This window comes from Cervus elaphus, chromosome 15 (genome assembly GCF_910594005.1).
Source record: "Cervus elaphus chromosome 15, mCerEla1.1, whole genome shotgun sequence".
Taxonomy (NCBI): Eukaryota; Metazoa; Chordata; class Mammalia; order Artiodactyla; family Cervidae; genus Cervus; species Cervus elaphus.
The window spans coordinates 1,603,247-1,675,335 of NC_057829.1; the positions used below are offsets into that span (position 1 = coordinate 1,603,247).

The 72,089-nt window shown below is 38.5% G+C and overlaps 1 protein-coding gene and 1 long non-coding RNA gene across 10 annotated transcripts; one reads left to right on the forward strand and one right to left on the reverse strand.

The window, feature by feature from the left end:
* The first annotated feature begins 4,724 nt into the window (after positions 1 to 4,724).
* On the forward strand, positions 4,725 to 30,949 carry LOC122709164. 5 transcript variants are annotated; one of them, XR_006345428.1, is made up of 5 exons: positions 4,725 to 7,629; positions 7,959 to 8,121; positions 9,972 to 10,098; positions 10,358 to 10,453; positions 29,011 to 29,068. It is a non-coding gene; the product is annotated as an uncharacterized LOC122709164 (long non-coding RNA). The 5 variants fall into 5 exon arrangements; XR_006345427.1 differs by having other exon boundaries at positions 4,743 to 4,804; positions 5,831 to 8,121; XR_006345425.1 differs by lacking the exon at positions 29,011 to 29,068 and adding an exon at positions 30,374 to 30,949 and having other exon boundaries at positions 4,725 to 8,121.
* Positions 30,950 to 33,348: 2,399 nt separating this feature from the next.
* Positions 33,349 to 56,830, reverse strand: ZNF25 (zinc finger protein 25). 5 transcript variants are annotated; one of them, XM_043926305.1, is made up of 8 exons: positions 56,669 to 56,828; positions 56,164 to 56,200; positions 54,775 to 54,846; positions 54,555 to 54,667; positions 39,234 to 39,360; positions 38,845 to 38,940; positions 37,237 to 37,300; positions 33,349 to 36,735 (listed from the first exon to the last, which is right to left on the reverse strand). In XM_043926305.1, the coding sequence occupies exons 4-8, from the start codon at positions 54,567 to 54,569 to the stop codon at positions 35,682 to 35,684; spliced, it is 1,356 nt and encodes a 451-aa protein (XP_043782240.1). In that variant the 5' UTR covers positions 54,570 to 54,667; positions 54,775 to 54,846; positions 56,164 to 56,200; positions 56,669 to 56,828; the 3' UTR covers positions 33,349 to 35,681. The 5 variants fall into 5 exon arrangements, with proteins under 5 accessions (XP_043782240.1, XP_043782237.1, XP_043782239.1 ...); XM_043926302.1 differs by having other exon boundaries at positions 56,164 to 56,830; XM_043926304.1 differs by lacking the exon at positions 56,164 to 56,200.
* Between the last annotated feature and the right edge of the window lie 15,259 nt (positions 56,831 to 72,089).

Genomic DNA, 72,089 nt, shown 5'->3' on the forward strand with positions numbered 1-72,089 from the left:
ACCAAACACAGAAATACAGAATATCCCTCTGTCCCTTAAGGGCTCATTCTAAAAAGGGCTAATCAGAGTCAGACAACTTTCCTGTCAGACTACCCAAGCATGCTGTTGTTCACCTCCTCCATTCACTTGCCCAATTAGTTCCTGTAATCCTTCTTATTCTTTCCTAGGAAAAAAAATCCTTTTTCTATTTAATTGAGATGCTTTCTGATATTTAAATCAGGGCATTATTTCTACTGCAATAGCCTTTTAAAAAAATGTTTCTCTTTACCTGAAGCTTGGATTTATTTTTACTTGATAGCTGAAGTGCCAACTTAACTTATGTTTTTCACTGCTGAAAGAAAGGCTTTTATTTATTGCTTACTTTAAAACAGTACCATCTTATTGATAGTATTTCCTAGTAGTTAATTCATTTATTTCTTGGGAATTAAAGTAACCTTCCTATTTTTATTCATAATTGACATTGATATGCAGCTTTGCTGCTTTGGTCAACTTGCTGTTTTAAAAGGCACACTGGCTGTGAGACTTTTTCTGAGGTACTAAAAAAAACAAAAAACCCCTGGGGGCTGCAAATAGTAGAAGTGATAACCCTAGCCCACAAACTCTGAATTCCTAAAGATGGTGTAGGATTTCTGAAATTCTCTCAAGGTCCTCAGGGAGCGGGCTTCTGGGAGATAGAGTCTGGAAGTTTGAGAGCTCGCCGCTCGCGGTCACGGGACTTGCTCGTCTGCAGCTCCTTCTGCGCATGTGCAATACCCTTTAGCCTCTGCCTCTAAAGAGTCTCAGGGGTTATTGTGGGAGACTGTTCCGAAGCGTCTGGGTCTGCGCGCCCCGCTTTGAGCAGGTGCGGCCCGAGTGGGAATGGCAGACGAGGCAGAATGGTTGGGCGACAGCTGAGAGGTACCCTACGCGGCTCCAGAGAGGGGCACAGGACCCGCGGCGTCAGAACCTGAGAAGGCGGGCAGGTAGGGGCTGCCTAGGCGGAGTCTCTGTCAGGGGAAGTAGCCAGCGTCGGGCGAGGGGACACGGGACCTCGGTGAGGCTGCGGTTCCGCGTGTGTCCGGCCCCTCCGCGAGGTGGAGTGCGTAGATGCGAGCCAGGCAAGTGCATAGGCGTGGTGGGTGAGCCCTGCCTGAAAGAGGGGGCGGGTTTGAGGGACGCTTGGGTTCAGGGCAGAACTTGGTATATAGGAATATCCAGCAAAGTTACCTACGTGACACTTCATTTCCTCATGTGTAAAACTCGAGGAATTAATAACATGTGCCTCGTGGGGTTGTTCAGAAGATTAAATAATGTAACATAGTGCCTGGCGGTAAATATTGGCTGCTGATATTCAATAGAAATAATCATTCTTCTCACTCATTAGTTTGTGGCTCACACCTAGGATAGTGTAACTCTCCGCACTGTGACAAATTAGGACACTGAGACTGAGAGGACAGTTATATATTAAAAGTCATGAAACTATCGGGTAACTAGAAGACAAACATTTTCTCCAAATGTCATGATCTTGTGCATTTACTGTCTTGATTATGAAAGCCAGCTTTGCATCATCCGCAGCACTAAGCAGAAATAATTTGACATGTTAAGACATAATTTGAATGTTTGAATATTTCCATGTCGTAGCTCTGTATCTGAGATTTCTGAATGCTTTTGGAGTCCTTGGGACTGGCAGCATAATTGTTTCTGAGTTCTGTAACAGTCTAGCTTTCTCTGTGTTCTGAGCAGTGTGCGTTTGAATTTATTCAAGGTCTTACCTGATATTCTGTGGAATAATGTGTACAAAGAGTTGAACTTGGTGAAGATTCCAGTTAAATGAATTTGTCCTTTAGGTGCATTTCTCATCTTTCTTAGAATAAAATGCCTCTTGTGAAGTAAGAAGGAGGAGCGTCTAGGCACAGAAAAGAACGTGGGAGTGAACTGCTCCACCATTTGAGTGAGTTTCTTAGCAGAGCAGGTCCCAGGTTTGACCCACCTGTTCGGAATAAGTGAGATTTGGATGATGTTGCCACATTCAGAAGCCATCATAGGCTGCCCAGTGGAACAAAGTCCGGACCAGGTTTTAGAAGAGAGGGGAACTGGGCTGAGAGGAATGAGGGAGGGTTAAGCTACTCAGGAAACTTAACTTCCTTGGAAAGGTTTTGAGGATACGGTATGGGGAAAGGAGCTTTAAGCTAGATTGGAATAAATTCTGTTTTACCAATCCTGGTTTAACCCCACTCTATTTTTCACTCACTGGTCCCAGATTCTGAGCTCTTATCATAGTGAATCTGGCATCTAAAAATATGCTGATGATTTTCTTACACACATCAGTATAAGAAGAGTTTTCTATTTGTCTTGTTAAGAAGTTGGGAAAAATTAGTCCTGCGGGTGCAAGTGAATTTCCCTGGTTTTGTGTTAGTGGCAGAGCCCAGAAGATATGTTGAGTCTCCTGATACCCAGGCCAGTGGCTGCTGCATCATCACTGGTAAAACATTTCTTAAAAGGCAACTTTTTGCGGATTTATACACAGTTTTCTTTTTTTTACTTTTATCCATATTTTTAAATGTTTTTTTAATTAGTTGATTTTTAAAAATTGAAATATCATTGACTTACAGTGCTTCAGGTGTACAGCAGCAGTAATATTACTGATGCTCATGTGGACAGCTTTCTGTTGTCTACAGGATGTGTTTTTTTCCACTCCTGGATAAAACTATTGTTAGAACATCTACAGAATAAGTTGACTGCATGTCCTTACAATAAACTTAAAAATTCTCTGTCTTGCTCAGTATGTAGAGTGTTCAGTTAATAGAAGACATTTCTGTGCATAATCAAATTTCAATCTCCTTCATGCAGAATGAATTCTTCCTCATCATTTGCTAGAATTTGGTCAGTTAAAGTCACCAATAATATATATTGTTTAAACACACATAAACAATTAGCCATTTTAATTTTAGTTTTTAGTTTTTCTTGGCTGTGCATGCAGGATCTTAGTTCCCTAACCAGGGATCAAACCCATTCCTCCCTGCAGTGGAACCACGGGACCTCCAAGTCCCCTACTTAGCCATTTTAAGGTGTAAGTTCAGTGGCATTTAATATATTCACAGTGTTGTGCAAGCATCATCACTATCTAGTTTCAGAACATTTCCATCATCCCTGAATAAAACCTAATACCCTTGAAAGTCATTCTCTATTCCCTTTACTCCTGTCACTGGCAACCACTAATTTATGCCCTGATTTTAAAGACTTGCCTTTTCTAGCTATTTTATATAAATGTAACCATACAATATGTGTTATTTTGTGTCTTTCTCTTAATGTAATGTTTTCAAGTTTCATCCATATTGTTGTATGTATCAGACTATTCCTTCCCCCCAGCTTTATTAAGGTATAATTGACAAAATTGTAAGATATTTCAATTGTATATCATGACAGTTTGATATGAAAGGATTCCTCCCATCTAGTAAACACATCTACCACCTCACATATTTATCTTTTTTTGTGTATGAGATATTTAATTTCTCTCTTAGCAAATTTCAGTTATATAGTACAGTGTTATCAACTTAGTCACCATGTTATACATTAGATCCTCAGACCTTTTTCATTTTATAGCTGAACATTAGTACCCTTTTACCACGATTTCACTTCTTTTCGTGACTCAATAATATTCCACTGTATTGATGTACCTCATTGTGTTTATACAGTTATCAATTAATAGACACCGTAGAGCTATTGTGAACAGTGCTGCTGTCAACATTTGTTTACATTTTTGTTTGAAAACCTGTTTTCTGCCTGTATCACTGCATCTTTTCCTGTCTTGAATATTCTCATTAAAGTAATTGTATTTCATTTTTTTTTTTTTTTAAAGAAAGAAAACCTGTTTTCAACTATGGGTATTGGCTTAGTAGTGCAAGTGCTGGGTCCTGTGTTAATTATTTTTAACTACATGAGGAGCCATCAAACTTTTTCACAGTGGCTGCACAATTTTACATTTTTACTAGCAATGTATGAGAGTTCCTGTTTTTCCTCATCCTCAACAGCACATGTTGTCTACATTTTTTTATTATAGTCTTCCTAGTGTATGTGAAGTCATATCTTACTTTTCCCTAATAACCAGTGACCACCTTTTTATGTGCTTGTTGGATAGTTCTATATCTACTTTGTAGACATGTCTATTCATGTCTTTGGTCCATCTTTAAATTGGGTTGTTTATTATCAAAGCATTTTGAGTTCTAGGCTTTTATCAGATATGATTTTCAAGTATTTCTTCCCATTCTTTGACTTGTTTTTTCATTCTCTTGAGTGTATATACTTTGAATCAAAAAAGGTTTTAATTTTGATGAAGTTTAGTTTATCTATTTATCTTTTGTTGTATGTACTGTTGATGTCATATCTAAGAACTTGTTGCCAAATCAGGATCATGAAGATTTACTATGTTTTCTTCTAAAAGTGTTACAGTTTTAGCTCATATATTTAGGTCTTTGATCTATTTTGAGTTAATTTTGCATATATAACAGGAAGGGATCCAATCTTGTTATTTGTATGTGGATATCCCATTGTCCCCACACCATTTGTTGACGAGACTGTTTTTCCTTCTATTGAATGGCCTTGGTACTCTTGTTGAGAATTAGTTGACCAGAGATGTATAGGTTTGTGCTAAATTGTTTCAGTCGTGTTTGACTTTTTGCAACCCTAGGGACTGTAGCCGGTCAGGCTCCTCTGTCCATGAGATTCTCCAGGCAAGAATACTGAAGTGGGCTACCATACCATCCTCCAAGGGAATCTTTCCAACCCAGGGATTGAACCACGTCTCTTATGTCTTCTGCATTGGCAGGTGGGTTCTTTACTACTAGCACCACCTTTTTTTTATTTCCAGACTGTCAGTTTTGTTCACTGGATTTATATGTTTCGTTATGCCAGTTCTATACTGTTTTGATTCTCTAGCTTTGTGGCAAGTTTTGAAGTTAAAATGTGTTAATCCTACGATTTGTTTATTTTTGTCAAGGTTGTTTTGGTTATTTGAGGTTCCTTTCATTTCCATGTGAATTTAAAGATCATGTCCATTTCTGCAAAAAAAAGACCAGTGGATTTTTCATCAAATATGTGAAACCCTTTTGTCTCTTTTCTTGACGTATTTTGATCTTGACCATATTAAGTATTTTATCCAATGAACAGGGAATGTCCTTCCATTTATTTAGGTCTTTAATTTCTTTCAACAAAGTTTTGTAATTTTCAGTGAATACAAGTCTTGTACCTCATTCATTAACTCTGTTCTGAAGTATTTTATTCTTTTTGATGCTATCATAAGTAGAGTTGTTTTCTTAATATACTTTTGGATTGTTCATTGTCCGTGTATAGTAAAACAACAGAGTTTTTTTGTGTTAATCTTATGTTCTACAATTTTATTGAATTTATTAGCTCTAATAGTTTTTTGATGGATTCTTTGGGATTTTCTATGTATAAGATTATGTTCTACAGATAGAGATACTTTTACTTTACTCTTTCTAATTTGGATGCCTTTATTTCTTTTTATTGCCTGGTTTTCTTTAGCTGAAACTTCTTTTACAGTGTTGAATAGAAGTGCCCAAAGTGAATATTCTCATCTTATTCCTCACTTTAGTGGGAAAGCTTTCAGTCTTTTACCCTTAAATATTTTTAGCTGTGAGTTTTTCATACATGCCTTTTTATCATGTTGAGAAGTTCACTTCTGTTCCTAGTTTACTGAGTGATTTTATCCTGAAAAGGTTTTTGATGTAGTCAAATGCTTTTTCTGCTTGACTTGACCAATTTGTGGGGATTTTTCATCTTTATTTAGTATATTAAATTGATTTTCTCATGTTGAACTGCTCTTGCCTTCCAGGTGTAAATTCTACTTCATCGTGATTCATGATTGATTGATTGCTGCAGCATATGGCTTGTGGAATCTTGGTTCCCTTACCAGGGATTGAATCTGTGCCTCCTGCAGTGGAAGTACAGAGTCCTAACTACTGGACTGCCAGCGAATTCCCCATGACCCTTTTAATATGTTTTTTGGGCTCAATCTTACAGTATTCTGTTGAGTATATTACATATATATTCATAAGGCATATTGACCTGTAATTTCATTTCTTTGTGATTCCTTTATTTGGCTTAAATATTAGGGTAATTAACACTGGCCTCATTGAATTAAGAAATACAGTTTACTCTTGAACTACATAGGTTTAAACTCGTAGGTGCACTTGTAGATTTTTTTTTAAGTACTAAATATTACAGTACTGCACAATCCATGGTTGGTTGAGTCCACAGGTGCAGAAGCAGATAAGGAGGGCCAGCTCTAAAGTTATACTCAGATTTTCAACTGCACTGAGTTCATCACCCCTAACCCCTGTGTTTTTTTGGGGTCAACTATATTTCTTCCACTTATTTTTGGAAGAGTTTGGGAAGAATTAGTGTTACTCTTCTTTAAATGTTTGCTAAAATTCACCAGTGAAGTTATCTGGTTCTGGACTTTCCTTTGTTTGAGAGATATTTGATTACTGATTTGATCTCTTTGCTTGCTATTCACTTTTTGTATTTCTTCCTGAGTCAATTGGTTATTTCTGTGTTTCTAGGAATTTATTCATTTAATCTAAGTTTCTAATTTTTTGACATGTAATTGTTTGTAGCAGTATTGTCTTATAACCCTTTTTATTTCTGTTAGGTTAGTAAAAGTATCTTCATTTCTGATTTTAATATTTTGAGTCTTTTCTCTTTTTTGTCAGTCTGGCTAAAGGTTTGTTAATTTTGTTGATTTATTTTTAGAGAAGCAACTTTTGGCTTTGTTCATTCTATTTTTATACTCCACTTTTTTGTCTCTCTAATTTTTATTATGTCCTTCTTCTTGCCAGAGACAAGAATATATAATCCTAACTATATCACAGTATCACTAGGATAGAGACAAATGGGGAGAACACTGTCTGATGACAGAAGCAGAGATTGGAGTATTGCACCTTCAATCCAAAGACTCTTACATATTGCTGGCTACCATCAGAAGTGAGGGGAAGGCATGGATAATATCTGTCTAGAGTCACAGAGGGACTTTTAAAAAATTTTAATATTTAAGATTGGTCCAAATTGCTTAATACTTTATTTATTATTGCCATATAATGTTTTATTATGAGACCATACCACATTTTAGTTTTCCATTTCTTTACTGAAAGACACTTGTCATTTCCATTTTTTCATTGTCATGTATAATATAGGCATACCTTGTTTTATTGTGCTTTGCTTTATTGCACCTAACAGATGTTGCATTATTATTATTTTTTTAAATAAATTGACGGTTTATGGTAACCCTGCATTGAGTCTTTGGCACATTGTTCCAAAAGCATACACACTTCATATCAGGGTGTCATATTTTGGTAATTTTCACAATATTTTGACTTTTTCATTATTATTATATTTGTCATGGTGATCTGTGATCAGTGATCTTTGATGTTAGTATTGTAATTGTTTTGGACCCCCACAAACCATATTCATATAAGATTAACTTACATATTGTATGTGTTCTGGCTGTTCTACCAACCAACTGTTTCCCAGTTTCTTTACCTTTCCTCAGGCCTTCATATTCTCTGAGACAAAAAAGTATTGACATCAGTCCAGTTAATAACTCTACAGTGGCCTCTCAGTGTTCAAGTGAAAGTAAGAGTCATAAATCTCTCACTTTAAATCAAAAGCTGGAAATGATTAAACTTAGTGAGGAAAGTATGTTGAAAACCTAGACAGACCAAAATCTAGGCCTCTTGCACCAAACTGTTAATCAAGTTGTGAATGCAAAAGAAAAGTACTTAAAGGAAATTAAAAGTGCTACTCCAGTAAACACACACATGATAAGAAAGTGAAACAGTCTTATTATGATATGGAGAAAGTTTTAGTGGTTTGGATAGAAAATGAAACAAGCCACTATATTCCCTTAAGTGAAAGCCTAATCCAGAGGAAGACCTAATTTTCTTTTCTTCAATTCCATGAAGGCTGAAAGAGGTGAGGAAAACTTCAGAAAAAATGTTTGAAGTTAGCAGAGACTGGTTCATGAGGTTTAAGGAAAGAAGCTGTCTCCATACCATCAAAGTGCAAGGTGAAGCAGCATGTCCTGATGTAGAAACTGCAGTAAGTTATCCAGGAGATCTAGCTAAGGTAATTAGTGAAGGTGGGTATACTAAACAACAGATTTTCAATGTAGACAAAACAGTCTTAAACCAGAAAAAGGCAGTGGCTAAGACTCCATGCTCCCAATACAGGGGGCTCAGGTTTGATCCCTGGTCAGGGAACTAGATTCTGCATGCCGCAACTAAGAGTTCACATGTTGCAACTAAAGCTCTTACATAATGCAACTAAAAGATCCCACATGCCACAGTGACGATTCCATGTGCTGCACCTAAGATCCAGCACAGAAAAATAAATAAATCTTTTAAAAAAAATCATTAAAATGTCAATTATTTTTTAAAAAATTTGAAGAAGATGCCATTCAGGACTTTCATAGCTAGAGAGAAGTCAATGCCTGGCTTCAAAGGACAGGCTGATTCTCTTGTTAGGGGCTGTTGCAACTGTTGACTTTAAGTTGAAGCCAGTGCTCATTTGCCATATGAAAAGTCCTAGGTCCCTTAAGAATCTTCTCTGCTTTTGCTCTGTAAATGGAAGAACAGAGCCTGGATGACAGCACATCAGTTTACAACATGGTTTGGTAAATATCTTAAGCCCACTATTGAGACTTACTGTGCAGAAAAAAAAAAGTCCTTTCAAAATATTACTGTTCATTGACAGTGCACCTAGTCATCCAAGAGCTCTGATTGAGATGTACAATGAGATTAATGTTGTTTTCGATGCCTACTAATACAACATCTTCAGCCTATGGATCTAGGAGTGGTTTTGCTGTTCACATCTTATTATTTAAGAAATACATTTTGTAAGGCTTTAGCTGCCATAGGTAGTGATTCTTCCAATGGATCTGGTAAAGTAAGTTTAAAACCTTCTGGAAAGGAGTCACCATTCTGGAAGCCATTAAGAATGTTTCTGATTCATAGGAAGAGGTTTGTGTATCAACATTAACAGTCATTTGGAAGAAGTTGATTTCAGCCCTCATGGATGACTTTGAGGAATTGAAGACTTCAGTGGAGGAAGTAGTTGCAGATATGGTAGAAATAGCAAGAGAACTAGAATCAGAAGTGGAGCAAGAAGATGTTACTGAATTACTCCAGTCTCTTGGTAAAACTTTACTGATGAGGAGTTGCTTCTTATAAATGAGCAAAGAAAGTGGTTTCTTGGGATGGAATCCACTCTTGGTGAAAATTGTGAAACAGTCTGTTCAGTTATGGGAAGAAAATACTCAGGTGCCTACCTACATTTTTGTCTAAATCGTAAATTTGTAACCAGATATTTTGGACACCCCTATTCCATAGGTGTTAAGTCCAAAATTATTCAATAACTCATTCCTTGAATACATCTATAGCTTTTTATCTTATCATAGTCCTGAATGGCACTATCTTATATGCTAATTGTTATTCTTTTAATTATGTATTTTAGATGTATACATGGTTATGCTGTGGCCCCATGTTCATGAATGTTACTCTAATATTTTTTTAACCTCCTCAGTGAAACCTACCCTAATAGCAGGAATAGATCTTTTGTCCCCTTTGTAACCTCAATCAACTTTGCCCATCTTTTCACTATAATAACCTCTTATTGTCGTTATATGATGTATGTTTGTTTTCAGATTATATGCACCTTGATAAAAGTAACATTGCTTTGTCTTCAGATTCCCCCAAAGTGGGAGAGTTCTTTATGGCTTGCAGGCACCAATAACTTATAACAGTAGTAGGGAATATCTATTATGATTTCTCCCTCTCCAACCAAGTAGAATGCAAAAGTAGACATCACAAACATTTTTTAATTAATTCTGAATAGTAAACAGTATAACCACTTCATACAGATTTTCCATGTCTTCCAGTTTTGATTACTTGAATTTGAACACAAATGTGCTGTTTCAGGAATCCTTATCATTTGAGGATGTAACTGTGGGCTTCACTCAGGAGGAATGGCAGAAGCTGGACCCTGCTCAGAGGACTCTGTACAGGGATGTGATCCTGGAGAACTATAGTCACCTCATCTCAGTGGGTAGGAATTGTTTTCCATGTAGATTCCTAGCTGCACATCCTTTCTTGCTTGCTAAATCCCATGGAAGCTTTTTTGGGTTTGATCATATTTAGGCTTCAGATTTAGGGTGGTTAGAAGGATTGTTGAAACATTATAAAGAATGTTTTTCTTTTTCTAGTAAAAGTTTGAAATGGGTGTCTGAAGCTTCATTTTCTGTTTTCTTCAGAAGCCCTAAAGCCTATGAGCCTAGCCCAATTCCCATGTCATTTCCTGTTCACAGGGTTTTGCATGCCTAAACCAGAACTGATCTTCAAGTTGGAATGAGGAGAGCAGCTATGGGTATTAGAGACAGAGTTTCCAAGCCAGATCTACCCAGGTGAGTTAGGGTGTGTTAAATAGGTCACCTGGTGACAGGTATGAATTCTTTTTATTCTTAATTGTTGCTCATATGTTCATTTTTTCATTCAACAAATACTGAGTACCCACGAGCATCACTCAGGTTTTAGGTGTTGGAAATACATCAGTGAACTAAATTTTGTCCCTGACCTCATGGAGCTTACATTCTGATAGGGAGAGAAGGACAGTCAACAAACAATAACACATGTATATACATAAAATATGCCAGCAAATACCAAGGAAATTGATAAGGGTAAGAATGATGGAGTGTTATACTTTAGAAAGGATATCAAGAAGGGCTTTCTGATGATATCAACTTGAATAAAATGAGAATGAGAATCATGGAGAGTCTCAATGGCAGAGGTAACATCAAATGTCAGTCCAATAAGGCAGGGATGTACTTGATGTGTTTGAGGACACATAAATATCACTCTGGATTGGGGGAAATGGAGGAGCAATGAGTAGTAAGAGTTGGCATTGTAGAGGCACTGGGTGCTCAAATTAGGTAGGACCATGATAAGGACTTTGATTTTATTCTGAGTGAGATGAGAAGCCATTGGCATGATTTAACCCAGTAAGCAACATACATTGATATGTCTTTTAAAGTGATCCCTCTAACTGCTGAGCAAAGAAAATATTGGGAGGAGAGGGCTGAAAGCAAGAACGTCAATCAAAATAGTATTTCTGTCTGTGTAAATGTGACAGTAGCTTATCCTTGGTTGAAAGTGGTGAGGAAGAATAAAAGTGATTGGCTTCTGGATATATTTTGAAGGTGGGAACCTATAAGATTTGCTGTTGAATTGGACAAGGAATGTGAGAAAAAGAGAAGAGTCAAGAAAGACTCCGAGGATTTCATTCAGAAAAACTGGATCAATAGGCACCAATTGCCAAGACTGGGAAAAAATGGGGAGAAACAGTTTGGGAGGAGTTAATAGGAGTTTAAATTGCACACATCAAGTTTCAGGTGACTATAAAATCTTCAGGTTTTGGGTATATAAGCAGAAGTAGATTAGGGAAGAGTCCAGGTGGTAGATATTTATTTGGAAAGTGTCAGCTATGGCAGTATTTAAAGCTTCAAAACATAGTATTTAAAGCAAAAGGATTAGATAACATCTCTCCTTAGGAGGAGGAATGCACATATTTGAAAGGTCTGAAGGCTTATATCCTAGGACACCACCTTTCAGAAGATGTGAAAATGAGATGACTCAGCAGAAAAAAGAGAAGGAGCATTTGCAGGTTGGGTGGAAACAGAGAATGTGGTGTCTTATAGCTAAGTGAAGACAGTATTTAAAGGACAGAGTGAACTTCTTTGAAGAAGGATGTGTGAAGTATTTTCTCCATCCTTGCCTTCAGGTCACCCAGAATCATTAATGTAAATGAGCAATACAAACTCAGTTTATGACACTAGAGAATATCTAAAATCCCAAATCAGCACAAGCATAAAAGTGGCAAAATCACTGAAAAAAATCAAGCAGGAATATATTTATGGCAGATGGATGGAAAACAAAAGCATATGTCTTAGTAAGAGGAATTGGCAAAATACTTTTCAGGGACAAAGTAAAGGAAATACTCTGAGGTGTGAAACCTAAATCTTTAGATTAACCACAGTGTTGACCCCAGGGAGGTGGAACTTCTTTGGATACAGTTTGGTTCTGCAAAGCAGACTCATTAGGGCTAAGTGTGGAAACGGACACTTAAACCATATTTTTCAGTAATACTGTTATTTCTCTGACAATGTAAGAAAAGAGACTTTCTGTTTGTGGGGGGCGGGGGAGGGGGGAGCCCTCTCAGACACCTAAATGTGGGTTAATAAACTTACATGCTATCTTAATGGGTAATCCTAGAACACAGAATTTAAAGCAAAAACTTACTTGTTAGCAGTTAGCTAGGATGTACAGTCATGTCCAACTCTTTGTGACCCCATGGACTGCAGCATGCCAGGCTTCCCTGTCCATCACCAACTCTTGGAGCTTACTCAAACTCATGTACAGACCTCCTTAAAAAATGAGAAAATGAGGAGTAAGGCTGGTGAAGAGGAATGGTAGGTACAAAGGGGCCATTACCTAGTTAGCTATGGCTCTGTGATAAGCACCTCTGGTTTCACAGTCAGCAAGACTTCGTAGTCTTCATGTGAATCACTGTGTCCTCAAACAGTTTGCTAGAGAGTGGAAGGGAAGTTTCTGTCTTCTTGTTCCTCTCTCTCATTAGATAAGACTGGTCTATAGAGTTTTTAACTCCCTCTCACTTATGGATTACATCAGACAACCTCTCTAGGTAACTGCTGGGGAAGCCAGAGCCTTCATGGCTCCAGTTCAGCTCCTTGGGCAATGTAGTCTCTGTGAAGTCAGCACATTTGGTGTTCCTCAGTCGGTAGCGGCAGTGGTGCCAACCCCAGTTACCTGACTCCATGATTAGCAACAGAACAAGCCATTTGCTACTCTGTTGAGAAAGGAATGCAGATCTGAGTTGATCTATATACCAAGTCTGGTACATGTGTAAAGCACTTGTTCATAAGGAATTGTCCTGTTGGCCTAAGACATGACTCTATTCCCTCTCCCAAGTAAAGCTCGTCTAGTTAGCTATTTCTTAAAAAGCTCATGTTCTTTGAACCTGAATAATCAAAAAGGAACCAGCACAAAGTCATTCAAGACAATTACAAGAAAAAAGGGGTGGAAAAGGTAACAAAAGTAGTAGATTAGATAGAGTTGTCTTATGATCAGAGTAGTTATAAAGTACATAAGAAATGTTACAAAATATTAAACCATGAATTTTAAATAGAATGAATCGATTACTTTTGTGATAGAAGAATTCAAGAAATATGCTAGTAAGGTAGAAAACAATTATAGGATGTCAAATTCAGAAAACAGTTGAAACAAAATCAGTGAAGTAAACAAATTGGAGTAACCAAGGAAGAATAGGTACTGCTGAAATTATATTCAGAAAGATGAGAAAAATAAGCAAGAAGAAACTGACATAAAATTTGAACTAAATAGCAAGGAATAAAAGATATTCAATATTAATTCCATAAAAGCAGTTCCTTCTCCAAAATAGAAAATCTTAATAACAGCCAGAGGGAAAATCACATTGCGTCCTAAGGAATGAGACACTGCTAGAGACATCTAAATTGAAGCAAAAACCAAAAATTGTCAATTTAGAATAATGAACTCAGAAAACTAATTTTTAAAGGATGAAATTTGTCGAAGAGAAATAAAGCCAGATACTAGTTAAAGGCGATATAGATTTTATTCATTAGCTATTGCAGTAGGGGGATAAAGTTTTTTTTTAATAAAACTGAGCTCAACTCTAAATACAGCAAAGACAGCTGAGGATTTGTAGCCAGCAGAGTGAAGGGGTAAGTGAATAGAAAATTACTAAGAGTTAACATCAAGGAGATTCTTGCTAAACTGGCCTTATAGAATTCTTGCTGAATTCAGACCAAGGGTTTATATATCAAGGTTGAAACATGAGGAACTTATGTGTGAGGAGATTCTCCCTAGACTGACAAGGATTCATGCTAAAACTGCTCAGTAGAGACAGACACGAAAGGCCAAGGTTGAGACCTAGTCAAGAATAGGTCTCAGAGGAGCTTAACTAAAATTTAGTCAAAGAGAGAATCTTTGTCAGGATATATTGTTAAATTTGGATTGGTCCTGAAATAAATTATAGAAGCAATACCTTTTACTGTATGATTTTGCTAGTAAAATTCTAACAGAGATACTACAGGAAGTGAAAAAAAATGAAACCTAATGAATACTTGAGAGGAGTGGTAAGTGACAAGAAATTAGGAAACTTATGGGTAAGTCTAAACAATATATGGGTAAAAATAATTATGATACCTAATTTGTACTAAAAGACAGTTTCATAATTGAGTTGGGAGTTGATCAAATTGTATTTGATTCTTCTGTTAGAAAAAGAGGTTCAGATTATAGAATCACTTTAGATTTTAAGTTAAATATTAATGACAAAATTTAAGGCACAGCCACCTAAAGTGGCGAAACAGGTGTGTATAACCTTCAAAGTTGTATAGAGCAGAAAATGGAAAAGATAACAAAAATCAAATCAGTCTAAAACAAAGGAAGAAAGGTACAGTAGAAGTAGTGGTAAAGCTGACAGATATAAAGCAGAAAGTAAAATGTAGGAGACAATGTGATATAATAATGACTGTAATTGTATAAGGACTAAATTTACCAGTCAGAAGTAAAATTGTCAAATTGGATATTCAAAAATAAAATAAAATTAATCTATAAGACATCAGGTTTTAGTGACTTGATATTTGTCTTTAGCATCTTTTGCTTTTTCAATATTCAGCATTTTACCTATCTCCAGAGTACCTCTAATAGGATATTCCAGTTCCTCCAGTATGGCAAGAAGTGCTATTAAAATAATCATTCACAAAGCACAATCTTCCATACTTATTTTCATTTATTAGACTCTACGAACCTTCTACTCTTATAACTGACATACCATCATTTTATTTTTCTCTCATCCTGTCTTACAGATATTATTGTTATACTTTTGTAAAAGTGTTAAAAATATTTTTATTTTCTCATTTTCCACTGATACCACCCAAAACACTAACCATATTCTTTTAGTTTGTTCTAAATGAAATTATATTCCCCCCAAAACCATTGAGTTTATCATGTTATTAACTTGAGTTACATTTTTCCCAAAATGTAATATATGACATTTAAGTTTTTCTCTTTCAATCATGCTTTAAATACTGCTATATCTCATCTCTATGAAACAAAACTGAGGCTGCCAAACACCCATTTAATCCTTCCTGAATATGATCCTTATATATGCTTTCCTTTCCTACAGCTGTGTCTTGGATTCTGTGTACTTAATGATTCTCATGAATTAATATGTGAAAGTACATGGAGCAGAGCCTGGCTTGTGGTGATAGTTTGTTAATTTCCCTGTTATTGTCATTATTAACATTTTTAAGCTTTTGTTTTTTTGCTCTCCTTTTTAGATTGTTTCTGGATTTTGATTTTGTTTCCCCAGCTTTTATGAAATGTTTCTTGTTTGTTTTAATTTGCATTATCAGCTATAGATTCTGATTCTTGATAGTGTATGGATATTGAATGAGGCTATTTTCTTATCTATGTTATGCTTTCTCCAAAGAGAGCCTATCTTATTTTGTTATATAACTTATAATGGATATTGGATCATATCTTAATTGTAACTCTTGATGAATGAGAGGCCCTTTATATTGATTCATTCAGAAAACATTGCAAGAAATTAACTTTTCAATTCAGATATTGAGTTATAAACCTCTAGATTCCTGTTCAGAAATTAAAGGTTTGAATAAAAAATGAGATTTGTGTTTCAAAAACCACACGACTTGTGAAGGACCACTAATTCCAGTACTCAAAGGAAATCAGAGATAAACACTTGTAAGATCATAGGTTACAGATAGAAAAAGGAGGAGAAAAAAAGACAGCTGAATATTTTAAATTTTAGCAGTTAATAGAGGGCGTTTATGCTACAAAGGAGTATCGTTCAGTGTTGTGACAGAATGAGAGGTACGGAATGTAATTAATTTTAAATTTCAATGTAAATATAACTTGAAATTGCAGAGATGTTATAAAGATTTATTTGGAAACAGATATGACACAGTGTAATTTCCCTGATGTTTAGTTGTTTAGGTTCTGAGCAAAGGCAAAATGGGAATGTAAGTCTGCTTACTGAAAGTCTTGGTTGAACTTGAACAATTTCTGGCAAATTAATAGTCTGTCATTTCTAGAAAGAATACATTTATTATGGCTTTGTGGAGTGATAGTATAGATACCCAATATGAATATAGTTGGTAAAAAGTGTTTTTCCCCCTAGAATTGTACCTGTAGTCTATTTTGTCTAATGGTGCTTGGAGACGAAGAACTCTGGACAGGTTTTTGAGTAAGGCCATCATTACTATATTGTATATTCCTATTCATAGGAAGATAGCAAGGTGAAGTCTAGCTGAGAATTCTTAGGGTAAATAAATATAAGTATCAGTAATTATTTTAGGTTAGGTCCTCCATGGTTTTAAATATAAATAAAACCCAGAAATGTAGAGTTCTGTTTAGAAGTTAAAAAAAGTGTATTAATGTATTAAATTCATCACAGCAAATTTAAGATGAGGAAAAGTTAGCATTTGTTGGTAGGGTAACATAACTTTTACGGAAACTTAGAGAATAAGATGAATATACCAAAACTAAAAACAAATAGTTCTGGCCCTCTTTCAATCTTTCTTGTCTCTTTCATTTTACATTCCTGGTAGACATTTGTATTCTTTGTAAGTCACATGAGTAGAGGGAGAATAAGAAAGTAGGTTGCTACAGGTCTTCTTAAGCAGGAACAAATTGGTGCTTTTCCATAAATTTAATTGGTATTAACAGTATAATAAATTAATATATAAAAAAATAAGTTCAGTTCAGTTGCTCAGGTGTGTCCGACTCTTTGCGACCCCATGAATTGCAGCACACCAGGCCTCCCTGTCCATCACCAACTCCCAGAGTCTACCCAAACCCATGTCCATCAAGTCGGTGATACCATCAGCCATCTCATCCTCTGTCATCCCCTTCTCCTTCTGCCCCCAGTCCTTCCCAGCATTAGGGTCTTTTCCAATGAGTCAACTCTTCGCATGAGGTGGCCAAAGTTTTGGAGTTTCAGCTTCAACATCAGTCCCTCCAATGAACACCCAGGACTGATCTCCTTTAGGATGGACTGGTTGGATCTTCTTGCAGTCCAAGGGACTCTCAAGAGTCTTCTCCAACACCACAGTTCAAAAGCATCAATTCTTCGGCATCCAGCCTTCTTTATGGTCCAACTCTCACATCCATACATGAGTACTGGAAAAACCATAGCTTTGACTAGACAGACCTTTGTCAGAAAAGTGATCTCTCTGCTTTTTAACATACTAAGTTCTTCATAGCTTTTCTTCCAAGGAACAAGCGTCTTTTAATTTCATGGCTGCAGTCACCATCTGAGTGATTTTGGAGCCCCCCAAAATAAAGTCTCTCACTGTTTCCTTTTTTTCCCATTTATTTGCCATGAGTGATGGGACTGGATGCCATGATCTTAGCTTTCTGAATGTTGAGCTTTAAGCCAACTTTTTCACTCCACTTTCACCTTCATCAAGAGGTTCTTTAGTTCCTCTTCACTTTCTGCCATTAGGGTGGTGTCATCTGCATATCTGAGGTTATTGATATTTCTCCCAGCAATCTTGATTCCAGCTTGTTCCAGCTGGATTCCTTCATCCAGGCCAGCATTTTGCATGATGTACTCTGCATATAAGTTAAATAAGCAGGGTGACAATATATGCTTGGACATACTGCTTTCCCAATTAAGTGATATCGCATGGTATTTCTCTTTCTCACTTACTTTACTTAGTATGATAATCTCTATTTGCATCCATATTGCTGAAACTGGAATTATTATATTCTTTTTTATGGCTGAGTCATATCCCATTGTCTATATATACCACAGCTTATTTAACTTCTATGTAGAGTACATCATACGAAATGCTGGGCTGGATGAAGCACAAACTTCTATGCATTGTCTGTATGTACCATTGCTTATTTAACTTCTATGCAGAGTACATCATGTGAAATGCTGGCCTGGATGAAGCAGAAGCTGGAATCAAGATTGCCAGGAGAAATATCAATAACCTCAGATACGTAGATGACACCACCCTTATGGCAGAAAGCAAAGAAGAACTAATGAGCCTCTTGATGAAAGTGAAAGAGGAGAGTGAAGAAGTTGACTTAAAATTCAACATTCAGAAAACTAAGATCATGGCATCCAGTCCCATCACTTCTTGGCAAATAGTTGGGGAAACAATGGAAACACTGACAGATTTTATTTTCTTGGGCTCCAAAATCACTGCAGGTGGTGACTGCAGGCATGATATTAAAAGACACATGCTCCTTGGAAGAAAAGTTATGACCAACCTAGACAGATCAAAAAGCAAAGACATTATTTTGCCAAGAAACATCCATCTAATCAATGCTATGGTTTTTCCAGTAGTCATGTATGGATATGAGGGTTGGACTATAAAGAAAGCTGAGCATCAAAGAATTGATGCTTTTGAACTGTGGTATTGGAGAAAACCCTTGAGAGTCTCTTGGACTGCAAGGAGATGAAACCAGTGTATCCTAAAGTAAATCAGTCCTGAATATTCATTGGAAGGACTGATGCTGAAGCTGAAACTCCAGAGTTTGGCCACCTGATGTGAAGAACTGACTCATTGGAAAAGACCCTGATGCTGGGAAAGATTGAAGGCAGGAGGAGAAGGGGACGACAGAAGATGAGATAGTTTGGTGGCATCACTGATGCAATGGACATGAGCTTGAGCAAGCTCTGGGAATAGGTGATGGACAGGGAGGCCTGGCATGCTGCAGTCCATGGGGTCGCAAAGTGTTGGACATGACTGAGTGACTGAACTGAAGTAAACTTAACTGATATGTACCACATTTTCTTTATCCATTCATTTGTCGATGGATGTTTAGGTCATTTCCATGTCTTGGCTATTGTGAATAGCGTTGCTATTAACATAGGGTGAACATAGGGGTGCATGTATCTGTTTGAATTTTGTCTGGATATATGCCCAGGAGTGGGATTGCTGTATCATATGGTTATTCTATTTTTACTTTTCTGAGGAACCTCCATGCCATTCTCCCCAGTGGCTACACCACCTTACATCCCCACCAACAGTTTAGTAAGGTTCTCTTTTCTCTACACCCTCTCCAGTATTTGTTATTTGTAGATTTCTTAATGATGATCATTCTGACTGCTGGTACCTCATTCTAGTCTTTACTTGCATATCTCTAATAATTAATGATGTTGAGCATCTTCTTATATGTCTATTGGCCATCTGTATGTCTTCTTTGGAGAAATGTCTCTTTGGATTTTCTGCCCATTTTTCAGTTGGGTTTGTTTTTGTTGTTGTTATTAAGTTGTATGAGCTGTTTGTATTAATATATTTTAAAAATTAAGCCCTTGTTGGTCACATCATTTGCAAATATTTTTTATTCTTTAGGTTGTCTTTTCATTTTGCTCATGGTTTCTTTTCCTGTTAAATCTGAGTATTTTAAAATTCCACTTTATCTATTGGCTGTTTAGGTGTATCTCTTTTCAGTTCATTTCAGTTCAGTTCAGTCGCTCAATCATGTCCGACTCTTTGTGACCCCATGAACCGCAGCACGCCAGGCCTCCCTGTCCATCACCAACTCCCGGACTCCACCCAAACCCATGTCCATTGAGTTGGCGATGCCATCCAACCATCTTATCCTCTGTATACCCCTTCTTCTCCTGCCCTCAATCTTTCCCAGCATCAGGGTCTTTTCAAATGAGTCACCTCATTTGACTCAAATGAGTCACATCAGGTGGCCAAAGTATTGGAGTTTCAGCTTCAGCATCAGTCCTTCCAATGAACACCCAGGACTGGTCTCCTTTAGGATGGACTAGTTGGATCTCCTTGCAGTCCAAGGGACTCTCAAGAGTCTTCTCCAACACCACAGTTCCAAAGCATCAATTCTTCAGTGCTCAGCTTTCTTTATAGTCCAGCTCTCACATCCTTACCTAACCACTAGAAAAACCATAGCCTGGACTAGATTGACCTTTGTTGACAAAGTAATGTCTCTGCTTTTTAACATGCTGTCTAGGTTGGTCAACTTTCCTTCCAAGGAGTAAGCGTCTTTTAATTTCATGGCTGCAATCACCATCTTCAGTGATTTTGGAGCCCAGAAAAATAAAGTCAGCCACTGTTTCCACTGTTTCCCCATCTATTTGCCATGAAGTGATGGGACCAGATGCCATGATCTTAGTTTTCTGAATGTTGAGCTTTAAGCCAACTTTTTCACTCTCCTCTTTCACTTTCATCAAGAGGTTCTTTAGTTCTTCTTCACTTTCTGCCATAAGGGTGGTGTCATCTGCATATCTGAGGTTATTGATATTTCTCCCAGCAATCTTGATTCCAACTTGTGCTTCCTCCAGCCCAGCGTTTCTCATGATGTACTCTGCATATAAGTTAAATAAGCAGGGTGACAATATACAGCCTTGATGTACTCCTTTTTGGAACCAGTCTGTTGTTCCATGTATCTCTTTTCCATTGTGTATATAGTAGTTTCTCTATCAGTTACAATATACATCAACTTTTACACTTGATCTTAGCCAAAAGGCTGAGAAGTGATTATACATCAGCTTTTTATACATCAGCTTTTTATAGTTAATAATATAACATTTCTCATAAAATGTAGAAAGTCTGCAAATATAAAAGTCCATTTCCAGCTCCCTGGCACTATTCTTTTTGTTATTGTTGTCATACTTATAAACTCAAAATGAGAGGTGAGTTTCTTTTATTTCTGGTTGTTATAGACTGAATGTTTGTCCCCACTCCCAAATTCATTTGTTGAAACCCTACCCCAAGTGCGATGGTGTTATCAAGTGGGACCTTTGGGAATTAATCAGCATTAGATGAGTTCATGAGGATGGAGCCTCCTATTGTACCTCCTAGGTACAATGGGATTAGTACCTTTTAAGAGTCACCAGAGAGCTTGCTTTCTCTTCTCTGCTCTCTGCTACATGAGGATATAATGACAAGTGTGTAGTTTTTATCCCAGAAGCAGGCTCTCTTCAGAACTCTACCCTGCTGGCACCCTAATCTCAACCTTCCAGTCTCTGGAGCTGTGAGAAATAAGTTTCTGCTGTTTATAAGCTATCCAGGATATGATACAACTCACTACATTATTCCTAGCATATGATACCCCGTATATGGTACATTTCACATGTTCACAACTGGAGAAGGAAATGGCAACCCACTCCAGCCTAGAGAATCCTGTGGACGGAGGAGCGTTAGTGAGCTGCTGTCCAAAGGGTCGCACAGAATTGGACACGACTGAAGCGACTTAGCATGCATGCATGCATTGGATAAGGAAATGTCAACCCACTCCAGTAGTCTTGCCTGCAGAATTCCAGGGACAGAGGACCCTGGTGGGCTGCTGTCTATGGGGTCGCACAGAGTCGGACACGACTGAAGCGACTCAGCAGCAACAACAGCATGTTCACAACAAGAAAAAAAACTGAACAAGCATTGAAAAATCAACAGTTTTTTTTAGGTCAGTCAGAATATTGAAGCCACAGGACAGAAGCCCAGGAGGAGAAGCCCACAACTGGAGGCAGCACTTTACAGCAGCATTCCTGTAGTTAATGAATTGTAGGCTAAGTTCAGAGTTAAAAATTCCAAGGGGAGGCAGTCTTTGATCAGTTTGTCCTCCAAGAACATGACCAAATTCTCACTGTGAAAATCGTGGAAAAATCCCTTTGTGCTTCTGGCAGGGAGAAGGGAAAAGGAACCATTTAAAATATGCCTTTAATTAGGGCAAACCATTTTCTCTTTAACAGGGCCTCACCTCAAGATAAACTGTTAAACCAGAGCCTAACCTGAGAGAAGAGACTCATCCCAGACTCCTCTAAACTTGCCATCTCACCTAAGTGTGGCAGGGGAGAACAAAACTGAGCAACACTTATTAAGATGACGCCATAGGCACACATGCTCACTAAAAAGACTGAGACCTAATCATAGAACTATAAACTCTTCCTCTCATGTCTTATCACCATATCAATTAACTTCCTATAGAATACCAAGAAACTGAAAGAACTAAAAGCTAAAAGAAGCTAAAATACCAACAGCTGAAAGAACTGCCAGCCTAAGATCTTATTTAAGGAGGAGTCTTTAAAGAAACAGAAGGACAATGGAAGAGAGAGACAAAAAGACACTAGAGGGAATTTTAGCCTCTGATGCACAGCTATAATGAACAGTAAACAGAGCCTACCTCGTAGCCACATAAAATCAAACCTCACATTAAAAGCTTATTACATCAGTTCCTTTAATTGAATACATAATTTATTGCTTTTAAGCAAAAAATTACAAAGCATGCTAAAAGGAAAGAAAAAAGGTTCAAAAGGCAAAGCATGTTTCAGAACATGGTTCAGATATGGAAAAGATTTTGGACAGAAATTTAAAATAATTATGATTAATATATTAAGAGCTCTGCTGGAAAAAGTGGACAGCATGTAATAACAGAAGGTTAATGTAAGCAAAGGAATGGAAACGATAATAAAGAATAAATGAGAAATGCTAGAAATCAAAATCACTCAGTAAGAATGAAGGCAGTGAGCATAACAGGGAAAGAATCTGTGATCTCAGTGATGTCAATAGAAACTTGCCACACTGAAGATTAGAAAAAGGATAATAAAAAGAATAAAGGAACACAATTTTCAAGAACTGTGGAACACTTACAAAATATTTAACACATTTTAATGGGAATATCAGAAGGAGAAGAAAGAGAAAGGAGCAGAATAAATATAAAACCACAGATCCAGGAAGCTCAGGGAACACCAAGTAGGATAAATATGGGGGGAAAAGTCTACACATAGGTATCTCATATTCAAACTACAGAAAAATAAAAGGTAAAGAAGAAATCTTGAACAAAGCTAGAGAAAAATATATCATAGCTACAGTGGAGTAGGGATAAAGATTACATTGTTCTTCTCTTCAAAAACTATGCATGTGAGAGTGGAGCAAAATATTTAAAGATTTAAATATTTAAAAATCTAGATTTCTATATCCAGTGAAACTGTTCTTCAAAAGTAAATAAGAAATAAAAACTTTCTCAAGTAAACAAAATTGAAAGAATTATTCACCAGTAAACCTTGTAAAACAGTTAATAGGATTCTTAAGAGAGAAGGAAAATGATATTAGAAAGTTCTACCTGTGTAAGGAAAGGAAGATATGAGCAGGAATTATTAAAAGCCAAATAATGTCTTCCATGTTTCTTATTCTTAATTAATCTAACAAATAACAATTTGTTCAACTTAATACTAGTATCAGTAGTCTCAGTAATTATAGATTTGTGTAAATGAAATGAATGGCGGCAATATTATAAAGGATTGGAGAGAGGTATTGGGAATACTCTGTTATAAGGTAGCTGCACCACCTGTGAAGTGATACAATGTTGTCTGAAAGTGGACTTGAATTAGTTGTACGTGTATATTTCAAATTCCAGGACAACGAGTAGAAAAATTTTCAAGAAGTATCTCAAGAGATAGAGAACACAAGTCACAGAATGGGAGAACATATTTGCAAAAGGCATATCTGATAAAGGACTGTTATCCAAAATATACAAAGAACTGTTAAAACTCAAGAATAAGAAATCAAGAAACCCTATTTAAAATGGGCAAAAGACCTGACTAGATACCTCACTGAAGGAGACATAAAGATGGCAAATAGCCATGTGAAAAGACGCTCAACAAATATATCATAAGGGAATTGTAAATTCAAACTATTCTCAAACTACACTGGACATCTATTAGAATGGCCATAATTCAAAACATTGACAACAAATTCTGGCAAGCATGTCAAGCAACAAGAACTCTTCTTTATTACTGAAAGCTTTAGCTTATCTTGGGATCCTGGAAGAGCCCCCAAGATGATAGATAAAAGTTTACAGTGTTCCAACATATTCATTGCCTCTGAAGGAGAAGATTTAACTCTGGGACCAAAGACAGTCTCAGTCACCAGAGCTTTGTGTAGTATAAATTTTGTTAAAGTGATAATGGCAGAAAAAAAACTTCTTACATAGATATCAGAAGGGGGTAGAAAGATTATCTGCCTTGCTAGTTTTAAGCAGGAAATTTTATACTTTTCTGCCAGCTGCTGAGAATAGAAAAAAATATCTCAAGGCTGTGAAAACTTTGCCCAGACCATTTCCCGTAACATACATCCTGGGATGACATCAGCAGAAGGAAGGGTTAACCCAGAGCTCAAGGCTGTGGGCCCAGACCTTCTCCCATAACACACATTCTGACCTCAGAAAAGGTATGTCCTTGAACACGACTTACTGCTGCCTGCAAGGCCTGTGTGTCTAAGGCAAAAGAATGTGAGAAGGAAAGATGTTCACCTCCTCCTAAAAGGGGCCTTAGGCTTGGATACCTTACCGACGTGCCTAAGTTAACCCTCTCATTACTAGTGGGACTCTAATGTGGTACAACTTTGGAAGATACTTTGGTAGTTTATTACAAAGCTAAATATACTTCTTTTACTATAAAATCCAGCCATTGTGATCCTTAGTATTTCCCCAATGGTGCTTAAAAATATATGCTTACTCAAAAACCAGCACACAGATGTTTATAATAGCTTTATTCAGTTTCCAAACCTTGGAAGCAACCAAAGTGTCCTTCAATAAGAAAAACTTAATAAATATCCAAACTCTGGTATATCCAGCCAGTGGATTTCGTTCACTGCTTAAAAAAGGAGGGGAGGGTGCCAAGTCATGAAAAGACATGGAGGGACCTTAAAAGGATATTACTAAGTGAAAGAACCCGGTAGACTAAATATTGTGTGATTCAACTGTATAAGATTCTGGAAAATGCAAAAATGTGGAAACCATAGAAGAATCAGTGGTTGCCACTGATTGAAGCAGAAGGCTGAATACATGGAGTACAGAGGATGTTTAGGGAAGTTAAACTATTCTATATAATGTAATGGTGGATATATTTTATTATACATTTGTCAAAACCCTAGAAGGTACAACACCAGTAGTGAACCCTAATATAAACTGGACTTTGGTTAATAATGATGTCTGTAAGAATCGTAGCAATTATGCCACTCTGTGCAGATGGAAGCTGGGAATGTTGATGGTGAGGGAGGCTGTATATATGTAGAGGCAGGTCATATATTGGAAGTCTTCATATTCAATTGTGCTTTTTACCTAAATGTGCTCTTAAAAAGCCTATAAATTATAAAAAGGTTATGAGATCAATAAAAATATAGGTGTAACTGATATGCAAAGAGAGGAGAGAAAATGGAATAATATAAAATACTCAAAACCAGAAAAGGCATAAAAAAGAGTGGAAGACAAGAGAAACAATAGGGTAAAAAAATGGAAAACAGTTAAAAATGCGGTGAATATTACTTCAACTTCAATTTATCAACAATACATTTAAATGTGAGTGGCCTAAATACACCAATGAAAAAGGACTATCAGAGTGGATAATGAAAGCAAGATCCAACTAAATGTTTTCTACAGAAAGCCCACTTTTAAGCAGTGGAGAAAGATATAGCATGCTAACACTAATCATAAGAAAGCTGAAGTAGCTATATTAATTGTTGTAGACATCAACATCCCTCTATTAGTAATTAACAGTTCCAATAGTCAGAAAATCAGTAAGGCTATAGTTAATACACCTATCTAATTGACATTTGTAGAATACTTCATCTAACAGCAGCAAAATACACATTCTTCTCAAGCTCATATTAGAACATTCACCAAGATAGATTACTCTCTGGGCCATTAAAATATACCTTAACAAATTTAAAGGAATAGATATCAAAATATGCTCCCAGAATATGGGCTAAAACTAGATATCAATAACACAAAGATAGCTATAAAATTCTAAAATGGTTTGTGATTAAATAACACACTTCTGAGTAATACATGGATTAAATCTCATAAGAAATTTTTAAATATTTTTAACTAAATGAAAATATGACCTGTCAAAATTTATAGGATAAACCCAGTACAATGTCATGTTTTTTGCTTTAAACACTTATTTGTATCTTCAAGAAATTAAGAGGAAAAAAAAAAAGAAATTAAGAGGAAAAACTTCTTTAATACTTATCCAATTATTTACATTTCTGGTGCTCTTCATTTGTTTTTAAAAAATCTGATTTTTTTTTCTGGTGTCATTTTCTTTCATCTGTAAGAACTTCATTTAGCATTTCTTATACTTTAAGCCTGGTATATAGGAGTTCTCTTTGTTTTCCATTATCTGAAAATGTCTGCTTTTAGCTTTCATTGTTTAAGGATACTTCTGCTGGATTGACTTTTTTTTTTTTCTTAAAATATGTTGCTTCCCTGTTTTCTGCCTGTGGTTTCTGGTGAGAGTTCTTTGATTATTTAAATTATTATTCCCTTGAGTGTAGTATGTCTTTGGATATTTTATTTTTATTCATGTTTTTGGAAGTTTGACTCTCAAATATCTAGACTTGATTTTCTTCATATTTATCCCATATGGAATTAAATATTGTTTTTGTACATTTCTCTCTCTATTTCTAGATTCCAATTTTGCATGCTGGACTTTTTGATGTCATACAAGTCTAGTATTCTATTTATTTTTTTTCAGTGTTTTTTTCTATCTCTTCTTTAAATACTTCATTTTCATTTATTTTTTTTCCTCTCCAAAATCACTGATGCTTTGCTTTTCCATTTTGTTCCTGCTATTAAATCCATCCAATGAATTTTTTATTTCCACTTTTGTGTTTTTCAGTTCTAAAATTTCCAATTTGTACTTTTTCATAATTTCTATTTGTATGCTAGAATTTCTTTTCACTCATCATGAGTATATTGTCCCCTATATCATTGAATTAGTTATAATGGACACTTTAAAGTTCTTATCAGTTCCAACACTGAGTAATCTTGATACTGGCCTATGTTGGTCATCTTTTTCCTTCAGAATGAGTTACCTTCTTTTTGGTTTTTCATATGTTCAGTAATTTTATAATGTATCCTGAACATTTAAAATGTTATTTGTGGAGATTAGATTCTGTTAAATTCCTCTGGATGATTTTGTTTTAGTAGGCAATTTAACTCAGTTAGACTCAAACTGAAAACTTGTCTCAGTTCCATATCAGTCAGTTCAGTTCAGTCATTCAGTCATGTCTGACTCTTTGTGACGCCATGGACTGCATACCAGGCTTCCCTGTCCATTACCAACTCCTGGAGCCTACTCAAACTTATGTCCATCATGTGGGTGATGCCATCCAACCGTCTGATCCTCTGTCGTCCCCTTCTCTTCCCACCTTCAATCTTTCCCAGCATCAGGGTCTTTTTCAGTGAGTCAGTTATTCGCATCAGGTGGCCAAAGTATTGGAGTTTCAGCTTCAGCATCAGTCCTTTCAATGAATATTCAGGACTGATGTTTTTTTTAGGATTGACTGGTTGGATCTTCTTGCCATTTAAGGGACTCTTAAGAGTTTTCTCCAACACCACAATTCAAAAGCATCAATTCTTTGGCACTCAGCTTTCTTTATAGTCCAACCCTCACATCCATACATGACTACTAGAAAAACCATAGCTCTGATTAGATGGACCTTTGCTGGCATAGTAATATCTCTGCTTTTTAATATGCTGTCTAGGTTGGTCACAGTTTTTCTTCCAAGAAGCAAGTTTCTTTTAATTTCATGGCTGCAGTCACCACCTGTAGGGATTTTGGAGCCCCCCAAAATAAAGTCTGTCACTGTTTCCTTTGTTTCCCCATCTATTTGCCATGAAGTGATGGGACCAGATGCCATGATCTTAAGTTTTCTGAATGTTGAGTTTTAAGTCAACTTTTTCACTCTCCTCTTTTACTTTCATCAAGAGGCTCTTTAGTTTTTCTTTGCTTTCTGCCATAAAGGTGGTGTCATCTGCATATCTGAGGTTATTGATATTTCTCCCTGCAAGCTTGATTCCAGCTTGTGCTTCATCCAGTCCAGCATTTCTCATGATGTACTCTGCATATAAGTTAAAGAAGCAGGGTGACAATATACAGCCTTGACATGCTCCTTTTCCTGATTTGGAACCAGTCTGTTGTTCCATGTCCAGTTCTAACTGTTGCTTCTCAATCTGCATACAGATTTCTCAGGAGGCAGCTCAGGTTGTCTGGTATTTCCATCTCTTGAAGAATTTTCCAGAGTTGTCATGATCCACACAGTCAAGGGCTTTGGCATAGTCAATAAAGCAGAAGTAGATGTTTTTCTTGAACTCTATCAGTTTTTCTGTGAGCAAACAGATGTTGGCAATTTGATCTCTGGTTCCTCTGGCTTTTCTAAATCCAGCTTGAACATCTGGAAGCTCAGGGTTCACATACTGTTGAAGCCTGGTTTGGAGACTTTGGAGCATTACTTTGCTAGTGTGTGAGATGAGTGCAATTGTGCAGTAATTTGAGCATTCTTTGGCATTGCCTTTCTTTGGGACTGGAATGAAAACTGACTTTTCCCAGTCCTGTGGTCACTGCTGAGTTTTCCAAATTTGTTGGCATATTGAGTGCAGCACTTTCACAGCATCGTCTTTTAGGATTTCAAGTAGCTCAACTGGAATTCCATCATCTCCACTAGTTTTGTTCGTAGTGATGTTTCCTAAGGCCCACTTGACTCGAATTCCAGGATGTCTGGCTCTAGGTGAGTGATCACACCATTGTGATTATCCACCTTTCTAGTACTGACTCAAATGTATTCCTTTTCATGGCTGAGTAATGTTCCACTCTGTATATGTACCACAACTTCTTTATCCATTCCTCTGTCAATGGACATCTAGTTAGCTTCCATGTGTTAGCTATTGTACATAGTGTTGTAATGAACGTTGGTGTATATGTGTCTTTTTGAATTATGGTTTTCTTAGGGTATATGCCCAGTAATGGGATTGCTGGGTCACATAGTAGTTTTGTTCCTAGTTTTTTTTTTAAGGAACTTCTATACTGTTCTCTGTAGTGACTCTTATCAATTTACATTCCCAGCAATGGTGCAAGCTGCTGCTGTTGCTGCTAAGTTGCTTCAGTCGTGTCCGACTCTGTGCGACCCCATAGACGGCAGCCCGTCAGGGTCCCCCGTCCCTGGGATTCTCCAGGGACACTGGAGTGCCATTTCCTTCTCCAATGCATGAAAGTGAAGTGAAAGTGAAGTCGCTCAGTCATGTCCGACTCTTCGCGACCCCATGGACTGCAGCCTGCCAGGCTCCTCCTCCGTCCATGGGATTTTCCAGGCAAGAGTACTGGAGTGGGTTGCCATTGCCTTCTCCAAGCACGGTGCAAGAGGGTTCCCTTTTCTCCATACCTTTTTCATCATCTGTTGTTGATGATGGCCATTCTGACTGGTGTGAGGTGATACCCCATTTGCATTTTGATTTACATTTATCTAATAATGAGTGATGTTGAAAATCTTTTCATGTGTTGGTTGGCTGCCGGGAGCCAGCACACGAGATCCCATCCATGACAAGGTCGTGAGGAGAAGACCTGACAAACAAGGTAGATCAGGACTGTAGGGATTTCGAAAAGCTGCCCTGGCGCTCACCTTAAAGATGATCTCTGTCCTTCTGATGCTTGCTATATTAGACTACTCCCTAATTTCTGTGACACAGGTAGAAGGCCTTCCCCGATCTCTCTCCAAACAGAATCAACTTAGAACTTTAATCATATGTCCCCCGGACGGCGGTATCCTATAAGATTATCCAGGATGAAAGGAGTGTTTCAATTTAGACCCCTTTGCTGGCATTCTAGCCTGCTTGGCAAATGCGTACTAATGCACATAACTGCTCACAACACCTTAATCATAAACAGCATAAAGAACCTGATCACATAAAGGCCCTAATAGGCACAGAGCCCTTCGGGGGTGAGGAAGCCCTATTGGAGAACATAAAAATATTATTCTAAAAGTGGTTATAGTTAAAGATTTAGAAAAATAAGAGTTTAGAATTGTTCATTTTAACCAGGAATGCTAAACAGGGGCTGCCTCACTGGAGCTGCAGAGTCTTTGTGTTGTAAACCTTTTAGATAAATTTAACTGATAACTTCTGCAAAAGGACTGACCTTTGTGTTCATTAAAGAATAGATTACGGAAAACAGCTTTGCATTCACCTAGGTCATAAAATGTCAATAGGCCCCAAGGCCAGAAGATAATGTACAAGACTCTCACAAAGAAGTATGCAGAAAACACCCTGGTTTCGTGAAGGATGAGCCGATGTAATATTAAACTATCTTCCCCTTAAAAATGTACTAACTTAGAATATAAAAGCTATGGTAAAAAATAAATAAAGATTTGCCAGACTCTGCTGCACCCCCAGTCTGGTCACTCTCTCTCCGTCTCTCTCTCTCCCCCTCACAGACTTGGCCCTATCAAGGCTGGTCTCACGTGTCTTCTCTCGCTGACGCCGTTCATCCTGAGGGTACCCCCTGGATCCTGCCAAGGCTGGACCCCGGCAGTTGGCCATCTGTGTGTCTTCTTTGGAGAAATGTCAGAATCATGCTTTAATATCAGCTGGCCATACTGTCTATGTAACAGCATTCAAGCACCTGGGAATCAGACACATATGCTCTTTCTGTGTAATATTCAACATCAATTTTACTTCTTAGTATTCTTAGCATTCATTCTCTAGCAAGTGAATTTTTAGTCTGTAAGACCTATACAGTTTAAGCTGTTTTACTATTTGTCCCAAAGTCAGACATAAATAATGGGTCACACATTCTGAATAATGTTCAGCCATGGTTTTATTCTTGTAGCATTTATTTGTGATTAGGAATGTAAATACAGAAAATGGTCCTTTTCAGTGTGATTTTAAGGCTTACATTGGTTGGTGTCTCTTTTCACATATTTAATCTCTTCATTATATAAGCGGAGATGTTTCTGGTGACCACTTTTGGAAATGCAGTTTTCACCTGTTGGGCTTATGACTGTGTGCCTGTTATTAGATATTTGATAATCTCAATTTGGATACTGTGAGGAGAAAATTCAAGCCAAGTTTCAGATCATTCAATAACAATTTCATGAGAATTTATAGAGATTTTAAGATATAATCACATTGTCTTTATCATCATGAACAGCTGTAGAACTTTAGGCTGAGAAATATTAAGCTTTTTCAAAGCATAGTGTATTAATCATATTTTTAAATTTTATGTATTCTAGGATGTTTTGACATCTTACAAAGCTTGCTGACCAGGGAGAGACTTTGTCTGTTAGGGCTAGCCAATTCTTAGAGATAGCAAAGGGATAGAGCCAGGCCTGGAGCATATCTTTCCTATACAAAACAACCAATCTCTCACACCAACCCAGTATTTTCTCTGCCCTAAATTATCATGAGACCATGTACCAGTCAGCTACACACACCTTTATAGCCTATGGCTATAATACTCTATGAAGGAGTGTCCAACAACATCTGAACTTTACAGATAAGGCAAGATCTTATCACCTGTTGAATTTCTTAAGTAGAGTCTTTATTGTAAAAAAAAAAAAAAAAGTATGGATAACTTCCCTCTTCCATTGGGGTTTATTCTTTGCTATATAAGTTTCAAGGTCTGGATATAGTTGGGATGACACCATGCAGTATGAAATAGCCTAATTTAGCCAAGATTGCTTCTCTTTCATGGAAACAGGGTGGTGTTTGGGAGGTAAGTCCTTTTTAGAAACTAGATTAAATAACTGTCATAGTATTAATTGTGGTAAACTTCTAAGGGATAATTATACTGCATAACTGTAACTGTGAAAGAAGAGTCTAACCAACATTTGAAACCAAAAGCTTGACTTATTGCTTTTCTGTTTCAGCCATCAAAAACACCTAAAACTTAAAAGGCTTAAAATAATAACTTATTATTTCTCTATAGATAAGAGTGGGTGATTTTTCTTCTCCACTAGTTATTAGCTGTAGCCTCTCATTCAGCTAGCATTTAGGCAGTGATGGGGCTAGGCTGGAAGGTCTGAAAAACTTCACTCATATGTCCAACACTGTGGGGTTTCATCCCCAGTAGCTTGAGTTTCTTCACAAATTGGTGATCTCAAGACTAGTTGTACTTTTTCCATGTTACTAGCTTTGAGAAGGAAAGTGGAAGCTGCCATACTCCTAAAGGGGAGGCCTGACACTTTGGTAATATGCTAATAAGCCAAAACAAGTCACAAGACCAATCCAGATTCAAGATGGGGAAATGAATCTGTCTCTTATGCATAGAATAGCATGAGGGAAGGAATTGATACTGTCCATCTTTGACCATCAAACTAACAAAAAGAGGCCTATATTTGTAAATCAATCAGAGAAAGAAATGATTAAAGGTTTGGGGAAATGGGGGATTCAGGGATTTGTAGACTTTCCAAAGCAGGAGTGTTGAGGGACTGACTGGCTCTTTCAAAAAGTGTAGTAGTAGTCCCTGGAGTAGGCCATAGCTGACTTGCTGAATTTCCAGAGTGTGTCAGAGTGAAAGCTGTTGCTTGGCTTTCAGAAATGAGTTGTCACAACTAGCTGATTTTCATAAGCATCTGCACTAGTGAGAAAATTCTCCAGTTAATTGCCATCAGTGTCTGATCACTTGTCTCTGATCTATCAATTTTGGTGGTTACTAGTTCATGTCTTGGGGCTTATGGCCAAGAAACAGTGTCTCAGGTTTTCTTCAACTTGGAGACTAGCAACATTTTACTCTTACCAGAGTATTAATTTTTAAAAGTATTTTTATTAGTACAGGCTTTATTCTCAAAGTAGATTTGCCTCAGTTATTGGACTGTCCCCAGAAAGTACTAATTTTTATTTAATTTTTGATTGAGAAGCCCAAGGAAGTTATACAATGTACTTGTTTTCACACTGAAATAAAGAACACTAAAGAGATTGTTTCCTCTTAAACATGTATCAAGACGGCATGCTCAGGTAAGAGCCTAAACTAACAGTAGTTTACCATGGAGTATTCAGAAGTTATATAAGTACAAAGTATACATAAGATGTAAGCAAATATTATACTGAATATTATTATAAATATTATGCTAAATATTACACTAAATATTATACTAGGTACTCATTAATATTAAACACAAATGAGGCATGACTAGGAAGCTAAACATCATAAAAGTCCCTTTTATTAGGAAGGGGAAATAAGATGGCAGGATTTAGATTGGAGCGGTATTTGACAATCCTATGAAGTGTGGGCAATAAAGTAATTTTACTGGTAATGTAGCTGGTGGAGTTGGGTATTCTTTTTGTTGTTGTTCAGTTGCACTCAGTTAAGTATGACATAAAGATGTATTTTATTATGTGATAGAAAATTAAAAAATGATACAGGGAAAACTGGCCATGGACATAGAAGAAAATACAGGAATACTGTGAGTAGGGATCAATTAATTTAATTTAGACAATGTTTATTTCATAATTTACTGCTACATTCCATCAGGGTATTTGTTTTGATGTTATGACAGTCCAGCAGCTAAAACATATCTTTGAAAAAAATTGTAATGCTTATATAGTCTTGTAACATACATATAATGCACATAACAAAGATATTGCAAAAAACCTCCACCTACCCACAAACTGATATATGCACAATTTCTGAAACACATACCATATGTAAAAATATACTTCTATGTTGGCTGTGACACTTTCAGTTCTAAGAAAACTTGAGTTTGTAAGGTACCAGAAAGTAACTATCTTAGGCCCTGTGGGGCATATGGTCTTCTTCAGTGTACTCAGCTCTGCTACTGTAATGTGAAGGCAGCCACAGGCAAAACAAACAAATTTTTTTTATTAGTATTCTAACAAAAGTTGAATTTACAGACATGTAAGTTTGAATATTGTATAGTTTTCACATCACAAAATAATCTTTTTCAACCATTCAGAAAGGTAAAACATTGCAGGCAGTGGGCCAGATCTGAATCACTTGCAGAAAAATATACAACCAAATCAAAGCAAGGCACTGCAGCAGTAAAGTGAGGGGCGAATGCTGGTAGCCAACCTTTTATTTATTTTGCAGAATAATTCAAGAAATACAAATTATTATGATAGTATCTAACATATAGCTCTTCCTTTGTCTCAGACACTATTCTAAGTGCTTTAAAAATATTAACTCATTTACAACTCAAAGCAATCCTATTATCGCTTTTTTTATGAAAAAGGAAACTGAGGCACAAAGAGGTTAGGTGCATGCCTCATGCTAGAAACAGCCTGGGCAGTAGGAGTCAAAAGTCCATACTCTTAACCTCTATGTCATGTTTCTTCTACTAGAAAGAAAAAGGTAGTGAAGAACATTTAGGACTCTCATACAAAATATAAATTCAGACAGCTCTGCAACTTACTAAAACAACACTAACAGATATTTCTTCACATAGTATTATTTTTTATTATGTAGGGATTTTCAGCTGTTTTTAAAAATGAACTTGTTGTTGTTTAGTTGCTGTCACATCCAACTCTTGTGAACCTGTTGACCAGAGCCCTCCAGGCCCCTCTGTCCTTGACATTTCCCAGGCAAGAATACAGGAGTGAGTGGGTTGCCATCCCAACCCAGAGACTGAACCCATATCTCCACTACTGGCAGGAAGATTCTTTACACTGAGCCACTGGGGAAGCCTTTTTCCTATAAATGTATCCCTAATGTAAAATTTGGCCAACCATAAGAGAGTTGCAAATTTTACAGAAACATTTTTATATTCTTTCTGAAGGATTAGTTCAGTAAAATCCATATCCATTCAGAAATGGGTGGGGGGGAGAGATACATTATAATTTTAAAAGAATACTACACTTAAATACACATTCTGTTAACAACAGGAGCCCCTGCTGAGACTAAATGAGAGATATCTTCATATACATAAAAGTTACTGAACTAAATAAGGCTACATATTTCACTATGTACAATTATGGATGGGTTCACATGCACATCAAACATCCACAATCTGTGTTCTGTAGCACACTGACATTCACACATAAGTCCTACATACTAAAGGACTTTTCACATGTGTTAATGATGTCACATTTTTCAATTTATTTGTGCTTTTTACAAAACTTCATATACCTGACATTTGCAGGTTTCTTTAAAAGAAAAACAACCTTGTAATCAATTTCTGCAACATGACCTCTAGTATAAGTATTTTCCTCATACATATTCTCTTAGAATTTGTTTAAAAGGTTTCACATATTTAAAATATTTTTTAAAATGGTTCTATACTTTATATCACTGTTCTGACATTCACTGAAACATCACTTCTTGATAAAGCCTTCCATATATGCTGTAATCTTTGTGATTATCTCCTTTTAGAATGTGCTAATTAGTCCAACAGGTATAAAAAGATTTCTGAATGCTCAGGATACTGATAGAAATCTCTCATTTATGATGGCTACCCTGACAGAAATTTCCTGATATTCATTTTTCTTACAGGATTTCTCTTGTATGGTTTATATGTTGTACAATAAAGTATGACTGCTGAAAGAGAGGTTTCCCTCATGTTTTACCAGTTGTAGTGTTTCTACTATGTATGTTGTCTGAAATTTAGTAAAAGTCTGACATATGGTAAAAATTTCTCCCTAAGAGATTTGTAGAATTTCTCTCCATGATGAAAGAATGTGGCTGAAATTTTCCCATATTGATGATATTTCATAAGGTTTTTTGTCTTGTGTGAGTTATCTGATTATTCTGAAGGACAAATTCAGACAGAATTCTCCAATTGATATTGTTTATAAGATTTTCCCTTCTGTGTGTGTCTTCTGATGTGCAGTGAGTTTTGATTTCTGAAAAAATGTTTCCTTACACTCCTTACATTCATAGGGTTTCTCTCCTGTGTGTTTTCTCTGATGTATGACAAAGTGTGACTTCTGAGAGAAGGATTTCCCACACTCCTTGCATTCATAGGGTTTCTCTCCTGTGTGAGTCCTTTGATGTAATCTGAGGACTGAATTCACAGAGAAAGATTTACCACATTCATTACATTCATAGGGCTTCTCCCCTGTGTGTTTTCTCTGATGTTTAGTGAGGTCCGATTTATAGTAAAAGGTTTTTCCACATTTATTACATTCAAAGGGTTTCTCCCCTGTATGAGTTCGCTGATGTACTGTTAAGGCTGACTTTTGGTAGAAGCATTTACCACATTCCTTACATTCATAGGGTTTCTCTCCTGTGTGAGTTCGCTGATGAGTTTTGAGGTGTGAATTTCTAGAGAAGAATTTCCCACATTCCTTACATTTATAGGGTTTCTCCCCTGTATGTGTTCTCTGATGTACTGTGAGGTGTGATTTCTGGGAAAAGGACTTCCTACATTCCTTACATTCATATGGTTTCTCCCCTGTGTGTGTTTTCTGATGTACCATGAGGTATGCCTTAACATAGAAGAACTTCCCACATTCAGTACATTCAAAGGGTTTTTCTCCTGTGTGTGTTTTCTGATGTTCCATGAGGTGTGGTTTCTGGTAGAAGGATTTCTCACACTGATTACATTCGTACGGTTTCTCTCCTGCATGAGTTCTCAAATGTCTACTGAGAGATGACAGATGGTAGAAAGTTTTCTTACATTCTTTACATTCATAGGTCTTCTCTCTGGTAGGAGTTTTTGGTTGTCTTGTGAGGTGTCCATTCTGAGAGACGGATTTCTCACATTCGCTGGGTTTGTCCTTTGAGTGAGTATGTTCATGTATTATGAGGATAGACTTCTGGTAGAAGGACTTTCCACATTCATTACATTTATAGGTTTTCTCACTGGTATGAGTTTCCTGATGTTTCTTGAGTTCTCCATTCCTAGAGAGAAAGTTCCAAATTAGTTAATGTATAAGACTTTGGGGTGAGGGGGTGGGGGTTGGGTCTGCTGTGTATATTTTTCAAGTAACTCTGACAACCGATTTCTAGAGGTTTTTCCAATATTCATTAGAGTCATAGGGTTTCTCCATTGTGAATATTCTATGTTGACATATACTGTGGTTTAACATTTGGTAGAAGGTATTTCACTTGCATTATATTCTCCAGGTTTCTCAACTGTCTGAACTTGACTTTGTATAATAAAGCCTCTCTTATTATGTAAATAAGAATCAAAAGACTGTTTCAGAGTTTTAATCTCCTGATCTTGAATTATAAAAGGTCTCTATCTATTATGAAAGAGGGCTTTCCCATTTGGATTATGTTCTTTGGAATTTGCTTCAGTTTTCTCATTTATCATGAACTAGTGCTGTCTCACTTCTAGTACCCCTATTAAGACCCTTTCTTAAAAAGCTTCTAATCTCAAAATTGAATTCTTGAACTTGCCTTGAATTTTCAGCTTGGCTTTCCAGGCATCTTGCTCCTTGGTCATGAGTATTGCATACATCTTCTACAAAGGAATCCAAAATTTAATACTTTATACATCTTAACACATTATTATGGTCATAGGGTGGATTCTTAGGTTTCAGGCCACTATTCTCAAATGAAGGAGTTCTTAAGTGCAAACTTCCTCTATCTCAGTGGCTTAGAAAAAAACATATAAATAACACTAAAACGTGCTATAGCAAAGAGGGAGAGACCTAGTTATAAATTCAAGTAACTTTGACACTACAAATATGACCCTAAAAACTTGGAGGAGAAAGTGAAGACAAAACACACACACACACACAAAGAATAGGGAGCAGAAAACAAAAGGTATTCAAAGTGCTGCTGAACAAGAATGTGAGACTCATAGAGCATGATGTGAGCCCATTAAGGACAATGAATAGTAAGTAGGGTGATGAGGAAAATTAGACAACTGTGTTGACTGGAAATATCAAAGGAAAGATTACATTAGATGAAAGAGCTAAATATAGGTCTTTACCCACTCAAACCTAGTTTACAGTGTTATAATTTCTAGTAATTAGACTATAAACTTCCACTTTATTCCTCTTTGCCCATACCCAACAATCTAGATGTCAACACCAAAGTGACCTTCTCAGAACATCCATTTCCTCATGTTTAGAGGAAAATTTTCTCTTTTTAGTTGGCTGGTTCAGAAGACCCAGAAACACATACATCCAAAAGGAAAGATTTTTTAAAAAGCAGAGTACAAGCCATCCCACAGAATGAATTCCCAGTTGTAGCACCAGAGATTTTCAATGCTGACTGCCAAATACTGCATCTGTGACTCAACACTAGGAAAATATAAAGTTATTTGATAGGGATATGTGCAAGGTTAACTTGGGATACTCATGAAATAAGATCTTATGTATATAAAGCATTTAAGAGAGCAGATAAAATGAACATTAGCACATGTTTTGGGGCCACAAGGAAAAATAAGATGCAACAGGCAATAAAGGGCCAGACTAGTTCTTGACAGAAAATTAGATGTATTTTGTATCAACTCTGCAATAATATAGCTGATGAAAGGCATAATGATTTATAATCCAATTTCAGAGATTAAAGAGAGAATAGTAAATTAAAATGGGTGCTGAAAATCTAAGGCATTTTATTGTTAATGAAAAGAGGAAAATGCCATTTGAAAATTTTATAAGATAGATTTTATAAACACTTTATAAAAGATTATAACTGCATACTTTAATGGCAAAGAGTAACTGGAAATTCTAGCAAAAAGACAAAATGAGAGTTTTAAGTGAAAGTTAGTATATAGGAAAGAGAAATAAATCTACTTTAAAAATGTCAAGCAAAAGAGGGAATGTTTTTTTAAACAAAAAATCAACCATCTCCATCTGCCCCACACAAAAGAGGGAATTTAGATGGGGAGAACAAAAACTGGAGGTGTGATTTATCTTGCTTACATATGCAGATCAAGTATTCTCAATCATTTCCAAAAGTTTAGGGCATTTAAAAAAGAGATTCTTGAAAAAAAATTTCAAAAAGTCAAAGGCATCAATTCCAACCCCCTAATACAAGTTATAATTTCTAACTTACCAGGGTTGTTCTGACGTGGAAATTGTACTTCTAATATCCATGGTTCTTTTCCTTGCTTCAACTTGAAGATTGCATTTGGCCTATTTGCACAATAGCCTATTAATAGAAAAGATAAAATAACACAAATTACTTGGAATACAGCAACTCTGAAGGATAAGGAACTGCAGGTTAGGATCAGAACAATGAAGGTCTCACATAGATTTGGCAAATTTATTCTATTAGGGGAGTGCATGGGGATACAAATATTTTTCTGGTACCCAAAATGGATTCATCAACTTCGACCCTGAAAAGAATGCTAATATTCAACCCTACACAGGATTTACAAATTCCAGTAAGTGAGAAAGGAAATGAAAACTACTGGGAGTTATAGATGCAGAAGATTTCCTCACCCACTGAGATGAGGTGACTGTAGTTCTCCTGCATCACTTCTCTATATAGGGTCCTCTGAGCAGTGTCCAGCAATTTCCATTCCTCATGGGTGAATTCCACAGTAACATCCTTAAATGTTACTGGTCCCTGAAACAACATATTTCAATTCAAACTGAAGTGATCAAAATAGAGTACCATTAAAAAGACACATAAACTAGCTGTTAATATGTTAACTACAGGATTTACTCTGGAGAGCTGAGATATACTGCTACTCTGTACCCTGTTTTACACATATATAAAATATTTGTTCAGTACATATTTACTAAGATATCACTCCATGCCTAGAACTCTGCTAGAGATACAAAGATGAATGAAAGCAACTATTCTTGTTATCAAGGAGCTTACATTCCAACAGGGAGGCAAAGATTAAATTAATAAATGCAATATGCACAGCAGGTGCTATGACAGAAGTATGTACAAGATAAAAGATGGTCAAAAAGAATGGCCAAGGTGGTGGAAAAGGAAGACTCTGAGCTCATCTCCTTCCACAGGCACACTGAAATGACAACTATTTACAGAGCAACTATCTTTGAAAATGATCTGAAGAGTAGCAAAAAGATTCCCCACAACTAATGATATAAGGAAGGAACCACAATGACATAGATAGGAGGGGTGGAGACACAGTATAGTCAAGACCCACAGCCCTGAATAGGTGACCCACAAATGGGAGGATAATCAAAACTGTAGAGGTTCTCCCCAAGGAGTCAGAGGTTCAAGCCCCACATTGGGCTCCCCTGCCAAGGGGTCCTGCACCAGGAAGACAAACCCCCCAGAACATCTGGCTTTGTAGGCCAATAAAACTTGAGAGCCAGAGGGCTACAAAAAAAAGACACTCTACTCTAAAGGACACATGCAAAATCTCACACAGTCCAAATATAGTGCAGAGGCAGTAATCTGAAGGGAGGCTGGCTCAGACCCATTTACAGATCTTGGAGAGCCTCCTAGAGAGTCAGGAGGCAACTGGAACTTCTCTTGGAGACACACACTGGTAGCAGCCACTTTGGAAGCTTGTTCTACCATAAGGACATTGGTTCTAATAAGCACCATTTTGGAGTCCTCCCTCTAGTCTATTAGTGCTAGAGGCTTACCGGCCAACCAGTGAGCCATCACCAATCCCAGTACACTTCAGGCTATTCTGCCAGCTGCATTGGGTCCCAGTCCAGGAACCCCATAGGACATGCAGCCAGCCAGGCAGGGACCCAGCCTCTCCCAACAGTGGGCCAGTAGCCACTGCATGAGGCAGGGTCTGGTTTCCAACATGGCTGAGGGTCAACCTTGGCTGCTAGTTTGTCTACAACTGTCAAGCCCACAATAAGGAAGGATTCATGTAGCCCATACATAAAGAGCTCTTAGAGCTTATAACTCTGATGATCAGAGAAGCATATACTGTTGGGTTTCTCAGAACATCTCCACGTAAGATTACTTCCCTAAGATTGGGAAATGTAGCCAACTTACCAAATGCACAGATATAAAAACAGAGGATTAAGCAAAATAAGACAGAGAAACATGTTCCACACAAAAGAACAAGATAAAACCTCAGAAAAAGGATTAAATGAAGTTGAGAAAGCATTCTACCTAATAACAATATCTTTTATGAATATAAAGATGAAAACCTTTAACAAGCTACTAGTAAATCAAATCCAGCAAAATTAAAAATTAGATTATAATTTATACCATGACTTTGTGTGATTTATCCCAGGAATGCAAGAATGGCTCAACATACTAAAACCAATCAATTACATTAACAGAGCAAAGGGGGGAAAGTAGACCATTTCAGATGATGCAAAAAAGCGTTTGACAAAATTCAACACTTTCATGATAAAAACATTTAGTAAACTAGAAATAGAAGGAAATGCCCTCAAAATGATAATATTTTTAATCCACTTTTATCCCAGCTAACTTTATACTCAGTAGTGAAAGACTTAAAACTACATATAGAATATCCCTAAGAATCCACAAAAATAGAGTTAATAAACAAAGTCAGCACATTTCAGAATTATAAGATCAACACACAAACGTCAGTTGTGTTTCTATTTACCAGTAATGAAAATCCAAAAGAGAAATTAAGACAATTCCATTTAATGTAGCATCAAAAAGAATAAAGTACCTAGGGATAAAATCTACTCAAGGAGTATATAAGACTTATACACTGAAAACTGCAAAACATCGCTGGAAGTATTAAAGAGGACCTAAATAAAAGAAATGATAGTATGTGTTCATAGACTGTTAAGACTTAATATAGTTCAGGTGACAGTACTACTCAAAGGAATCTATAGAATCAATGCAATCTCTATTAAAATCTCAATGACTCCTGCACAGAAATAGAAAAGCCAATCCTCAAATTTATACAGAATTGCAAGGAGTCTCTAACAGTCAAACAAAATTGGTAAAGAAACAGTCAAAGAACTCCCACTTATTTAAAATCTTACTGTAAAGCTTCAGTATCAAAACAGTGTAACTGGCATAAAGACAGACATATTGTCCAATAGATAGAAACGAGAGTCTGAAAATAAAACCATACATCTATGGCCACCTCATTTTCAACAAAGAAGACAAGACCATTCAATGGAGAAAGAACAATTTCTTCAATAAATGACACTGGCAACTAGATGACCACATGCATAAGAAGAAAACTTGACCTCTACCTCACTGCATATAAAAAAATTAATTCAACATAGATCATTGACCTAAATATTAAGAGCTAAAAATATAAAACTCAGAAGAAAATACAGGAATAAATTTCCTTATCTTGAACTTGACAACAGATTCAAGATATGACACCAAAAAGTATAAGCATTAAAAGAAAAATAAACTGACCTTATCAACTTTAAAACTTTTACAGGGACTTCCCTGGTAATCTAGTGTTAAGATTCTGTGGTTCCAATAGAAGGGGCATGGGTTTGATCCTTGGTTTGGGAACTAAGATCCCATATGCCACACAGTGTGGCAACCAAGAAAATATAATAAATAAATTAAAATTTGCATGCATCATAGAATAGTACCAAAATAGGAAAAAAATATAACTCACAGAATAGAATAGAATATTTGCAAATCATGTATCTGATAAAGGTATATTATCCAGAATATATAAAGTATACTTAAAAATTCAATAACAAAAAAGACAACCCTGACAAAAAATGGGCAAAGAAATTGAGCAGACATTTAAGTTATACAAATGAGCACATGAAAAGATGCTCAACATCATCATTAGTCTTCAGGGAAAAGCCAGATCAAAACCACGACGATACCACTTCCCATTCATTATGATGGGTGTTTAAAAAAAAAACAACAGAAAACAACAGGTAATGGGGAGGATGTGGAGAAATTGTAATCCTTATACATTGCGGGAATATAAAATGGTACAGCTGCTATGGAAAAGTTCGTCAGTAACTCGAAAAGTTAAATATACAATTACCATACAATACCATCAATACCATCAATTCCTCTTCTAGATACATACCCCAAAGATTTGAAAACAGATACTCAAAAGCTATACAAAAGCTATAGTACGCAAAAGCTATAGTGGCACTATTCACAAAAGCCAAAAAGTGAAAGCCACCTAAATCTCAACCAATGGATGAACTGATAAACAACTGTGGTATAAACATACAATGGAATATTATTTTTCATAAAAATGAAGTATTGATATAAAGTATAGGGTGAATGAACTTGGAAAACATGCTAAATGAAAGAAGCCAAACAGAAAAGGTACACTTTATATGACTCCACTTATATGAAATATTCAGAATGGGTAAATGCACAGAGACAAGGGCTAGGAGAGGGAATAGGTTAACAACTGTTTAATGGGAATGGGGTTTTCTTTTGGGAGGTGAAAATGTTTTGGAACTATATGTTGTAGTGGTCCCACAACATTGTGGATGTACTAAACTGTACCCAATTGTATACTTTAAAATGGCCAATATTATGTGAATTTCACTTCGATTAAAACCAATAAAACCTTCTAACAAATCTTAAGGCCCAAATGGTGTCAGTGGTGAATTCCACCAAACATTGATGGTGAAACAAACCCAATTATACGTAATCTTCCCTGGTGGTTCAGACAATAAAGTGTCTGCCTGCAATGCAGGAGACCTGGGTTCGATTCCTGGGTTGGGAAAATCCTCTGGGGAAGGAAATGGCAACCTACTCCAGTACTCTTGCCTGGAAAATCCCACAGACAGAGGAGCCTAGTAGGCTACAGTCCATGGGGTCGCAAAGAGTCAGACACAACTGAGTGAATTCTCTTTTCTCTTTACCATAAAACAAAGAGGAGAGAACTGTTCTCAATTCATTTTATGAAGCTTATATTACCCTGATACCTAAACCTAACAGAAACATTACCATAAAAGAAAACTACAGTGGAGGTTGGCACCTGTTTGTACCAGATCAAGAGTGCTGGTTGTTAAATTTTTGGCAATTGATTAAAATTATTTTGTAGCTTGAAATTAGCCACAGCAGGGGTATTTATACCACAAAAGTTGGTAAACAATACAAAAGCAGGTTTCTCTCTTAGTACCCAAAACTCTAATTGTTAAACGCTTACCAGCATATTGACTACCAACCAATATCTCTCATGATTATAATACAAAAATCTTCAACAAAATATCAGCAAATCCACTACCCGATTTTAAGACTTATCACAAAGCTGTATTACTTGTGTTATTAGCAAAAGGATAAACACTCAGGATCAGTGGAACAAAAATAAGTGTGTCCAGTAATAGAACCACACATATAACTCTGATAAAGGTTCAAAATAAATTCAGTGGATAAATAGTCATTTCAAAAAACAGTGCTGGAACAATGGACACTTAATCAAATTCTAGACTTTCACCAGTCTTTTCTTTAATGTCCCCTTTTCCATCCCATGATCTAATTCAGAATACTATGTTGCATTTAGTTGTCATATCTCTTACGGTTTGTGACAGCCTTTCCTGTGTTTTATGACCTTGACAACTTTGAGAAATACTAGACAGATACTTTTTAGAATGCCTTTTAATTTGGATTTTGTCTGGTGTTTTTCTGTTTGATTAGACTGAGATTATAGGTTCTGTGGGAGAATAACCCAGAGCCCTTCTAATCACAGTATATCAGGGGGTACATCACATCACAGGTGATGTTAACCTGGATCACTTTCTAAGGTAGTGTTTGCCAGTTTTCTCCACTGTAAAGTAATTATATCTCCTTTTCATGCTCTATTCTTTGAAAGCAATCACTAAGTCTAGCCCCTATTCAAGAAAGGAAGGAATAGGCCCCATCTCCAAGAGGGGGTAGAATCTAGATACAGCATTTGGAATCCTTCAAAGAGCTCTCTTCTTCCCATTTATTCAATCATTTACTTATATAACTATGGTCTTAAATATTTATTGCTTAGGATTAGAATCCAATACCATGTTATTTATTTTGTTACTCCAATTGTTCCAGCTTTGTCATGAGTCTAGTGGCCACAGGACTGGAAAAGGTCAGTTTTCATTCCAATCCCAAAGAAAGGCAATGCCAAAGAATGCTCAAACTACTGCACAATTGCACTCATCTCACATGCTAGTAAAGTAATGCTCAAAATTCTCCAAGCCAGGCTTCAGCAATATGTGAACCGAGACCTTCCAGATGTTCAAGCTGGTTTTAGAAAAGGCAGAGGAACCAGAGATCAAATTGCCAACATCTGCTGGATCATCAAAAAAGCAAGACAGTTCCAGAAAAACATCTATTTCTGCTTTATTGACTATGCCAAAGCCTTTGACTGTGTGGATCACAATAAACTGTGGAAAATTCTTCAAGTGATGGGAATACCAGACCACCTGACCTGCCTCTTGATAAACCTGTATGCAGGTCAGGAAGCAACAGTTAGAACTGGGCATGGAACAACAGACTGGTTCCAAACAGGAAAAGGAGCATGTCAAGGCTCTATATTGTCACCCTACTTATTTAACTTATATGCAGAGTACATCATGAGAAATGCTGGGCTGGAAGAAGCTGGAATCAAGATTGCTGGAAGAAATATCAATAACCTAAGATATGCAGATGACACCACCCTTATGGAAGAAAGTGATGAAGAACTAAAAAGCCTCTTGATGAAAGTGAAAGAGGAGAGTGAAAAAGTTGGCTTAAAGCTCAACATTCAGAAAACTAAGATCATGGCATCCGGTCCCATCACTTCATGGCAAATAGATGGGGAAACAGTGGAAATAGTGGCTGACTTTATTTTTGGGGGCTCCAAAATCACTGCAGATGGTGACTGCAGCCATGAAATTAAAAGACGCTTACTCCTTGGAAGAAAAGTTATGACCAACCTAGACAGCATATTAAAAAGCAGAAACATTACTTTGCCAACAAAGGTCCATCTCATCAAGTTTTTCCAGTGGTCATGTATGGATGTAAAAGTTGGACTATAGAGAAAGCTGATCACTGAAGAACTGATGCTTTTGAACTGTGGTGTTGGAGAAGACTCCTGAGAGTCCCCTGGACTGCAAGGAGATCCAACCAGTCCATCCTAAAGGAGATCTGTCCTGAATATTCATTGGAAGGACTGATGCTGAAGCTGAAACTCCAGTACTTTGGCCACCTCATGTAAAGAGCTGACTCATTTGAAAAGACCCTGATGCTGGGAAAGATTGAGGGCAGGAGGAGAAGGGGACAACAGAGGATGAGATGGTTGGATGGCATCACCGACTCAATGGACCTGAGTTTGGGTAAACTCCGGGAGTTGGTGATGGACAGGGAGACCTGGCATGCTGCGGTTCATGGGGTCACAAAGAGTCGGAAACTACTGAGTGACTGAACTGGACTTGCCATGAGAAGCTCTTTGGGGTTGGTGCCTATGTCCATTTGACATGTCCCCATCACTGTGCTTTTGAGAAGTTCCTTAATTTCTAATACTACAAAATGCTCTGGGCTTATTTTATGTTAGCCTTGCCTTTGCCCTAGAATCAATCAGTTTCTCTGTGGAATTCTGGTTCCTTTTATTGTAGAATGATATTTAGAAACCAAGATTTGTGTGCAAGGTTTGCTCATGGCTACTGAGAAGTCACTGCTTAAAGGCCCTCTAGCAGACAGTAAGTACATGTATGTTTGCATATTAACTCATGTACATACACATATCTTTAATTTTTTCTGTATCATATACATGCTAAGTTAATATGTGTTAAGATAACATATATTCATTTGCTTTTCAATAAGTGGCAATGAAAAAAATAGGCATCCACACACAAAAATGAACCTTAAGTCAGTAACTTATTCTTCATACAAAAATCAACTATAGATCTATATATAAAATGTTAAACTACAAAATTTTTTTAGAAGAAAAGTCTTTATGACTTTAAAGACTTTTTAGACATGATATCAAAAGAAATTAAAAAGAAAATCTGGAGTTCATCATATTTTCGTGAAATACACTGTTAGGTGAATAAAAGATTAGCCACAAATAGTGAGGAAAATATTTGAAAATCACAAATCTAACAAAGTATTGTTCTTGTATACAGAATATATAAAGAATTGTGAACATTCATTAAGAAAACAGCTCAATTTAAACATGAAGATTCGAAGAGACACTTAACAATAGAAGATATATGGATAACACAAACACATCAAAAGATTTTCAGTATCATTAGTCATTAGAAGAATGCATATTAGAGCCACAATGGGATAGTAAAGCAACCTATCTAAATAACTTTAGAAAAAAAGCAAACTGAAATACCAAGTGCTGACAAGAATGGGAAATAAGTGGAACTCTGACACATTGCAGTAGGAGCACAAGCTATTCAAGAAACAATTTGGTGGTTTCTTATAAAGCTAATTATAACAATACCATATGACCAAGTAAGCACATGCTGAAGTGTTTACCCAAAGAGAAATTAAAATCTGTGTACACACAAACATCTGAATGCAAATGTTTGTAACAGCTCGTTTCATAATTGCCCCCCAAAACCAAAACAACCTAAATGTTTTTCAACTGGTATATGGGGTACACACATACAACTGAATTCTTATTGTTTAGTCAACAAGTCATGTCCAACTCTTTTGCAACCCCATGGACTGAAGTCCACTAGGCTTCTCCGTCTCTGGGATTTCCCAGGCAAGAATACTGGAGTGGGTTGCCATCTCCTCTTCCAGGGGATCTTTCTGACCAGGGATCAAACTTGTGTCTCCTGCATTGGCAGGCAGATTCTTTAAAACTGCTGAGGCACCAGGGAATTACCATATGATCCAGCAATCCCACTTCTAGTTATGTATACAAAAGATTTAAAAACAGGGAACAAACAGATATTTGTACACCAATGTTCATAATAAAAGCATTATTCACAATAGTTACAATGTACAAGCAACCAAGGTATCCACCAACAAATGTAAACAAAATTATGTATATTACATAAGCAAAATGTAATATGTATCATATAATGGAATATTATTTGGCCCTAAAAGGAAGGGAATCCTGTGACATGCTACAACATGGATGAGCCTTAAAGACACTGTTCTGAGTCAAGTAAGCCAGGACAAATACTATAGGATTCTGCTTATATGAGGCACCTAGAGTAGTCAAATTCATACAGACAGAAAGTAAATGGTGTTTCCCAAAGTATGGGGGGAACGGGAGTTAGTGTTTAATGTGTGTGGAGTTTCAGTTTGGGATGATGAAAAGAGCTCTGGAGGTGGACAGTGGTGACAGCCGCACAACAACGTGAATACACTTAATGCCACAAAGCTACACATTTAAAATTTGTTATGATGGTAAATTTTGTTTTGTGTATGTTACTACAATTATAAATAAATCAACTACACTTCAATTAAAACAAAAAAAGCGAAAAGCAACCCACCACAAACACACTAAAAACAGCTATATGAAAGCATCAAACATTAACTTAAGCACTAGAATTTGAAGGGTAAAGATCCAAGGGCTTCCTTGGTTGCTCAATGGTAAAGAATCCATCTGCCAATGCAAGAGACACGGGTTTGATCCCTGATCCGGGAATATCCCACATCGTCAGAGCAACTAAGCCCACATGCCACAACTATTTAGCTTGTGCTCTAGAGCTTGGGAACCAAAACTACTGAATCCCCACATGCCCCAGAGCTCATGCTCTGCAGCAAGAGAAACCCACACACTGCAACTAGAGAGTGGCCCCCATTTATTGCAACTAGAGAAAATCTGCACAGTAATGAAGGCCTAACACAGCCAAAAATAAATGTTTTTTAAAAGATCCAAGAAAAAAGTGAAATTAATTGAGATAATTCCTACCCCTGCTTAGAATTTTCAGGGCATTTTCAAATTTCACAGCCAGGACAAAAGTGTAAAGCAAAAAGTACCTCAGGGCTAGCATCTCTAAAATAAGGATAAAGAAACAATTCCTGAATAGAATGTAGAGGAGCAAAAGAGAAACTGATCTTACCCTAACAATGAGAACAAGCCTCTAGCCTAGAAATCTGTTTTCTAAAGTCAGAGATCTAAGAATCTAAAGGTAAACAAAGGAAAAAATTCAGCAGAGACAAGTATTTCAAAAGCAAACAGAAAACCACAATTTATTTCATTCTTCAGGGCAAGCAGGCAAGAGAGGAAACTGTTAAACTTTTAATAAACATTTAATGTTTGCTTATGATCCTGTGTGATGTATCAGAATCCCTAAGAACTCTGGTCACAAAGCAAGCCAACACCAACTTGCCTGTTGACACTACCTGGTAACTGAATGGGGATTTCATATTCAAGAGGTTCCCAAACAGAAGCTTTGTATCTGCAGAACTTCTTTACTTCCTATCAAATGTCACAAAGTGATAAGTTTATTTTAAGCTGGGGAAGCAGTTTCTGGAACCAAAGGAAAGCATAATTTATATGGATGCTCTGAAATACAAATACTATCTCCCCCCATCAGTTAGTTCAGTCGCTCAGTTGTGTCCGACTCCATGTGACCTCATGGACTGCAGAATGCCAGGCTTCCCTGTCTATCACCAACTCCCATAGCTTGCTCAAACTTATGTCCTTGAGTTGGTGATACCATCCAAGCATCTCATCCTCTTTCACTCCCTTCTCCTGCCTTCGATCTTTCCCAGCATCAGGGTCTTTTCCAATAAGTCAGCTTTTTGCATCAGGTGGTCAAAGTACTGGAGTTTCAGCTTCAGCATTAGTCCTTCCAATGAATATTCAGAACTGATTTCTTTTAGGATTAACTGGTTTGATCTCCTTGCAGTCCAAGGGACTCTTAAGAGTCTTCTCCAACACCACAGTTCAAAAGCATCAATTCTTTGGCGGTTCAAAAGCATTAATTCTTTGGCACTCAGCTTCCTTTATGGTCCAACTCTGATATCCATACATGACTATTGGAAAAACCATAGCTTTGACTAGATGGACTTTTGTTGGCAAAGTAATGTCTCTGCTTTTTAACATGCTGTCTAGGTTGGTCACAGTATTTCTTCCAAGGAGCAAGCGTCTTTTAATTTCATGGCTGCAGTCACCACCTGCTGAGATTTTGGGGCCCAAAAAAATAAAGTCAGCCACTGTTTCCACTGTTTCCCCATCTATTTGCCAGGAAGTAATGGGACTGGATGCCATGATCTTAGTTTTTTGAATGTTGACTTTCAAGCCAGATTTTTCACTCTTCTCTTTCTCTTTCATCAAGAGGCTCTTTAGTTCTTCGTCACTTTCTTCCATAAGGGTGGTATCATCTGCATATCTGAGGTTATTGATATTTCTCTCTGCAATCTTGATTGCAGCTTGTGCTTCATCCAGCCCAGCATTTCGCATGACGTACTCTGCATATAAGTTAAACAAGCAGGGTGACAATACACGGGGGATGACAGGATGAGATGGTTGGATGGCATCACCGACTCAATAGACATGAGTTTGAGTAAACTCTGGGAGTTAGTGATGGACAGGGAGGCCTGGTGTGCTGCAGTCCACGGGGTCACAAAGAGTCGGACACGAATGAGTGACTGAACTGAACCAAACTGAATACACAGCCTTGACGTACTCCTTTCCCAATTTGGAACCAGTCCATTGTTCCATGTCCAGTTCTAACTGTTGCTTCTTGACCTGCATACAGATTTCTCAGGAGGCAGGTAAGATGGTCTGGTATTTTCATCTCTTTAAGAATATTCTAGTTTGTTGTGATCCACATAGTCAAAGGCTTTGGTGTAGTCAATAAAGCAGAAGGAGGTGTTTTTCTCTAAGTACATGGCAACAACCCTCCAAAGGCTGGGAGCACGGCACTGGGGCAGAAAGAGATGTCTCAGGTGCTAAAAGCTCTACAGGGCAGGAGCTCCTCAGTCACCTGAAAGAAAAGCTGATGGCTAGGCTATAAAGCACATCAATGGAGCTTTGGTGGTGTTCACCACCCAAGTCCTGCTGAAGGGAAAGCCTTGATACTGCCCTCAAATCATCTGATATTGGTGAAGAACTGTGTCTAATTAAAGCCCAGGGCCAGCTTAACTACATATGTGACTTAGCAAGCAGAGGAAGGGATGTGCCTTTTTCTGGAGGTATTATTTACTTCAATCTCTACTGTACTTTTACACATAATGTCTAGCACAAAATAAAGAAATAGGAGACATGCAAAGAAGTGGAAAATTTTGATTCATACTGAAAAAGGGAGCCTACTGAAACAGACCTACAGATTAACCTGAATGTTGCGATTAGCAGATAAGGACTTTAAAGTAATTACAATAAAAGTAAATAAATAAAATTAACCTAGTGAAAAAAATAGAAAATACAAATGAAATAATGGGGAATCTTAGCAGATAAAGAAAAACAAAAAGAAAAAAAACAGGAATTTCTAGAACTGAATAACACAATATCAGATGTGGATTTTACAGGCTTATGAATGAAGAACACTGATAAAGCAAAAGAAAGAAGCCATAAACTTGAAAAAAGTCAGCTGAATAGAAATAGCCAACCCGAGGGACCACACACACAAAACAAACCTCAACTAAATAGATCATCTGAACATTTGGGACATTATGTACATAGTTCAACATTTGTGTAACTGGAATTTTAGAAAGAAAAAGAGGATAAGGCAAAGACAATATCTGAAGAGTGAGTTCTGAGAATTAAAAAAAAATTAAAGGCAACAACCCATAAATCTTTGTCATCCTTCAAAAGAGATAAATACAGAACAAATCATGCCTATGTACATTATGGTCTAACTATTGAAAACTAAAGATAGAATGAAAATCTGAAGCACAGAGAAGAAAACACATTATATTCAGGTGGATAACAGTAAGATGAAGACAAGTTTCTCATCAGAAACAACAGAAGCCAGAAGACAAAGATATCCTAAAAATGCAGAAACAGAAAACTCTCAACATAGTTCTATACCTAGCAAAATATCATTCAAAAACCACAGTGAAATAAAGACATTTTCATAAAGACTAGCTAAGTAGATTTGTCACCATCAGTGCAGATGTAATACATGAAATAATAAAATAAGTTGCTTAGACTGAAGGGAAAATATACCAAAGAGAACCCTAGACCCGTAGGAAGGAATAATGAGCTCCCAAAGCAGATATACAAATAAACATTAAGAGTTACTTACACATGTGCACACAGGTTTCTTTAGAATATTAATATTGTTTAAAGCAAAATAACAAGTATTGGGGGTTAAAATATAAAAGTGAGATATAAGGACCATAAGGTGTGAGGGTATAAAGAGAATTATACTGATAAAAGTTCATTACACTGGTCATGAGTATAGTATTTGAAGACACCATTATTTTAATGGTGCACGTTGTAATCTCCAGACTAAGGAGTAAACAAAATAACACATAAAGCTTCAAAGTCAATAAAGAAGATACAATGTAATACTAAAAATACTCAATCCAAAGGAAGTACAATAAATCTCATTAGGATAAAAAGAAATATACATAAAGCATTCTAGAATAAGTTATCTTAAAAAGCAGCTAGCCCCAAACAGACAAATTTATTTCAAAGTTAACAGGTGAATTTTCAATAGTACTAGTAGTATAAGACGGTGAAGGCTTTTCAATGTTTTAAAAGGTAAAAGCTATCAATCAAGATTTCCACACACAATGAAAAAGCTCTTCGTGGATATTTCATATAAAGAAAACTGAGAATTTCTACCAGCAGATCCTCACTAAAACAACAGGCAATCAGAATAAAAACAATAACTAAAAATGCTATTTTCAAACAGATAAAAGCTGATGCCAGTAGAACTTGAGCGATGCAAGAAATAATTAAAAGAAAGATCTTCTAATCTGGCCAAAATGCCTTAAAAAATCCAACTATCTGCCTAAAATGAACTTTTCCAAGAGTTTGTAGTGATGACTGCACTTAAAATTATTTCAGAAAACAAAAAGGTTACTAATTATTTCTGTTGTCCCAAACTGACCATTCAGCAGTAAGTTACAGAGACTAAGGTAAGAAAAACATCATGTGCCACCCCTGAATTAATGCTATAAGGACATTTTTTAAATGTGTTCAATACTGACCAAAGCAGAACTGTAGAATAGGTTAAAACTTCCCCTCTTTCTAGAGTCTCTATTTTTCTCACCTTCAAGCCCAAAGACTATGATTTCTAGTCAATAAAAGAAAATTTCCACACTGAAAATTTATGGCATGGTGGTAATAACACTTCCCAAGTTGTCTGAGAGGATTATGTAAGACAAACTACATCAAGCACTTACCAAAGGGCCAGCAATTTCATTAATTGCTAAGTATGCTGTTTTGTTTTAAAAAATTAAGTTCAAAAAGCAAAGAAATGGTTACCACAGAATTCAGAATTTTCTCTGGTTAATGGTAGGATGAGATCTTAAGGCAGGGCACACAGGGTAATTTTCATTGCTTAAGTCAGACAGGGCATAGAGTGGTATTACTTAATCAGTATTCCCTAAATTATACCTATATGTTATGTATATTACTTTGACTGCATAACATATGATTTTTTAAATAATTTATTGAATAAAAAATTAATTTCTATAGCCAATAAAATCCTACATATTCTACTCCCTTCTACTTCTTAGACCTTAAGTTTTATTGCTGTCTCCTAAGTTTACCTCTCTCTGGTTTCAAGGTCCTAAATACTGTTTCTGGAACATGCCTCAGGGTGTCTGCATATGATTTTCCATCTATGAAGAATGCTTTTCCTCCAGATTTCTACCTGGATATTTCATTTAATTCAAGATATTCCTCAAATCTTACTTTTTAGAGTGGCACTCCCTAATCAACTTATTTCTTCTTCCTCACTTTCAACACGCTGTCCTCTTACACTGCTTGAGTTTACCTTTGAGCACATACATCAGAAATACTGCTCAAATACTGACACATTTTATTAATATTAAAAATCACATTAATTAATACTCTTATTAATCTCATCAGAAAAGTCTTTAAGTATTAGCATTTGTTAACTTTGCAAGTTTTCCAACATTCTGATTTTCACTTGAAAGCACTTTGAATGTTAGCAACAAATACAAACAGGTATTTTCCATCAATTGACAGGCTCACTTCACTCATTTTTGAGAAAATATGTGAATACCATAGTTTGTCTGTCAGTTGCTCTTTCACATAAAAACAATATTTCATGAAAAAAAGTGGCTAGGTGAGCTCACAAATCAATCACTTTAAGTGCTTTTCCTCAAGACAACCAACCATCATATACCAGTATGCAGCAAATTTATGAACTTTCCATTTCATCCCACTGAGTAAGAAAGAGATGTGAACTCAAAGGTCAAGATTTAATAGATTAATAATTTTTACTATTTCATCAGACACCCTTAAGTAAAGGTGGCAATTTTTTTTAACTATGCACATATTGTGGAGGAATACAATGTCATTGGTGTTATCATCCTGATTTATGCCAGACAGGCAGCTGTGCTTTTACACTACCAATGCTAATTTCATCAGTGTAAAAGGCAATTTGTATCCTGGTATGTTTTGAGGGGCTTCCCTTGTGGCTCAGATGGTAAAGAATCTGCCTGTAGTGTGGGAGATCTGGGTTCGATCCCTGGGTTGGAGAAAATCCCCTGGAAAAGGATATGGCAAATTGCTCCACTATTCTTGCCTCTAAAATTCCATGGACAGAGGAGAATGGTGGGTTACAGACCATGGGGTCACAGAGTCAGGGACAACTGAGCACACACATTACGTTTTGACTTCACAGACTCACTGAAAGGGTCTTGGGATTCCCAGAACACACCTTGTAACTGTTGTTGTATTCAAACAATATTTTTTCCAAAGGTGATTTTTAATGATTTCCACTTTTCTAATTTAATATATGGACTCTCTTTCATAAAACTCATTGAAAACATATACAGAGTGAAATAAAGAAAGAGGTAAATAAATGACTCACCCTGTACTTGTTCATTTTCTGCTGCTAATGGAAAATATAGAAACTATGAAGTCAGGACAGGGAAAGTTGAAAGACAGAAGTCCTAAGAGACCTTATCTTGACGTCAGGATCACCTGTGAGAAATTTACATACAACATTTTAGTAAAAGATAAACCTCTGGGAAAATGTCCCTTTGAGCCATGAGAAGCAATAGGAAGGACCACGATAAAGGAGTACCCACCTGTCCACTGGTGACTCATATAATCTTGATGAATCTGGACATTTTTTAATCTAAACATGTTTTTCCTGTTGGCTGTTTCAAAAATTATGTGTCCATTACTAAACAATACAAACAATTGAAAACTTATATGTCCAATAATAGCAGATTAGTTAATCAAGGTATATAATATATATCCAGGGTATGGAATCCTATACTGGCATTACAATGTTTGTAAAGAGAAATATCTATTAATATGGAAAAGCTTTAAGTTACATATCATAACAATTTTGCCTATTAATATTATAAACCCCACAACGTTAGAAAGTCTTCAAAGCTCTCAAAAATAGGATGTTTCTTCTTCCTAAATTTCATTTTCTCCAAAATCACTTTTTCAAAAACTTTGACTACAAATGGTATAGTGACAGGGAGGCGCGCTGTCAGCTCCAGCTCTATGCTAAGCTCTATGAACAAACCTAGTGACGATCTTAGTTCTATGCTTTTATCTTTAACATGAGAAGGAATTAGGTAATTTTAAACAATCATGTACTATTCTAAGCCTGTAAATCTTCAATACAACACCACAGATATAATAGAACCGTGGAATGCACTGTCCCCTCCAACCTTGGACTGGGGCCTAGAGCAAACAAAGTGCAGACAGGCCTTGATGAATTCTGACACGGCCATCTAATCTGTTCACAGTGACACAAATTTAACTTCTAAAATAACAATTTGGCACCATAATCCCCAAGCAGGCACTTCATGTAGGGAGCAAAAGTTAACTAGATGCCATAATGTGAGGTCCTTCCCATATGCAGAGGACACCACTTCCAGCTGCCCTGGTACTTACAAAACGCCTCCTTACTAAGTCTAGATGCACCATCCAATCAGAGGCCTTATGATATCACCTTCATTATATGGAGCATGGATGAAATCGCAGTTTACATCCTTTTAAAAAGTCTGTCCCATTTCCGACCTGGCTTGCATACGATTCTTATCTTCTCCAGTAAAACTTAAAATTCAGGGTTTCAACTATGGTTTAAATTTACATGTCTAACAGTCGTCTGAGAATACACAGGTCAGAGAATGCAGAAGGGCCTTAATTAACCTTTTACCCAGGAGTTTTAAGGAAAACAGAATACTGGAAAGTAAGATTAGATCCACAACACGCTGGTGGTGCTCAGGAACAATCACTGTATTAAATAAAACTTTAGGGTGGGAAACTGCATGAGTACAAAGTAAAACAAATCAGAATTTAAATCCCACCTGCTAACGATGGCTAAGCCAGTTTCTCTCTCTGAACCCTTAGTATCTGTATCTATTAAATGGAGGTGGTTAATACCGATTCAAAGGATGCTTATTATTAAATGAGCCAATAATGAAAAGAACAGCATAATGAGAAAAGCAGCTCACCTTTATTGAAGCCTTATCATACTTCATATACACTACCCTATTGAATACAAGAAACGACCCTAAAGGCTATTGTACTCTTACAGATGAGTACCGGGGTTCTCCCAGATTAACCTGCCCATTTACCGGCGGGCTCTGGAGTTGAGCCCAGATCCCTCGATTTCACAGCGCCACGTCCCCAACAGCCAGCGCCGCCCACGCGCCGGCGCGGACGTGACTGGCTTGGGATCCACGTCACAACCAACCGTTCTCGCGCGCGCCCCAGGCCTCCTCCAGCCACCCCTTCCACGCAGGTCGAGAAACGCGGCTCCTGAGGAGGAACGGGGCTGCAGACAACCGTCCCTCCGCCAGGCCCCTTGCCTGGCCTCCTCCCCAGGCCTTCTCGAAGGGCAGTCCGGCGCGCAGAGGGGGGCGGCCGTCGGCTGCCAGAGTTCCCGACTTGGCGCAGCCGCGGAAGCCGGCTTCCCCCCAACCCGGCCTAGCGCCCGCAGCGAGGCCTCCGACACACCTGCAGGGGCTCGGCCTCCGCTCCTGGCCCGCGCAGGTTTCAGGCCCGCCCTCTGCGGCGCCCAGCGGACCTGGAGGCTCTAGAGTCCTCTCCCCCCGGGGGCGTGAGATGGACAATGGCGACTACCGAAAGGAGGTGGAATTGCTCATGCGCGGAAGGCTTCTGCGCCCCACTCGGGAATTGCGCTTCCACTTTGGGTGACGTCACGAGAATCGGCTTCTTCCCGCGATCTGAGCTGGTCCTTTCTTTACTCGCAGTGGCAGCGGGTTAGAGGGGCCATCCCCAGTGAGCGATTGGAAAACAGGAAACTACCGTGAGGGAGTGCGATGAAGAGCGATAGTAATATTTAAAGATAGTACTCGAAGCTAGGGGGATGAACAATGCGTAGTAAATGGTGTCAAGTTTTCTCACTTTTATCTTTCATCCTAAATTCACATGGTAATTGGGGTGGCCATCTCTATTAGTAAATTGCTTTTATCCAGATGAAAAGTTAAGCTTCTTGTACGTCTATGACAAACAAGTAGCTACAACTTGTAAGTGAAGAGCCTGGGAGTTAACCGGAGACGAGGGGGGCGGGGTGGGGGGGATAGGATGCTATCTTCCTTGATGTTTGTTTACATTTCAAAGACATGGTTCCAAGGCCTTTTAAAAAAGGTATTCCTGGGTGGCAAAACTAACAAGAGGTTTGTTTGCTTTTTAAAAAGATTTGCATGCATCTCAAAGGGACAGAAAAAGGATTGCGATTACAAGTTTTAACAAGGAAATGCTCCGAGAAAAGAGGGGAAGGAAATCTTTCCCCCTTTTTGAACCAGGGAAAATTCAATTTTTTAATATTTGTATTTACTCTTACAGGAAACTCTATAAAACTTAATTTCAGTCAAATGACAATTCTTTTTCTAAGAGTTTGGTTTTGTTTTCCTTCACAATTAATTTTAAACTTCATCAGGAAATGCATAATCTCAAAAGAATAGGTACGAAATTTTATTGGAAATGCATATTATTGTAAACATAATTTAAAATTTGGTGCTGGCTTCAAAGGAGAATAGAAACAGATCCAAATACATAAGAATTGAGTATATGTTAAAATTGTTATTTAAAACTGGAAATAGTTTGGAATATTCAGTTAATGATTTGAGAAAATAAGGTTAATATGGTACATGAATTTCAGCATGTGAAGTTAAAAAGCAAACCATCAATTACTTAGAATATAAATAAAAAGTTTTAAAGGACATAATTTGATATAGCATGAAACAAAAAGCAAAAACAGCAAAGAATATAACAAGGTGAAATCACAGACTGAGAAAATACATTGAATGATTATGAGACACAGATTTAACACTTGTGGATGTGTTATAGCCACGCTTTCCGGGAAACAGACTCACTCAGAAGGACAATGCAGATAGTGGAGTGCAGTTTATTACGCCGGCGGGCCCAAGGCAGAGTCTCCTCTTAGCCAAGGACCCCGTCCAGCATTTGTGAAAATCTTTTATACCCCATGCGTACGTGTCTAAACCCACCTCCTATCCCATGTGTACGTGTCTAAACCCACCACTTGCCCCATGTGTACGTGTCTTAACCCACCACTTGCCCCATGTGTACGTGTCTTAAACAGTCAATAGTCAATAAGCCCGCAGTTACATTCCAACCAGTTAATAATCGATAAGCCTGTGATTACATCTTGACAGATACGAAAAAAAGTTTATGACCTGTCCGGAGACAGGTGTGATTACGGTATGCTTCCTCTTAGGCAATGAGTAGCCTGGATGTGATCTTCAGGATTCCTCTGTCTGGAGGGGGTCTTATCCTTCCATTGTCGTCCTCACAGGCACTAAGCAGAGAGTTCAGAGTCCACTGGAGAGGCAGTCGAGCATGGCCAGCACGGACAGGCCTGAGATCGAGTTCAGGCCCTATGAATTCCTTCTTCATTCCCCCCTCTTGATGCTCTTAGTTTCCACAACGAGCATCACTCATTGAGATATATTGTACCTTAGCCCTCCTGTCACCCACATGAGAGAATGCTATCAACCTCTGGGTTACAAAATTCACAAGACATTGTAGGAAGCAGGGCCCACAGAGCAGTATGATTAAGATTACTATAACAACAGTTACAATGGTTTTCCACCAGTCTCCCTTTACCCAGGAGAGAACTGAAGTCCAAAAGGGAATATTTTCATTAGACATGGCTTTCACTTGATTTTGCGTATCCTTCAAGGCAGTAGATACATTTCCAGACAGGTCAGGGATGTACACACAACATTCGACTTTAATTACGGCGCAAGTCCCTCCTTGGGCTGCTGTGAGTATGTCTAATGCCATCTTATTTTGAATTACTGCCTTCCTCATCTGAATTTGTCCTTCGTTCAAAGCTTGAATGGCTTTTGTACTGTCTAAGAGGGCCTGTTTAGTGAAATTAGTTAAGGCCTCTACCTTAACCATGATATCTGTTGTTCCTACAGAGGGTACAAACAAGGCAGCAAGATAGTCATACCATTGGAACACAGATCGTGTCCATCTTGCATGCAGATAAGGCAGGTTTACTGGAGGCTGGTGTAGGCCAGGCTTAACACTGCCATGGGCGAAAGCAAATCCTAATGTGCAACGCCCCACCCAGCCAACTGGTAACCATGGCCATAAGTTAAGCCCACAGAGCCACTGGGTCCCATTGGGGGCTACCCAGCGGATTCCAGGATTATATTTCCAGTCGGAACCGGGCCACTGAACAGACTGATTGGGGTGATAGGTAACTTCCAAGATTTGTTTACATTTTTCAGGGGGCAAATAACCCATATATTTTAATTCTTTTGGGTCTAGGGGTGGTCCCCAAATCCAACTTTCTGTTCTTTTTGTTCCCAGCAAATAGTAGCAGGGGTAATCAACTGTCCTTTCTCAGGTGTCATCCAGAAATATTCATCCCAGACCTGGTAGTATTGCTCAAGGTACTGGGAGGCCTGTCCCCCTTTTGTTAAGGGAGCCCTTTTCCTCTTTAATTTTCATATATGAGGTATAAGCCTTCATTATCTCCATAAGGCTGGTGTTCATGTTAAATGTAACCCTATGTCCCTGGCCCATTGATGGCTTCTTCTTACACCAGGAGAGCAAAGAAAGGTTATGATTGGTGAGAGAGAGAAAAGTTCCTTTCTGTTGCTCTAAGAAGGAACACAGTGGTATAAAGTCCCCATAACGGAGTGGCGATACCCACAAGGGGAGTCCGTCCATTACTGACAGGGGCATGGCCCCACATACCCAACAGTTGGAGGAGTTGTGGAAGTTCGCGTAAGAATGTGCCCATGAGATGAAGACGTTGTCCTGTGCAGGAACACTGGTCAGGTTCAGGATTGCGTTGAAGAGGCCGAGCAGCAGGAGTCATTTACCCAGCTCCATCCTGTAGAGGGCTCGTCCGGGATCTCATTCTTTTCTTCCTCTTCAGAATGATCTTGGTTCCCCGTGGGTCGGTGGGGTCCTTCTGGGTGGTCCACTCAGCGTCTTCCGGGTCAGTGTTGTATGCCTTCTTCGCTCTGGTGTGATGGATCCAAGGGGCAATGCCTGCAACTTTAACTGCAGTAGGGGTAGTTAGAATAACATAAGGGCCCTTTCACCAAAGGGCTAGCAAATCATGTTCCCAATCTTTGACCCATACTTGGTCACCAAGTGTAAACTCATGAATCTGTTCCCCAAGGGGGAACGGCACCCTTTCTTGTACAAACTTAGTTACCCGATTTATTACCTTACCCAGTTCCATCTGCTGTGAAATCCTATCCCCCCTTACCTGAGGCAAATTTGTTGACACCTGTTTTATTATGGGAGGAGGCCTCCCATACACAATTTCGTATGGAGAATAGCCTTGGGACTGTGGGGTCATCCTGAGTCTGAGCAGAGCCATCGGAAGCAAGTCCACTCAGGAGCAGTCAGTCTCTCTGATCCACTTGGAGAGTCTCTTTAAGTGTCCAGTAGGTTCATTCCACCATCTCAGAACTCTGGGCCTATATGCAGTGTGCAGTTTCCATTTGATGTTTAAAGTTTTGCTTACTTGTTGTACTAAATCAGCTGCAAAAGCCGGGCCATTGCCTGATCCAATGCTGGTAGGAAATCCAAATCTGGGAACCATTTCCCTAAGCAGGCACCGGGCTACTTCTGATGCTCTTTCAGTCCAGGTAGGAAAAGCTTTTACCTATCTCAAGAATGCACATATCATGACCAGCAGGTAATGGTAGTGTCAGTGAGGTTTCATTTCAGTGAAGTCCACTCCCAGGTGTTCAAGGGGCAGTGTGCCTTTCAGCTGAATACCCAGAGGATTTTGTCTGAATACCCGAGAGGCAGCATTAACCTGAGAGCAGGCAGCATGGCCTAGGTGGGTCGCTTGGTGTGTTTGGCTTACCAGAGTGTGTGCCAGCTCCTCCGGTACCAATAATTTGTCACTTGACAATTCCCACCATCTCTTTTCAGTCTTGATGGCCCCTTCTGCTCTGGCTAACCCAACAGCTGTTGTCCTTGTTTTATCAGGCTAGTGCCATCAGTATGTAGGACCCAATTAGGGTCTGGAACCTTGAGCCCTTCTTTAAAACAAACCCCAGATACCTTACCTCCTCTTTGTAGATTGTGCCTTCTTTTTCAACACCCGGTAACCTGCTTCCATCAACAGCTGGAGCAGTGCATTTGTCCCTTTCCAGCATTTTTCCTTGGTCTCAGGCAGCCAGCAGCAGGTCATCCCCGTATTGTAGGAGCTGACATCCATACTCTTCCGGACGGAATGAGTCCAGATCAGAAGCCAAGGCTTCCCCAAAGATGGCTGTGGAGTTAGCCTTTGTTATCTGGTGCTCCCGACTGGATCTTCCCATTCAAAGGCAACGATGGCTGTGATGCTGGGGCGAGGTATATGCAGAAGAAGGCATCCTTGAGATCTAGGCAAGTGTAAACTTTAGTCCTCGGCGGGAGGAGGCTAAGCAAGGTATAGGGGTTTGGAACAGTGGGATGTAAAGTCACAGTAGCCTGGTTGACTAGCCTGAGATCTTGTACAGGCCTATAGTCCTGTCCTCCTTCCCTTTTGACTGGCAGGATTGGCGTATTCCAAGCCGATTGGCACTCTACTAGAATGCCTGTTTGTTTCAATCTATTGATGTGGGGCAATATGCCGGTTCAGGCTCCATCCATAGCGGGTACCAGCACCCTCTAACCGGGATGGTGCCTGGTTTGAGTTCCATTATCACTGGGGCGTGATGTTTAGCCAGCCTGGGGGGAGGAGGGGTTGTCTTCCACCCAGACCTCAGGGAATAATTGAGTTAGCTCCCTCATGCTCTTCTGGCCCACCCGGTTCTGCCTTCAGAGGCTCATGCAACCTCCACTCATCTTGGGTTGGCACTGAGAGAGAGGGCAAATAAGTCATAGAGTCCATCCAGAAGGTGGGCCTCTCCTCAGGGGAGAAAGTCACCTGTGCTCCTAGTTTGGACAGCAAGTCTCCTCCCAACAGGGGTACTGGGCACTCAGGAATGTCACTTGGTGCCCCCCCCCCCATCTGACATTTTCTGGGCTGGCAAAACGATTTAGTCATCTCTTCTCCCGATACCCCAGTAACAGCGGCAGTCTTTGTGGACAGTGGTGCCACAGGTTTTGTTACTACCGACAGTTCTCCTGTATCCACCATGAAGTCAATGTTTTGGTCCCCCACTTTTAAGGTCACCGTGGGCTCTCAGGGACCTAATATCTCTGAGCCCTAGCAGCCCTAGTCAATTTCCAAGTCAGCAAGCCCCACAACTGCGGGAGCTTCCTCTTCCTTCCTTGCCTTAGGGCATTCATTCTTCCAGTGGCCAAAAGCTCGGCACCGGTCACACTGGTTTGGCTGTAACTGGCCCAGGGCTTCCCTTGGGACCGGCTGAAGGACTGTCCTGTCCCTGGGGCAGATGAGGTTTTCTGGAGGGCCCGAGTTAGACTTTCCCAGAGCAGCAGCTTGCACTGTAAGTCTCTTGTCTGTTCTCTTTCATTCCCTCCAGCTCTCTGGCAGAGCGCGGTCTCTGCTTAATTCCAACGTCTCCCTCCCCTTCTTGTCAGTACTCACCGGGAGAGGCGGGTATAGCTTGGGCGATTCGGTTGGAGCGGGATCCTGGAAGTGTTGGCCAGAGGCTTCTGTCACCGGGATCGGAGCCTGCCCAAACGGCGGCTCTACGAACTCCGGGAAAGCTGGCGGAGGAGCAGCGGTGCTGCAGAAACTTCACCTGGCCCTGGATCGGGCAGTAAGGAGGCCTCCGGTCCTGATGAAGCACTGGGAGGCAGGCGTGTCATTATCCAGCATGGGGGAGGGGTCAGGTCATCCCCGTCCAAATCCTGTAGAATTTCCTTTTTTATCATCAGTCAATTTTTGTGCCCTTAATATTTTTCCCTTTCCCTTCTGGATACAGAAACTTGTCCAAGTAGGAGGGTCTCGAGCTAACCCTAGCCATGAGTCAATAGATGGATATTGATCCAGGTGTCCTGGCTCTCCTGTGACTTTAAGTTCACGGTGTTCTCTGGTGGCCATCCTGCTCCCATAGGGGTCCATTCGACCTCACAGAGTATGTGGAGGCAGTTAGGCTTCATCTTCACCCCATAGTCTCCTCCTAATCCCTTCTTAAAATTTTTAATCATGCACTCCGATACAGTTGCCTTAGATTCACTTTCCCCCATCTTGCTTACCTTCTCAGACCTTCTTCTACTTTTTCTTTTCGTTCTGTCTACGAAGTTCTCAGTACCCTATGTACTTCTGATATTTCCACTCAGTGACACTTAAATTGCCATTCTGCCTCCTTCCTAATTGGGGTGAGAAGAGCCTTACCTGCCATATCCCAGAGGGAGAAGGGGGATCAGCGTGTCTTCACCTGCTGGTCAGCACAGCTGAACCAGAACATCACATGGTCCGAGACTGTTTCTCCCTTAAAGTCCATTCTGCCTTGGTGGGCTTGATCAGGTGCGGATGAAAACACAGATGGGTTAAATATCTCATGTTCCAGGCCATCTCCGGAAAAGCCAATTCATACTCACTTCTGTTTCCCCCTCCTTCTAGCCTAACAATTCCGGGGTGGGGGTCAAGAATTTCACAGCAGACGGGACACCTCCTGGGGGAGGGCAGAATACGAGCATACAAGGACCAGTTTCCTATCCTAAAAATCCCCTGGTGATCGCTTGGTAATAATTTTCCCTGAGACGGCGTGGACACACCTCCTAAAGGTCCTTCACAAATTTCCTTCCTAAACCCCAGCATGCTCGTCGACCTATGTACCAAGCAATCGCTGCCTGCCTATTCCAGGCTCCTGTGGGTCCTCGCTCCTTCTAGTCCCTCCCAGGGGGGTGATCAGGCCCCCTCTTCCACCCTGCTGGGTGGGCTCCTCCTCACCTGAGCGCTCAGTTCCCCTGCTGCCGTCCACTACCTGCCAAAGCGAAGAAACCGGGCTTTGAAAGGCTGAATTCTTCCAGAGGGGCGAGGCGCCTTCCCCCCTCTAGGAGATTCAAGCCACAAAGCCTCGGGGTGGCCTCAAATGAGACCTGTCTCCTCAAAGTGAGGAGTTTCCCGGCCCATGCACCAAATGTTATAGCCACGCTTTCCGGGAAACAGACTCACTCAGAAGGACAATGCAGATAGTGGAGTGCAGTTTATTACGCCGGCGGGCCCAAGGCAGAGTCTCCTCTTAGCCAAGGACCCCGTCCAGCATTTGTGAAAATCTTTTATACCCCATGCGTACGTGTCTAAACCCACCTCCTATCCCATGTGTACGTGTCTAAACCCACCACTTGCCCCATGTGTACGTGTCTAAACCCACCACTTGCCCCATGTGTACGTGTCTAAACCCACCACTTGCCCCATGTGTACGTGTCTTAAACAGTCAATAGTCAATAAGCCCGCAGTTACATTCCAACCAGTTAATAATCGATAAGCCTGTGATTACATCTTGACAGATACGAAAAAAAGTTTATGACCTGTCCGGAGACAGGTGTGATTACGGTATGCTTCCTCTTAGGCAATGAGTAGCCTGGATGTGATCTTCAGGATTCCTCTGTCTGGAGGGGGTCTTATCCTTCCATTGTCGTCCTCACAGGCACTAAGCAGAGAGTTCAGAGTCCACTGGAGAGGCAGCCGAGCATGGCCAGCACGGACAGGCCTGAGATGGAGTTCAGGCCCTATGAATTCCTTCTTCAGATAAACTACTCACAAATTAATTGAAAGATGAACATCCAATATGCAATAAAAATAGAAAAAGAATATCCTGTTGCAGATTTTCATACAATCTACAATGCAGCAGACTGCCAGATGCTTCAGTATTCTATTTACGATTGCAAATATATATATATATATATAGACAGTTTTATATATATATATATATAGACAGTTAAATTATGACAGGCCATTTACTTTAAGATGCATTACAAATCCAATTTCAAAGCTGTTAAAATATGACAAAAAGCATGTCTTAGAAACACTGAAATGTAATCGTAAGAAAGTACAATTAGTTACGATGTATATGAAAACTTTGTTATATTACCGGACATCAAGGAAATCTTAAAATGAACATGAAACACTATTTTGTCTACAGGTTTCAAGTTTCATTCCTTTTAGAAATTACCACCTTAAATAAAAACCCACATAGAAATTTCCCCAATTTTATTTTCTTCATACTATTTACCCCAGTGATTTCTCCTTGACAGGTCCCAGGAAATGATGGTAGAGTAAATTTGTAGAATGATGCTATTTATGTGGCCATTTTATGGTCAGCTATTTGGGTGTCTCTTCAGAGCACTTGAGTTTCTCTGCATTTCTCCAGTATCTAGATCTTCTTAAACTATGTTCTGTGCCTAGTCAGTGAATTTGGCCCAAGTTTACTGAAAACCCCAGCTTCATATTTTAGAAGTCAATAAATTCCAAGATAAGTGGCAGTTTGAAGTCATTGGTGAAGACTTTAGATAAAGTGAACTTTTGCTTTGGGCTCAGGTACCAACTGCACACCACAGGACTGAAACTACTCTTGAAACAAGGAGGAGGACCACCTAGGAGACACCACCCTGATCTGACACCTTTCACCAAACTATATGAAAGTGTGCATGGTATAATTGTAGTAACAGATGAATTACCAGGAAAAGAAAAAAAGGTGAAGATAACCACATAAACACCAAGAATTCAAACAAAATATTGTCAACACCTAAAGTCCCTCCTAAGGGACCTCTCTCTATTACCACTCCCGTCCTCAAAAGTAGCCTCATCCTGACTTGTTTCTTTGATTTGTCATAAAAACCAACATAGTTCCCTTGGAACTACAGTTTTGCTAGTTTTTATCCAGATATATGCACAGAAGTGGAATTGCTGGATCATATTTTGTTATTGTTTAGTCGCAATAGTAGGATGCTATGTGACCCCATGGACCCCAGTGCACCAGGCTTCCCTGTTCTTCACTATCTCCCGGAGTTTGCTCACACTCGTGTCCATTGAGTCAGTGATGCCATCCTACCATCTCATCCTCTGTTTCCCCCTTCTCCTTTTGCCTTCAGTCTCCAAGCGTAAGGGTCTTTTCCAGTGAGTCAGCTCTTCGCATGAGGTGGCCAAAGTATTGGAGCTACAGCTTCAACATCCATCCTTCCAATGAATATTCAGGACTGATTTCCTTTAGGATTGACTGGTTTGATCTCTTTGCAATCCAAGAGACTCTTAAGAGTCTTCTGCATCACCACAGTTTGAAGGCCTCAATTCTTCGGCACTCAGCCGTCTTTATGGTCCAACTCTCACAGCCGTACATGACTGCTGGAACCATAGCTTTGACTATATGGACCTTTGTTGGCAAAGTGATGGCTCTGTTTTTTAATATGCTGTCTAAGTATGTGATGGCTTTTCTTCTAAGGAGCAAGCATCTTTTAACTTCGTGGCTGCAGTCACTGGAGCCCAAGAAAATAAAATCTGCCACTGTTTGCACTTTTCCCCCACCTGTTTGCCATGAATTGATGGGATTAGATGCCATGATCTTTGTTTTTGAATGTTGAGTTTTAAGCCAGTTTTTTCACTCTCTTTTTTCATCTTCATCAAGAGGCTCTTTAGTTCCTCTTCACTTTCTGCCATGAGAGTGGTCTTATCTGCATATTTGAGGTTGTTGATATACAACCTTATATCAACAATATGAGGCAATCTTGATTCCAGCTGTGATTCATCCAGCCTGGCATTTCACAATATGTACTCTGCATAGATGTTAAATAAACAGGGTGACAATATACAGCCTTGATGTACTCTTTTCCCAATCTGGAACAGCTTGTTCCATGTCTGGTTCTAACTGTGGCTTCTTGACCCGCATACAGGTTTCTCAGGGGACAGGTAAGGTGGTCTGGTATTCCCATCTCTTTAAGAATTTTCTCCAGTTTTTTTTGTGATCCATACAGTCAAAGGTTTTAGCGTAGTTATTGAAGCAAATGTTTTTCTGGAATCCTGTTGCTTTTGCTATGATCCAACAAATGTTGGCAATTTGATCTCTGGTTCCTCTGCCTTTTCTAAACCCAGTTTGTATATCTGGAAGTTCTCTGTTCATGTACTGCTGAATCCTAGCTTGAGGGATTTTGAGCATAACCTTACTAGCATGTGAAATGAGCACAATTGTATGGTAGTATGAACAACATTCTTTGGCATTGCCTTTCTTTGGGGTTGGAATGGAACTGAACTTTTTCAGTCCTGTGGCCACAGCTGAGTTTTCCAAACTTGCTGACGTATTAAGGATTTTAAAATAAATTTTAAAATAAAATTTTAAAGTAAATTTTAAAATAAAATCTTTTAGGATTTTAAATAACTCAGCTAGAATTCCATCACTTCCACTACTTTTGTTCATAGTAATGCTTCCTAAGGCCCACTTGACTTTACACTCCAAGATGTCTGACCCTAAGTGCATGACCACACTGTCATGGTTATCTGGGTCATCAAGACATTTCATGTATAGTTCTGTTTATTCTTGCCACCTCTTCTTAATATTTTCTGCTCCTATTAGGTCCTTACTGCCTCTATTCTTTATTGTGCCCATCTTTGCATGAAATGTTCCCTGGATATCTCCAGTTTTCTTTTTAAAATTAATTAATTTATTTTAATTTGAGGCAAATTACTTTACAATTTTGTAGTGTTTTTTGACATACATTGACATGAATCAGCCATGGGTGTACATGTGTTCCCCGTACTGAACTCCCCTTCCACCTCCCTCCCCATCCCATCGGTCAGGGTCATCCCAGTGCACCAGCCCTGATCTCCAGTTTTCTTGAAGAGATCTCTAGCCTTTCCCAATTCTATTGTTTTCCTCAATTCCTTTACATTGTTCATTTAAGAAGGGCTTATTATCTCTTCTAGCTATTCTCTCAAACTCTGCATTCAGTTGAGTATATCTTTCCCTTGCCTTTCACTTCTCTTCTTTCCTCAGCTATTTGTAAGGCCTCCTCAGATAAGCATTTTGCCTTCTTGCATTTCTTTTTCTTTGGGATGATTTTGGTCACTGCCTCCGGTACAATGTTATGAACCTCCACCCATAGTTCTTTAGGCATTCTGTCTATCAGGGACTTTGTTGACAAGGCAATAATTACATGGGCAAATAAAGCACAACATGACTATCTTAATGGATTGTTTTCCTTGAACAGTTAATGTTACACTCAAGGCAAAAAGCAAATATATTTTTCTTTGAAGTGAGCATGCTTGCTGAATGTTACCCTTTCTCTGATGATACTCTGAAAGACACAGCAAGAGAAACAGAAGTAGATTAAGTCATGTTATAATTCTGTATAGAATTGTATGATAATTTTGAAAAATGCTATTATACTATTGTAGAGTAATTTGAAGAAACTTAGTGTGAATGTTGGCTTTTCAAATTTCTTATGCTTAGATGAAATTCAGCAGATGGTGTTCTAATCTTAAAAAGTCCCTTGAACAAGAATTGTTATATTGTATTACCTGTTACAAAACAATCCTCTTTTAGGAAAGTCAAAAGTTGTATGGTCATACCTCAAAAAGCTAGTAAATAGTTATTTTTCTCAACAAAGATCTTCATCTGAAGTCAAAACACAGAAAAATTATTGAAGACTTTGTTCTTCAAGAGTAGTACTTAAGTAGAATCATCTAGACCACAGAGGCCTTCAATCAACAGGGCCTAATTCCCTCCTTGAGCCCATGGAGAAACACTGATAGTTGATGGTACTTTGTGTCATAAAGTCTGGGATAAAACTAACTTAGTTTAAATAAAAATGTTAAGACTATATTTCATGAGTGAGGGGGAAGCATCTAAACTTTCCTGGTAACAATTTTAGGATTCTTCTCTGTAGGACCTTTGATAGGGAAGGGAAGTAGTGGGTAGCTCAAGTCATGTTCAATTTGCCTTTATGTCTTCTTTCTGGTTAACAAGATGTTTATACTCCTCTTGAGTCGGTCAGTTCAGTCGCTCAGTTATATCCAACTCTCTGCGACCCCATCAACCCCATGGACAGGCCTCTCTGTCCATCACCTACTCCTGGAGCTTGTTCAGACTCACGTTCATTGAGTTGGTGATGCCATCCAACCATTTCATCCTCCATCATCCCCTTCTCCTCCTGTCTTCAATCTTTCCCAGCATCAGGGTCTTTTCCAATGAGTCAGTTCTTCGCATCAGGTGGCCAAAGTATTGGAGCTTCAGATTCAGCATCAGTCCTTCCAATGAATATTCAGGACTGATTTCCTTTAGGATGGACTGGTTTGATCTCCTTGCAGTCCATGGGACTCTCAAGGGTCTTCTCCAACACCACAGTTCAGAAGCATCAATTCTTCGGCGCTCAGCTTTCTTTATGGTCCAGCTCTTACATCCATACATGACTACTGAAAAATCCTCTTAGTGAGCAGTTAAGAAACCCTAGAAAGGGAGTTCTCGTTCTGAATAATTCACCCTGGATTCATTTTTGACATCAACCATCCCCCTGGGTTTGAACATTGCCGCAGGTACATTTTGAAACTCTTCACTTAAGAAAAACCAAGCCTTGGCGGGCAGAAACCAGAGAGACAAAGAAATAATATTTGGAGGCTTAATACAAATCATTGAGTGAACACTAATGCAAAATCAGACCTAATTATTCTACCTGAAGAATGTGACTACTTAACATATATACAGTATCTCCAAACATTATATTTTTTTAATTCAAAAGGCTGGAGGCCTAATTTTTAACTACTTTATTGAGGCATAGTTCATGGCTGTGCAATTCACCAATTTTTATTGTAAACCTCAGCAGCTTTCAGGATATTCAGAGTTGTAGAGCCATCATCATAATCCATTTTAGAGCCTTGTCATCATCCACAAAACACACCTTTTACTCATAGCAGTGAATTCCCACTACTGTCCAAACTCTCTCTCCTAATCGTGGACACAATGAATCTACTTTCTGTCACTGTAGGTTTGCCTGTTCCATAGTAGAGCACTTGTCTACTCCATAAATGAAATTATACAATATGTGGTGCTCTTGAATGACGTCTCTCAATTACCATAACTTTGTAAAACCTAACAGTGAATCATACAGAATTTGGTTTGTTGTAACTGTAAGACTGTGAAGGTGGCAAGTGTGAAGGTTGACTGCTTTTGTCCACGATGCCATAGAGTCCTGCAGCGGTTCCTGCCATTTCTCAGAAGACCACCAGAGGGCGGTGTGTAGCTGCTTCTGACAAGCACACTGTCCCAAGTTCAGTCAGTTCAGTCGCTCAGTCATGTCTGACCCTTTGCGACACCGTGGACTGCAGCACCCCAGGCCTCCCTGTCCATCACCGACTCCCAGAGCCTCCTCAAACTCATGTCCATAGAGTGGGTGATACCATCCAACCATCTCATCCTCTGTCATCCCCTTCTGCCTTCAATCTTTCCCAGCAGCAGGGTCTTTTCCAATGAGTCAGTTCTTTGCATCAGGTGGCCAAAGTATTGGAGTTTCAGCTTCAGCATCAGTACTTCCAAAGAATATCCAGGGCTGATTTCCTCTAGGATGTACTGGTTGGATCTCCTTTAAGTCCACAGGACTCTCAAGAGTCTCCTCCAAAACCACAGTTCAAAAGCATCAATTCCTCTGCACTCAGCTTTCTCTATAGTCTAAGTCTCACATCCATACATAACTACTGGGAAAGCCATAGCTCTGACTAGATGGACCTTTGTCAGCAAAGTAATGTCTCTGCTTTTTAATATGCTGTCTAGGTTGGTCATAGCTTTTCTTCCAAGGAGCAAGTGTCTTTTAATTTCATGGCTGCAGTCACCATCTGCAGGGATTTTGGAGCTCAAGAAAATAAAGTCTGTCACTGTTTCCATTGTTTCCTCACCTATTTGCCATGACATGATGGGACTAGATGCCATGATCTTAGTTTTCTGAATGTTGAGCTTTAAGCCAACTTTTTACTCTCCTCTTTTACTTTCATCAAGAGGCTCTTCAGTTCCTCTTTGCTTTCTGCCATGAGGGTGGTGTCATCTGCATATCTGAGGTTATTGACATTTCTCCTGTCAGTCTTGTATTCCAGGTGAAAACTTTTCTAAGTTAGTTTTCATCAAAACATGTATTATAAACAGGGGATTTCTTTAAGGTATTTCTGTTTGATTTTGTCTTCAATCTCGTTTGGAAGCTAATTAAAATTGCATCTAGTGATAAGTTGAACAACTGACTGAAACTTGTTTCCTGTGATACATACAAGCATTTAATTTTATGTGTCCACCCCTTATCTCTGTCCACCTTTGTCCCTTCCTCTCTATGTCTATGCACAGCTATTTATATGTATATCATATTTCACAATTTATATAGCTTATTATGTATATTTTTCAATCACATTGCCTTTTTGCGATTTGGATCTTTGGGTGTGACAAGGATCTGTGTCCTTGGAATTTATGTTTCTAATTGTGGAAGAAAGGAGAAAAGATGTCACAGAGAAGTTAAGTAGAAATGTCAAAGTTCTCTGTTTGATTGGATGTATCTGTAGACAACTACCAGAATATTTTAGCATACATGTAATACGCTAATTTCCCACTGAGAAGACCTAGGAACAATGATCAAACCAGAATTAAGGATTCCCAACATCCTAATGTTCCATATTTAATATTCAATGCGATCTTCCAATAAAAGAAACCAAAGCTTATTGGAGAAATGACTGATTCTAGTCCTGAGCAAGAGATTCACAAGAGTAACTTGAAGAATCTTGCCAAACCAGGTAACAGGAAGCATTAAGAGTACAAGGGTCACATCAAAAGTACTTGAAGAGATTTCAGGTGGTGAAAGATGGGGCAATTTCAGTTCAGTTCAGTTCAGTCACTCAGTTGTGTCTGACTTTTTGCAACCCCATGAAATACAGCATGCCAGGCCTCCCTGTCCATCAACAACTCCCGGAGTTCAGCCAAACTCATGTCCATTGAGTCGATGATGCCATCTAACCATCTCATTCTCTGTCGTCCCCTTCTTCTCCCACCTT

What these genes read in the sequence shown, in the direction of transcription:
- ZNF25 (XM_043926303.1), bottom strand. An exon ending in CAGTCACCTCATCTCAGTGG is followed by an intron (nt 38,941 to 39,233) that starts GTGAGGAAATCT and finishes TTCTATTAATAG; the next exon opens with GCTATTGTGCAAATAGGCCA. An exon ending in AGCCAAGCTGAAAATTCAAG is followed by an intron (nt 36,736 to 37,236) that starts GCAAGTTCAAGA and finishes CTTTCTCTCTAG; the next exon opens with GAATGGAGAACTCAAGAAAC.